The sequence below is a fragment of the Equus quagga genome, chromosome 3, assembly GCF_021613505.1.
Source record: "Equus quagga isolate Etosha38 chromosome 3, UCLA_HA_Equagga_1.0, whole genome shotgun sequence".
Classification (NCBI taxonomy): domain Eukaryota; kingdom Metazoa; phylum Chordata; class Mammalia; order Perissodactyla; family Equidae; genus Equus; species Equus quagga.
In genome coordinates, this window is record NC_060269.1 from 46,071,414 (window position 1) to 46,143,502 (window position 72,089).

The following is a 72,089-nucleotide window of genomic DNA, read 5'->3' on the forward strand; positions in this document are numbered from 1 at the left end:
TCCGCAGTAATTGAACTATCATTTTCTGTTTTACAGTGGGATAGTAGCTCTACCAGAACAATGAAAGATCATCTAGAATCACTTGCAACTATAAAATAATAACATAATTTGGGGCAATTGGCCTATGGAATTTGCTCATTGCTTTAGAACCAGATCCAGTAATTTCTTTGTCTATCTACAAAACCATTTGTACACAGTTACGAAGAAAGAAAAATACTGCATTCAGGAGATTCAGAGCAAGAACTCCACTACGTTCCTTTATGAATACTTTTTATATCAAAGAAATCAGCATCAGGAGGTGTCTCTTTACATTTAATCTGAATTATAAAAGGCAACAATATATACAACTTTCAGCAGAATTGTAAGCACTCCTGAAATATCTTTAACTTATTTCATCTTTTTTTCTTGATATCTTCTCTAAAGATAAGAAAATGTTCTTGAAAAGGTATAAGATTTCACTCTATGAACAATTCTAAAATTATTTTAAAAACCCCAAACCTCTTTCAATTAGGGAGCCAAGTGATATGTACAGAAATTTCAGATGAGGAGATACAAATATATGCCTTTTGTTAAATGTACTATTCTTATTAAAGGTTGAAATTCCCTAAGAAGCCATTATTCCTGCTGCAGAAACAAAATTAAACTCAATTCACTAGTTATTAAACCCAGTTGCATTACCTTGAGTCAGATGACCTTAATCTTCTTCTTTTATTGTTTTGGTCTACTTAAGTTTGCTAATAAAATCCCTTGGACATACATACATTTCTCTTGCCTGTGAAGTAGTGAAAATTGTAAGTACCAAGTTATATATTTGCAAATTATTATTATTTTATGAGAAAGATTGATCTTGGTCACTATGTCATATTAAAAATCTTTGTCTACCTGAACAAGTTTGAGTTTATCTTTTTGAAAACATGTTTTTTTAAAAAAACTGCAAGCCACACAGAATTTACTCTATTTTTTAGCTTTACTTTTTAGAGTACATTGGTTAGAGTGGTATGAGTTTAAGGTAGTTGGAATAGGATGGTAATGTTGAAGTGTATACAATTTTCCACATAAATTACTCCATAAATCTGTAAGAAATGCTTGGGATGTGTTTGTGAATATTGTATTGTGCTTCAAGTGTGATACATTTGTTCCCATGCATATGCATTTTCCAGAGTTCAGATTGAGTCTACTGGATTGCATTTGAAAATATGTCAACTTTGTAAAATAGGTTACTGGAGATACCCTTAAGATCTATTCAGATGTAGTTAGTAATATATTGCAGTATTCCTTTTGGGGACCAAAATGCTCATATTTTACTGTAGTAGTTTCTATCCATTGAACCATGTGAAAGTTACTGGATCCAAAACCAGATTTTCAGTTTCTGGAGCTTTTATAATACACATACAACTCTGAATGTGAATATTTCAAATTTATAAAGTTTTGATAGTATGGGAAATGGATTTTTATAACCTATTCTTGGCAGCATTGTATATTCCAGAAGTCCTGTGAACGTGATTCTATTCAAGCCTCCAAATCTCAAGAAGGTGGTATGTCTTTATATCATCTTATATCCATGAGGTGCCCTGTTTTTACATTGTTGAAAGTTGTTAGGAATGTCATTGTGGCAAATTCTTCAGAAAAGTGAAGAATATTTCTGCAGAACTTTCTTCAAACTCTTATTCAAAAAGTTTTCCCTGCAAAACTACTTTTCTACTAAACTGGGTTTTGGAATGGGATGGGGATGAAATCTTTAAATTAAAATCATGATTAACCTTTTTATAACTTTTCTGAACTTTATTAATTTTTTTTTTAAAGATTTTGTTTTTTCCTTTTTCTCCCCAAAGCCCCCCGGTACATAGTTGGATATTCTTCGTTGTGGGTCATTCCAGTTGTGGTATGTGGGACGCTGCCTCAGCGTGGTTTGATGAGCAGTGCCATGTCCGCTCCCAGGATTCGAAGCGATGAAACACTGGGCCGCCTGCAGCAGAGCGCGTGAACTTAACCACTCGGCCACGGGGCCAGCCCCTGAACTTTATTAATTTTTGTGAATTAAAAAAAAAGAAATCAATCCTGCAGATCTTTTTCGTGTTTGCTGAAAATTTTATTTGAGAAATAAGTACAAATATATGCACCTTTAATGGTATATATTATATATATTATATTATACATATATTTAATGGTGTATATTAAAAATAAATTACATTGATTTGAAATTTTAATAATGGGTTATTCAACTTTCCACAAAACAAAAACCAGTAATCTTTCCGTATATGCTAAATTATAATAAAAAACAAGCAATTGCAATGACAGTCTTTTAATTTCATGGTTAATATAGTGGCAGCTGCATAAAGTGAAGCCTGGAAGCTTACATATGCTGGCTCTGTGGGAAACTAACTTCTTCACTTTGTAACAAATTAGTAAACAGGGTTTATCTGTAGATAAATGTGAGAAACCAAATGGTTCCATCTTCTATAATGCATAGATTTAAATTTAGGAAATATAATGTATAACTTATCATGCTCAAGAAATTTTAAGTAAATTGTAATCAAAATGTATAAGAAAAGTACAATCAGGAGGCCAATAGATGGGGTTTGACTGATTTTATTTGTTTCTTTGATATTTGTTCAATGGGAATTTAGGTTTGAATTACTTTGAATCAGAGGTTGGGCTGTGGACTGAAATGTGCCCTGGATTTCTTAATAGCTGCATAACCTTTGGGCAAGTTACATAACCTTTACTAAGTTTTAGTTTCGTCATCTTACAATATAGGAATGATATAACAATACTTATCTCAAAGGATTGTATGGTGTCTGGGGCAACATTTCTACTTTTTTTTCTTTTACTAATTACTTTCCTTTGATCAATTATCATGGATTTTAATCCCATCTTCAAGATGATGATGATGTCTCCAGCACATGTCTCTCTTTTGTGCTTTAGACTTGCACACCTAACTTCTTAACTTATTCATCTCCACCTGGATTCTGCACAGATATCTAAAATTTACCATACCTCAAATTACTCTTTGTTTTCCTTCCAAAGAAATAACCTTTGATTCTTCTCTCCCCTCACATCCCAACACTGAAACCATTAATAATCTTGATTCTATTTCCAAAATTTAACTTTATTCTATCCTATGACCTCTAATGCCACCTTCTTAGTGAAACCACAGTCATCTTCTGCCTAGAATGATACCAGCATCAACAATCTAGGCTTTTTCTCTTCTTAGGTCCTTCTTATGCAGTCTCCACATTGTTGCAGCTCTGATATCCTTAACACCTAAATTGGATCGCGTCATTTTTCTGCTTTGTATTCTATAGGGGCTTCCCACTGAATTTAATATAAAATATATATTCTCTCCATGGCTCACAAGTCTCTACATGATTTCTGGCTGCATATCTTGCTAAATTTATGTTGTGCTACGTTCCTTCAAGCTTGACACACACAAGTCAAACTGTTTCCTTCAATTTTGTGACCACTCCAAGCTCTTTCTGGCCTTGGCCATTTGGCATAAGGTGTGCCTTTTACATGGTTTTCTTTTCCCTCCATCCCTTTCTTCACACTTCACATCAACACTTTATGTGGTTTTCTTACTTTAGGCCTCATTTTAAAGATGTCTTTCTCAGAGGTCTTCCCTGACTGTGTTTACAAAGGAAGACCCATGTGCATGATTCTCCTTCTCTTTCGTGTGTTTCTATAATAATACCTATAAGCGAAATTATTTTTTATTTATCATTTTGCTTTCTTTTTTGTTTGTATTCTCCATGAGAAGCTATGCCAAGTAAGGACAGAAATGGTATCTGTCTATGTATTATCTAATCTAGGACACCACTCTCTTTCCCTAGTAACTAGCACAGTTCCTGGCACATAGTTGACATTGAAAAAATATATATTGAATGAGTATATATAATGAGAAGCATGGAAAGCACAATACACAGTGTCCTGTTTATATCAAGTCTTCAATAAATGTTAGCTATAATAACTTGTGATCACATCTCAAATCCTTGCTGTAGGATAAAAGAATATAAAGAGTCTTGTAATAGTAATTGACTCTGATGGATTTTCTTTTCTTTGTTTACTCTTTATAATTCTTTGGTGAAGTTAATTTTTTTTCTGTCATATATTTCTCTTCCAAGAACATGTGAATAGTGATTATAAAATAGTTATGGAGTAATACCAGGGTTGATGGTCTTCAAATACATGAATTGACTACAGTGTTTATATTTAATAGGTCAATTTTTAGCTAATTGTGAACATAATTGACCTTTCAGTTTAGTTGTAATCATTAAAAAAAAGAGTAAAAAAAAAGAAATTAGAGAAAATAAAAGAATCATAGGAGAAATGGTATGTTAGATCCACTTTTTTAAAAAAAACTCTGAATTGATGAAATTTTGTTATATCTAAGAATAATGACTAAAAATCTCTGTAGAGAGGTTGTGGCTTATGTTTCCTAGTAGCAGGGTAGGAGGTGGCCTGCTGTCCTCGGGCTCCTAGGCCAAGTCCACTGGCTGATGTTTGTCATGTCGGCATTTGCACTTCAGTTCTGAGGGTCCTGTAAACTTGTGATCTGGTCACTTTCAGTTTGGGCAAAACTCTGTTTCAACTCCATCCTGGACATCTCTGAACTTTTGCTGTTGTTTCTATTCAGTCCAAGCCTGGGTAGAGGTATAGGCTTCTCTTATGCAGCTCTTGCTGTAAAGCAGTCTAACTTTCTAAGACAGACTCCACATTTGCCTCCTTAAGCTGATACTTTTGGATTTTATCTAACCAAAGAAGAATCAAATGGCTGTCCCTTAGGTTGGTTTAGAGTAGTTTGAAAGGAAATCTCTTTCCACATTCTGAAGTCGAAGGCCAGGATGGGTGGCAATACATGAATACCGCCCAAACCATTGAAGACATTTCCCTTTCGCTGAAATGAAACCCCAGAGAAGGATCTTTGGATGCAGATATTTGAACATTTGTTTTCCCCTCTCTTCTTCTTCTCTCTCTCTCTCTTCCTGAGAATATTCTTGTGCCAAAAAAGGGCATATTTTAATTTAGTTACCCTATTTCATAGGGTAACACATGTCATCTCATGGTCTAAAGAATAAAGGGTTCTTTCTCTCCTTTGTGAGAACACAGGATGATATCAGTCTTCCAGGGGTAGTCTTTACCACGCTGCTAAGGTGGAGGGAATAAAAGCAACTGAGAAAACTTTTCTCAAAACAACAACCCAACCACCCCGTTTGTCGGAATTTTCTTCCTGCAAAATTCTATTTTAACAGGCAACATATTACCAAGGCTTCCTGCCCCTACATTCTTCCTTAAAAAGTTCTAATCTTATCCCATAGGCAAATGAATGCCCTTGGATGGCTAGATAAGATACTCATAAAGGTAATCATAAAGACAAAAGAGAGAATTACATTCATAATTCTCTAGATATACTCTTCTTTATATTAAGTGTTCACATTGAATACAAAATTAGGAGGGATGGGGCAACAATTTGGTATAGATGCTAAGTAACTCAAGAGAAAAAGTAAGAAAAAAAATTGAGATCTTAAAAGATATTTCAATATGCCTATGAATACAGTTCACCATATATGAATTATGTGGGGTGAGCAGATAACTTTAGTTTCTGAAGTTCAAGGGGCTTCATATGAATCTGCCTTCAGTGCACAGAATAACCTATTTTGGTTGGCAACATTTAAATTCAGAAGTTGTTGTCTGCTCAGTCTTCTCAACCTCAAATTCTTCTCTGCATATCCTATATGCATTCAATCTCTTGTCCCTGATTTTCCCTGATTTAGTGAAGAGCAAGGTCTATGTAAAGAAGTTGCTCAGTCAGCACTTAGAAAAGGAAGCAAAATTTGTAGCATTGGCTCTCCTAGTAGATAAGCTGTAAGAAAAGATTGCGGTTATTAAAATAAGCTAGTGACTGTTAGATGCCTTTGCCAAGAGGTTTATTATAATAGGATATGGATCGTGTTAATTAACTCAGTAAAAAGTACCATATCTAGAAGGTCCTTTCTGGAAAATATAGAAGAGAAAATTTATATGCTTTGAAAAGTGTTATAAAATTAGCACCTTTTCATTCAAAAATGAGTAGTGCCTACTATGTGCCATGTACTCTACTGGTGGGCAGGATAAATTGGGCAGTTGACTGAGGCACCAGAATACAATATTTAAGTTCCAAAGTAAAGATCCAGAAGCAAAAGAGAATTTTTAAAGGTCATACCAAAATGGAATTTCATAACACTTGAAATTTCTGACCTACTTTCAGGTCATAAAATTATCAAGTGCATACTGAATGAAAGTGCTTTCGAAGGTTGAAGATATTTTTTGGAGTAGGAGTGGGGGTGATGGTGGTTAATTTCTAAATCTGTGCTCTCAAGTAGAGCTTGATATGTGTCTGCTGGTGTTATGGGGGGAGAATGGACAGATGTCAGACACACGGCTGAGCCATCTAAAGGCAGGAGGCTGTCACTATCACTCTGGAGAGCAAAGAGCAGGAGGGAACTGGTGCCTCACATGACATAGCTCCACTCTCTTCCAGTGTTGATCCTCTGGTAGAAATGCCAGCTCAGCATCAATTTAAAAGGCATTCTGCCCAAAAACTTTCTAATAGAAGATGAGGAGATACCAACAAAGAGGTGCTCTTTGCAGTGACCACCAAAAACCCAGAAGTTTAAGAAGGGGAGAGCTGGAGAGTGGGCAGCCAGGTGAGTAGAAGCAGTTGGAGGGACCCTAGCAGGAGGGGGTCCATAAACCCATGAAATCATCTATGAAAGAAGTCAAGTTTAAACAACACTATGCCCAAAGAATGTAAAGCCAGTCACGTTAAACTTTCTGGTCAGAATATTTCCTTTTCTCCCTCAGCACTTAAATTGTTGAGGATACAGGAAGCCGGATGAGGAAGAGCAGAGAAAGAGAGAAAAAATTGTTTGTAGCCCCTTCCCAGAAGGCAGGTACCTGCCTAAATCCAGACCTAGTTGATAGACAAGATTTAACTGCAAGTCATATTTGAAGTTTTTATCATTGTACTGGACAGGATGTTTTAATCAATAAACTGAAATAATTCTCATTTAAATGAGTCTTAGAGTAGGCAAAAAATGTCATCAATCTTAGCAGGGTTTTCATTTAGAGGAAAAGTAATTTTCCCTAACTGAGGATGTTTAAAGGGATACTAGGAGATAAAAATAAAGTTGTGTTGTAAGAATATTCCATCATTCATGATTACATTAGATCTTAGGGAAAAAATGTGACGTCTCTGTCCTTAAGGAATTAGGTCTGTAATACTAGATATTTAAAAGAAGACTGATACTTAATTAGGGTACAGTGGGGATAATTGGGAAGGACATTTAACCAAGATAAAGAGAACTAAGGCAAAATTTCCCAGAAAGATGCAATATAAGTTGAGTCTTGAAAGATGAGCCGGTGTGAGCTAGGAGAAATGTTCTCACTAGAAGGAGCTGCACTTGCAGCATCATGATCCATTTTCCTGGAGAGAGCTTTTACCTAAATGTATTGTCCCTTCTTCTTCTATCTAGGGAACGAAGTTAGGCCGCAGAACCTGAAAGGAATTGCAAAGGAAGTTTGTGCTTTTGAGTCTCCAAAGGTTGCAGATCTCTGCTCTTTGCTTCCATCCCTCTGTGCTCCAACCTCACCTCTCAACATTTCTGGGATAAAAATTCTCTTAAGACAGAGGACATTGTTAGCCCAAACTGGAGCGTGAAGAGACTCAAAGAATTTGAAATCCAAGAGGATTCTTCCAAATCTCTCCACTTAAAACCCCTTACGTTCCCCCACACCTGTTCTAGGTCTTGATTTGGTGGGTGAGTGGGTAGGGAGGAAGCTGTGTACCATTTCTGACACAAAGTAAACCATTGTTCTTTCTCTCCTTTTCCTTTTTTTGAGTAAGATTAGCCCTGAGCTAACTACTGCCAATCATCATCTTTTTGCTGGGGAAGACTGGCCCTGAGCTAACATCTATGACCATCTTCCTCTACTTTATACGTGGGACGCCTACTGCAGCATGTGGCTTTTTTGCCAAGCGGTGTCATGTCTGCACCCGGGATCCAAACTGGCAAACCCCTGGCCACCGAGAAGCGGAAAGTGCCAATTTAACTACTGTGCCACCGGGCAGGCCCCTGTTCTTTCTCTTTTTAGTATTCTCGTATTTCTACTGAATTCCTTGTTTCCACTTATTTGGAAGTCTAAGTTGGGTTTTTACGTATTTCTAGGCATGTTCATTTATTGTATATATTATCTATCTACAAAACTCCTGTAAGAGGGAAATAAGGTGGACCATAGGAAGACAGATGTTAACTAATAATTCCTATAAAATTGAGAGTTTTGAGTTTTTGCAAGAGGATATATGGAATTGAACAAAAACAACCAGCAAAGAAACTGAAGTGCCATGTGAAATCACAGTGAATAAAGCTGAGACTAGTTTCAACAAATAAGTGACCATTTTATCCCACAGGTCGTTATCTTGCTCCTCATCTCCTATAAGACTCAAACTTTCAGGTTAGCAACAAAAAGACAGTATGTAGAGGTCTGATTTTCAATTCTCTATCTTTGAACTTGAGGAGCCACATGGACTAACAGAAGGGGGCTCAGCTTAGGGCCAAAGCTCTGCTTCTTGGTCCTGGGTCTACCACTCGCTGTTGCATGGCTTAGGGAAAATCATTCATCCCCTCTGGGGCTCTGTTTTGTCATCTAGAAAAGTCTCTTTTCTATTTCCAAATGTTGTTTTCAGAATCAGAAAGGTTAATGTATTTTATACTATCAAATGCTACACAAATGTTGATTGTTATTATTTTGAGAATACACCTAGTTTTAAATCCTGGACCACCACATGAGCTCTTGAGAGTTGGAATTCTATAACTTCTTACAAGCTATGCACCCTTGGGCAGGTTATTTAATCTCTGTGTATCTGATTCTACATGTGGAAATTGAAAACAATGTCCATTTTGCAAGATTGTTATCAGTTTTAGCAAGATCATACATGTTAATTACCTAGTTGAGTGCCTGACATTTGTAGGTATTCAAAATTTAAGGCTATTTTTTAAATTAATATTAAAGTAATAATGATAATTGCCCATATTATTATCTCTCCTTCTAGCCTTGCCCCAATTATCTAGGGCTGGAGCTGACAATAGGCCCCTGGTAGTTGTGTCTAGTTTCTAGATATTGTCCTTTCTTTGTCTAGCTAAATGGGCAGACGGACCCATCTGGCTGGATAAAGCATCCAGAGCTTTCTCTCATCATGCTATTGGAATGTGGTTCCTTATTTTTCTACCTTCTGGCCTCTGTGTTCACGTTCATTATGTAGGTGTTCTCATACTTGATTTACTCTCTTAACTTTTGATGAAGGAGCTAGCAGCAATCCCTGTTGGGCACAGAGATCTAAGATCATTCAAAAGTCAAAATGACATGAAAATTTGATTCTTTCTCTCCAAGAACGTGGTTAAAGTTTTTCTCTTAAGAGAATGCCATAGCAGTTGTTAGTTCTTTCCAAGCAGAAAAAAAGGCCTAGGTTGCTAAGTTCCTCTCACACTGGGCTCCAGCCACTCTGACACTGGGACACATGGGTTACATTGCTACACTTAAGCTGTAATTCCTATGGGTATGCTTCTTCCTCCTAGCAAAACCAGAATCAAAACCAAATGAAGATTTGGGGAAGGACCAATAATTATACTTTTCCTTTTCTCATCACTTGGCTAGTATTTTGGATTCTTTTAATCTAAAAACAATCAAAACAAAATAAAAACACATTTTTGGAATTGGTCCAAATCCCATTTTCTTTGTTGAGATGAGAGTAGGTGAATTAACTACTTATTAGGATAGTCTGCTCCCAAGTCTATCTCTAAAATGCATTAGAAATATTAACAGCAGGGGCTGGTCCCGTGGCTGAGTGGTGAAGTTCGCGCGCTCTGCTTTGGGAGCCCAAGGTTTCGCCAGTTCAGATCCTGGGTGCGGACATGGCACTGCTTGTCAGGCCATGATGAGGCAGCGTCCCACATGCCACAACTAGAAGGACCCACAACTAGAAATGTACAACTATGTAACGGGGGGATTTGAGGGGAAGAAGGAAAAAAAAAAGAAGATTGGCAACAGATGTTAGCGCGGGTGCCAATCTTTAAAAAAAAGAAATATTAACTGCAATTTTCTTGTCCTCTGTAAATCAATTGATTGATAAATATTCAGATTCTCAAGAAGGTGTATACAGGCTCACATTTCCTTATCTGAAATCCTTAGGACCACATGTACATCTGGTTTCTGAACTTTTAAGATTTTAGAAAGATGGTAAAGTGCATATATTATATATTACATAACATTGCCAACAGGGTCTGTGGTAACACCTTATAATCAAATAGTTTATATTTCTGTGACACATGCAAACAGCCACACTAAGTGGAATGAAATAAAGACTATAAATCTTCCCATCAGTTTACGGTGGGTTTTGTGGCAAAATTTGGTTAAGTTATGTCAACTTTTGCTCATAGATGAGTTATAAAAACACATTTAGATTTTATAATTTTTAGATTTTGGAATTTCACATGAGAGATTGTGAATCTTATAATCCTAATGAAACTGAACTGAAGTAAAAGATACTGATAGAAAGTTTTCATCTGTGCTCAAATTGGACACATCTGGAACAAGCCAACTCACACAAAAAGGGACACGTAGTGACATCATGGACTATCTGATTATTTCAGAATTTTTGGCCCCATTTTCATCTGTGTACCTTTGTACATTATGATAACAAATTTTCAATCTTAGCAAGTTGCCGAATAAAACCTTGACTCCTGCGCCTCCATCAAAATGGCTGCTGTCTAACGTTTCCATTGCAATACCGAGCACCTCCATGCAGCTATTCACCAATAAAGGAATAAGACATTACTCCTGTTGACATTTTCTTCTCCTTCACTCTGTGCCAACTTTGAATTCACCATCCATTCTTTTCTTTTTTCAATTATAAAAGTAATTCTCAAATACACTCCACACAGACACTGAACAGTTTCTTTATAAACGTTGTTCATATTATGTCAACCTGTTGCTTAAATCACTTTAATGGCTTTCCATTGCATTTTAATATAAACCAAAATTCTTCACAAGAGGTATAACTTCCTGGGTGGATCTGGCCCCTGCCTATTTCTCCAACATGATCTTATACCATTCTCTTCTACCTGCTTGTTATTCCTGGAAAACTCAAAATTATTTCTCTTTTCAGGTATTATATATATTATGTCCTACATGTGGAGGGCTTTTCACCTCCAAATCCTTGTCTGAGTATCTCCTGCCCATCCTTGTTTAACAGCTATTAACTTAAAGAGACTTTCCCTGAATCTAAAGTAGTTCTCCTCTCTTACTCTTTCTCTTTTTCATGGTTCCCCAGTCCTTCCCTTCAACTTACCACAATTTGGTTATATACTTATTTGTGTGCTTTGTGGCTAATGTCTGTCTCCCTCATTAGACCATAGGAACCACAGGGGCAGGATCCACATCTTTTGACTCACCAATCTGTGTCCAGTGCTTAGCAGACAGCCTGACATAGGGTAGGAGCTCAAAAATGTTGGCTAAATGAATGCATGAATAAATGAATAACTTAATTGGTAGTGACTAACAGCTCACAAAGCAGTCTCACACTCATTATCACATTTATTTTCAAATCAACCATGTGAGGTAAGCAGGACAGGTATTATTAGCATTAGGTTATAGATAAACATGCTCAACTTAAAATGTTTAAACGATTTGATTAGAATCATATAAGACTAAAAACAATGTCTTAGATTTCTGATTCTTAGCTCATCATTTTTTTTATTATTTTCCTTCAGCTATGCTATACTATTTCTTCCTGTCTTTGAAAATGAATGTAAATTTTGAAATCATGCTTATAAGTTTCAATAGGAAAAGTTTATATAACAGAGTTGTAGGTACTTGAATTAAATTCCTGGAATGGATCTTGCTTCTAATTGTTTCCTTTACCAGTTGGACTTAACAAACGTGCAGAGGAGAAAATACAAACATAATTTAGTTGGGGGCTCAGAATCACATTGAAGTAAAGCGTATACTAGGATAAACTTAACCTTGCAGTAAAGGATGTGCTCAAGGATTGAAAATCAAGTAAAAGGAATGAAAACTTGCCTATTTTAAGGGAAGAATATCTGATACTAAAGAGAGAAATAAAGGCATTTTCTTGTTATTTACATAAGAAATATTATTGAGGCCTTCTTTGTTGATTAGGGAGGATTCTTTTGATCTCATGAATGCTAAAACTTTGTAAATATAAATAAAGAATATTTAATTGCTCAAAAATAATTTTGAATGAGGACATAAACAAATGAAGTTATATTTTTAATGGGGAAGGATATTCCAAGAGACCAATTTCCTCTTGACCTCGTTTTTCTTATCTATTAAATGAAAGGCTTGACTAGGTGTTTCATAAAGTAATTTTAATTCCTAATATTCCTTGATGCAGATTCAAAAATTGGGAGGAAGATGCTGTAATTGTAAAGTCCTTAGTATAAAATGGGCTGAACTATTTCCCAGTTTCATATCATTCTGAGTTAAAAATAGTCTCTAACAGATTTGTTAAATGAAGGGAAGGTTCTGTTATAGATTTTGACAATTCCACAAACCAGGTCAGACCACCTTCACACTGCTAGATCATCAAAAGGTCTCTCACAAAGTTTTAGGTCATATCCACTAAGTACCAGAAAACAGTAAGAGATACAGTTTGAGTCAAAGGTGAGGCAGATATTGCCAAGCAAAGATATTACACAGACTTTCAAATATACACTGTTTCCTTCAGGAAATATGGAAATTAGTTTTCCAGGAATGTGTTCATGAACTCTCACATGCGAAGACAAACCTGAGAGTAGAATGACCCCAGGCACATGTAGCAGATTCTGAAGTCTATTTGCTCATGATTCCTGCAGGAGAGAACAATGGCATAATGGGTTAGCCACTTAAGAGCCTGGGTCCTGAAATTATAGAGATCTGGGTTTGAATCTTGGCTCTGGCATTTGCTTTTTTTGTGGTCTTGAGAAAGTACTATGCTGTCTATGCCTCAGTCTATAAAATTATAGAAATATCTCTTTCTATAAATAAGACAATGCATGTAAATACTTAAAACCTAAGATGTTACCTTTTGCCATATAGGTTGTTCCTCATTTAAGAAAATTATTTCTATTTCAATACAAACTATTCACACTCCCAGGTTATAGCTAAAATGAAGGTAGAGAGAGGAAAAATATCATATATATTATTAAAACAGTTACTAAGAAATATTTATTTTAAGCTTTGATTATTTTAAATTGATCTGAGTAGTAATTGATGATAATACATTTTTTAAGATAATAAAGAACTACCTTAATTAGATAATAATCCCCCTCCCCATTTTCTTGTCATTTTGTTTGCTGCAGTCCCATTTCTTTGGCTCCATCTGAAGTGTTTTTCCCACCTGAGACCAAGCTTTCTGGGGGCTGCCCTTTATTGTCACATGCTTATCTTTGGCTGCAAAGCTCCCAGATTACAAAGCAACAAACACAGTGTGGTGATTGTCCATAATTGTAAATCTACCACTCTTTTTCCATTTTTATTCATTGTAAATAATCACATTTTTGTCCTCAGCTGGAGAGGATCATGTACATTAATTGTCAATGAGGTTGCTACTGGCTACCACTTTTACTTTGGAAAAGTATTTAAGGCAAAAACATGCAAATTCCAATCTAAGCACTTCAGTGATTTGAATTCTTTATATGCAGTTCTCAGAGAAAGCATGCACAGGCATTGGCCTTGATTATCTAGATATAAATAGAAGCTTAATACAGAGGAAATAATGAGAATTCACATCTTACATCAGGCACAGAGTGAGGTATCTTGTGAAGAGATGAATTGGGACAGGAACAGGTATGAACACTTTCTAAGCAAGTCCTACATTTTCGGTAATTTGCAGTGAAAAATAAAGGAAGGTGGGCTGGTTCAGTGCTCTTTGGTAAATGTTAATGTTATGACCAAGAATTTGTCTAGATAGTTTAGGAAATCTTGATATGAATATTTGTGGTTTGCAGGCTATAAATTGGATAACTAATTTTGAGAATGACCTATAAATGTGAAAGAACATATACAAGACAGACTAGATTCTGCTGCCGGTTGCATCATATTCTTACCATTTAAGGCCCCTCTGCTTATCAGGGTTTCCCTGGTATGTGTCATGAAGAGGTCTAGAAATTCCTCAAATAGTCCATTGGTTTCTTAAGATTTCTTTTCAAATACTCATAATGTATCTGAGCATATGAGGAATTAGGAGAATTACTACAGGAAAGAATCCTTTTCAATTTTGTTTAGCCCAGCACTTCCCAAATGTGTTTGGCCGTGGAACCTACTTCTAGAGTAATAATACCTATTAAAAACAAGGACAGGGGCCAGCCCAGTGGTGCAGTGGTAATGTTCCCATGTTCCACTTTAGTGGCCCGGGGTTTGCCGGTTCAGATCCTGGGTGTGGACATACACACCACTTCTTAAGCCATGCTGTGGCAGGTGTCCCACATATAAAGTAGAAGAAGATGGGCATGGATGTTAGCTTAGGGTTAATCTTCCTCAAAAAAAAAAAAAAATCAAGGACGGGGGCCAGCCTGGTGGCATAGTGGTTAAGTTTGCATGCTCCGCTTTGGTGACCTGGGGTTCTCAGGTTCGGATCCCGGGTGCTGACCTATACACCGCTCATCAAGTCATGCTGTGGTGGCATCCCACACACAAAATAGAAGGAGATTAGTACAGATGTTAGCTCAGCAACAATTTTCCTCAAGCAAAAATGGGAAGATGGGCAACAGATGTTGGCTCAGGGCCAACATTCCTCATCTTCTCCTCCCACCCTGCCAAAATCAAGGACATAAATAAAAGGAACACTGGGCCAAGTATTGGCTGCAGAAGAGAACTCTTCAGTTCCAAATATTCACCTGGTAGTTAAACACTTAAGACCAATCAAGTTTACAGCATTAACTCTTAAGAATATGTCATTATGAATGAATTTTCAGATTACAGGGCCTCTCATTTTTCAGGGGACAATATTCTAATGGCATGGGGATAGTTATAATCATGCTAGTAACTATTATTGTTTGAAAATCAACTAGATGTCTGGTATTATGCAAGCTACTTGACAGGTGCAGATTTATTTAAACTTCGTAATAAACCCATAAGGCATATAGGTATCATCTTTTAATTTCAAATAAGAAAAGAGGCTTAAAAATGTTACACAACTTAAAAAAATAATAGAATTATTTAAGGTGGATCTGAGATTTGGACCCATGTTTTTTTGCCTCTTAATTGTCTGGGAAAGAGTGTAAAGAGCAGGAGGTGAGAATCTGTAGGAGGAGGACTACCCACTGAGATTTCTGTGCAGTTAGAGTATGGCCAAGGTGACGGAACTGACCTCCTAGAAAGATTGGTTGACTGAGGCATAGGTAGGGGTGGAAGGCACATATATTTGGCCTGATTCATAGTTTGTCCATGCTGCTACTGATTAACAGACTACAGAATTATCGGGCTCGAAGAATTTCTTAAGCTTATCTAATGTGTCGCCTTATCTTTTGATAAATCAATTACATGGGTTGATTTTTCTGAGAGATCCCTCTCAACACCGAATTTTGCAGTAACACAACAGATAATACTGTGCATTAATCTTATGACTGAATAATGAATTGCCTAAGTGATGATTGGCTTATGATAAGAAAACACTTTCCCCAATGGAAAATCTGCAGTTGTTATTTTTAATTATGTGCATCTCTAAATCTCATTTAAAAAATTACTCAGCTAATTCTTATAATAGTTGATAATGAGTTAATGAAATAAATAGAAAGTTGATTTTTTCTTTATACGAGTAAGTATAAAATTATAGAATTTAATTATATTGGAAGGTTAAAAAGTTAAAAAAAAAGAGATCTCACCTTCAGGGTTTTGACTGATAGTGGAGAAAACTATGCTTTATGGTAAATCTTTGACTCCTTCACAACACCTGCTCACTTTTCATGGCTGATCAGTGATCAAAATTTGCGTCTGCCTTTGAATAATCTCTCCTGTGTCACTTCTTTTTGACTCTTATGTTCTGGTCCATAGATTGGTCATTTTTTGACCCAGGTTGTGTCTGCCTCTGGGATAAACACCTCTTTCACTTCAATCCCAACACACCTTCTAGATTGCTATTACAATGACCTCTGAGGAACAGGTTTGAAAACCTCACTATCCTACTTAAGTGTTTGGATGTCACAATTTCCCACATCATAATTGTTCACAAATGGGCACAGCTCTACATTTTCAGATGTGCTGTAGTTTGCAAATATGTGTGTAGTTACACAAGACACTTCCATTCCTCTCGTATAGCAAGGAGTCTCAGTTATTCTGCTCAATCCTCTTCTTCAATGCTCTCCTTGACCTGAGTGGATAGTATTCATTTCAAAGTTCAGCTCAGATGTCACTTCCTCTAAGAAAAGTCTTTTGGGATGAGTAAAGCGCTCTGGTAATTGCATTATGTTATTGGATATAAATGTTTTTGCCTCTCCTCTGACTAGAATGATGGGAGGGACTCTGTTATTTATCTCTGAAACCCCATTAGCTAAATCAGTAAATGTCTAATAAGTTTCTAAGTCCAGACGGTGCTGGACTGTGGATACCAAGATGCAGTTTCTGAGCTTAAAAAAGTTATAGACTAATTGGGAAATAGAGAAGTGTATGGAAAGTTACAATATCATAAAGTAAGCATTGTGGTATGTAATCAGAGTGAACCACAACAGCACAGAAGAAGAGATCCAAACCCAGTATGGAAAGGGGGGGGGTCATTCATGACTATTACCCTTAATCTTGAAAGACTGAGTATACTGAAAAAATAATTAGGTCACCTACCACTTTTGTGAATATGCAATGCTCAAGACCTAACCAAGCAACAGCTCTGTGCAAATCCATAATCCATAATCCAATCCAATAAATCCAGAAAAGCTTAATCCATGGGACAAAATTCATTTAGATCTGCAAAATTAAATATCTTTGATGTATTTCTTCAAGAATAAATCTTGGGCTTTTTGTCTTAATGATTTTTTCCCTCTATCTCGAAAAAGAAAATGTATCTTGTGCTATTTCTTTTTTTTAAGTAAAGATTGGCCCTGAGCTAACATCTGTTGCTAATCTTCTTCTTTTTCTTTTTCCTTCTTCTCCCCAAAGCCCCCTAGTACATAGTTGTATATTCTAGTTGTAGGTCCTTCTGATTGTTCTGTGTGTGACGCCTCCTCATCACGGCCTGAGGAGCCATTTAAGGTCCATGCCCAGGATCCGAACAGATGAAACCCTGGGTTGCCAAGGCAAAGCATGTAAACTTAACCACTAGGCCATGGGGCCAGGCCCTATCTTGTGCTATTTCAAAAACTGTTATAGCTGCAGGAGATCTAGAAAAGGTTAAATTGATTATGAAAATGTCAATTAATTGGTTGTGGCTTCTTGGAAGGTGCTATTGGGAATGATTCTGAAGTTTTGTCTTGGTTCTATGGTAATGGGTGCTATAATAGGGTGGGAATGTCTATCAGGGAGTGACTAATAGTACTTAAATGTGCCAATTCAGCCTTAGAGGTTGCAATTTTGGTTCAATCCAGCACTTTACGCTTAAAACATCTGAGACACGGAGACATGAAGTGACTTTGTCACACAATGAATAAGGATCAGAAAAATGAACAAACCTTAACCCTTTTTTTCCGAGGCCAATGAACTTTCTCTTAAACAGAGTTACTATTTCTGATATTTTTCAGTGTAGAGAAAACATTTTCAGTCCTTTTCTCAAAGAGTGCGAGTAAAACAAATACAAAATTTTCTCAATTGTAGGAGCTAATTAACAGTATCGTTTATATAATTATTAATTTTAGATTCTTCATTCTCATCAGAGGTAAAAAAGGGAATAACAAATGATTCTTATATTCTCCCTGAATTGTCCTCTGTCCTGGAAAAACTGGTAGTGTTTGGAAAGCTTAGAAAGCTCAAGCTACCAGAAAAGGTATTGAAATGTCATCTAACCAAACAAAAGCAAAATAAAGTCCAATCCTTATATTTTTGGGTTTTCTCAGTATTATTATTTACATTTTTCTCCAAACATAATTATTCACAATAAGCAAAATATTTTCTGAACTTTAATGAATAGATCAAATAAGCAGTTCCTCCATTTTACAAAAAGAAAGAAATATAGAATATATTAAAATTATTATTCTTAGTGTTTAAAGATTTTTCATTCACCATTTATTATTTCCATCTTATGTGACATCCTTCTCCTCCAGTCACTTCAACAAAAGATTTTTCTAGCTGTGAATTGTTCAAAATATACTGTTCTGTTGTTTTAATACTACTTCAGAGTGCTTCATTGTACAGCACTGCTGAGGAGAACTTTCTGAAATAATGGGGATGTTCTGTGCTGCCCAATTTCATAGCCACCAGGCATGTGTGGCCACTGAGCACCTGAAATGTGGCTAGTGCAACTGAGGAACTGAATTTTTAATTTTACTTAACTAAAATTAAAATTAAATAGAGCTGATTCTGCATGTAAGGAGATTGGAGGCCACCATTTCATCCTAACAACAAGTCAAAAGCTGAACAGATTGAAAAAATCAATAACTCTTCTAGGATCCAGAAGAAATGAGTACACAGGAAAACCATTGCCCCTGAGATCAGAGAGACAGACAAAGAAATCCAGAGAATAAGAACTTACAGAGCAGAGACTCACAAGTGGAAACCTCCACTGGAACTGGTACTGGGGTAGGAAAATCTGCACTGTAATTGATGAAATGCTGGAAGCTCAGTGTGGACAACTCTGAGAGTTAAAAACTACAGGGAGGGGCCAGCCTGGTGGTGCAGTGGTTAAGTTTGCATGTTCTGCTTCGGCAGCCCAGGGTTCACCGTTTCAGATCCCAGGTGTGGACCACTTATCAAGCCATGCTGTTGCAGGTGTCCTACATATAAAGTAGAGGAAGATGGGCACAGATGATAGCTCAGGGCCAATCCTCAGCAAAAAAAGGAGGATTGGCAGTGGATGTTAGCTCAGGGCTAAACTTCCACAACAACGACAACAAAAAACCCCACAAAACTACAGGGAGACTTAGTTATAAGGGGGCTTCCACAATTTTGGGTGACTTACCTTCAGGAGCTCAACCATTTTCCCCCAGTAAATATTAGAGAAAAATCCCCTCATGCTTCCAGGGTAGGGAAGAGAGAAGAAAACATTTGGAGATGTCAGAGCATTGCATTCTTTTTAACAAGGTCTGCCATCAGGAGAAACTAGTTAATCACAGCCTAACCTGCTGCATTATTATCAGAGCCTAACTGACTTGGGGCAAAGGAAATATCCAACTCCAGTCAGGTCTGGCCTTCCATGTGGGAGAAGGAAAATACCCAACTCCAGCCAAGTCTAGCTATCCTCCCCAACCTAAGGGAGGAGAAAAAAATTAAAAACACTTGTGAAGGTCACAGTCCAGAGGCACAGGCCCACTAAAAGACTAACTCCTAATCACAGAACTATAAAATGCTTCCCCTTGTCCTACACCTCACCACTACATTACTAAAGGTCTATTTATAGCAGTTCCTTTTACCTGATATATCATGTCAAGCTCTCAAGAAAAAATTACAAGCATATCAAAAGGGAAAAAACACAATTTGAAGAGACAGAACGAGTATCATAACCACACATGGTGAAGATGTTGAAATGATCAGATGGGGATTTTAAAACAACTATGATTAAGATGCTAAGGGCTCTAATGGATAAAATAGACAGCGTGCAAGAACAGATGAGAATGTAAGCAGAGATATAGAAATCCTAAGGAACCAAAAAGAAGTGATAGAGATAAAAAAACTCCATAACTGAAATGAAGAGTTGCTTTTGATGGACTTACTAGTAGTCTGAACATGGCTGAGGAAAGAATCTTTGAGCTCAAGGATACATCAATGAAATCTCCAAAACTGAAAAGAAAAGAGAACAAAGACTGTAGGAAACACAACGCAGGCTGGCCCCGTGGCTGAGTGGTTAAGTTCATGCACTCCGCTGCAGGCGGCCCAGTGTTTCGCCAGTTCGAATCCTGGGCACGGACATGGCACTGCTCATCAAACCACGCTGAGGCAGCATCCCACATCCCACAACTAGAAGGACCCACAACTAAGAATATACAACTATGTACTGGGGGGCTTTGGGGAGAAAAAGGAAAACAATAAAATCTTTAAAAAAAAACACAACAGAAAATCCAAGGACAGTGCAACAACTACAAAAGGTATAAGATATGTGTAATGGGAATACCAGGAGAAGAAAGAGAGAAAGCAACAGGGGAAATATTTGAGACAATAATGACAAAGAATTTTCCCAAATTAATATCAAACACCAAAACATAGATCCAGGAAGCTTAGAGAACACCAAGCAGGATAAAACACCCCAAAAACCTAAACCTAGCTAAATCATTTTCAAACTGTAGGAAACCAAAGATAAAGAAAAAATCCCGAAAGAAACCAGAGGAGGAAAACATGCTTACCTATAGAGGAGTAAAGATAAGAATTACATCCAACTTCTCCTCAGAAACCACACAAGCAGGAAGAAAGTGGAGTAAAATATATAAGGATTGAGAGAAAAAATCTACCAACATAAAATTCTGTACCATGTGAAATTATCCTTCAAAAGTGAGAAAATAAAGACTTTCTCAGAAAAATAAAAATTGAGGGAATTTGTTGCTAGTACACCTACCTTGCAGGAGATGTTAAACCAAGTTCTCTAGAGAGAAGGAAAATAATGTAGGTCTGAAACTCAGCTCTACATAAAGAAAGGAAGAGCATCAAAGAAGGAGTAAATGAAGGTAAAATTTATTTTTCTTATTCTTAATTGATCTAACAGATAGTTTGTTCAAAATAATAATAGCAACAGCATATTTGATTATATATGCTTGTATGTATCTTTGTATAGATATATATACACATATATATGCTTATATATAAGTGAAATGAATGACAATAGTGATACAAGGACAGGAGAGAAGAATTAGGATTATTTTGTTATTACACGGCACTCATACTACCCATGAAGTGATATAGTGCTATTTGAAAGTGGACTTGGATTAGCTGTAAATGTATATTGCAAACTCTAGGGCAACCATTAGAACAAGTGAGAAAATAGGTATAAACAATATGCTAAGAAAGGAGAGAAAATGGAATCAAAGTAAATGTTCAATCAAAACCACAAAACACAAAAAAGAATGGAAGACAAAAATAGGAACAAATAACAATGGCAACAAAAAAAAGCAGTAATGAATAAGGTAGTATTAATCTGTCTATATCAATAATCATATTGAACATCAGTGGTCTAACTGCACTAATTAAAAGACAGAGATTGGGACATGAGCATCATGGCAGAGTAAGCTTTCCCAGTAATCTCTCCCCTCCAACATACAATGAAAAAGTCATTCATACCCCAATAGAGGACATCCAAACACAACACAAAAAATGTCAGAGAGACCCACAAAGCCATATGACAGAGGGCGGAGAGGCTGGAGCTCCCCTCAGAGGAGGTGGAATGGGGAAAGAGACCGCTTTGCTACCCCCTTAAAGACTGTGATTTGGGACTGTGAAAGGCCTCCGAGAGGGAAATAACATGGGAGGGGCTGTTCATTCACGGGAACATCAAGGATCCCTGAGGGCCCTTGCAGCCTAGAGGGAAGCCCTTTACTGTGGCAAAAGCTTTTGTGGGGGGTGACCTTATCAAGCCAACACCCCAGGAGAGCAGGTAGTGAGAGCAGAGGGAGAAATCCCAAGAGCACTCAGAAGAAAGTGCCCCACGCCCCACCTGACCAGCACCGGCTCCAGCGCCTGGGATTTTGGCTGAAGGCAGAGGGCTCAGAATATGTGGCTCTTGACCCCCACTCAGTGGCAATAGGAGGTAACTGCAACCAAATAACACCAGGATTTGAAAAAACAGAGCCATTCCCTCTAGCAATATCAAACATTATATTAGATCTCCAGACCAGAGAGAAAATGGCAAGTACCCAGAAATCGGTCCTGAAGACACAGAAATATGTACTCTAAATGAGAAAAAATTCAAAATAGCTATTATCAAAACACTCAACAAGTTAAACGAGAATGTAGAGAAACAATTCAATGAGTTCAGGAACTATTTAACAAAAGTGATTGAAACAATAAAGAAGGATCAGTCAGAATATTAGAGATGAAAGCTACAGTGGAAGAAATAAAACCAAATATGGATTCCCTGAATGCTCAAACGGACATCACAGAGGAGCATATCAGCATAATCAAAGATAGACATGTTGAAATGCTCCAGACAGAGGAGGAGAGAGAACTAAGACTAAAAAGAAATGAAGAAAGTCTCCAAGAACTGTCTGACTCAATTAGGAAAAGCAACATAAGAATTATAGGTTTTCAAGAAGGAGAAGAGAAGGAGAATGGAGCAGAAAGCTTGTTCAAAGAAATAACAGCAGAGAACTTCCCAAACCCAGGGAAGGAAATCCATGTGGAAGAGGCTGCCAGATCTCCTAAATATGTCAATGTAAAAAGACCTACTGCAAGGCATATAGTAGTAAAACTGGAAAAAGTGAATGACAAAGAACGAATACCAAGGGCAGCAGGGCAGAAGAGAATAACCTACAAAGAAACCCCTATCAGCCTTCCAGCAGATTTCTCTGCAGAAACCTTACATTAGATAGACTGGAATGACATATTCAAATCTTTGAAGGACAAAGACTTTCAGCCAAGAATACTCTATCTAGCAAAAATATCCTTCAGATATGATGGAGAAATAAAAACTTTCCCAGATAAACAAAAGCTAAGGGAGTTCATAGCCATGAGACCTCCCCTTACAAGAAATCATCAACAAGCCCCTCATACCTGAAAAAAAAAATGGAGAAAGAGTTTACAAAGCAAGGAGTGAGGAGATAAATAGGTAGACAGAGTCAGAGCAGTATAGCAAATACTCAAGGATAGTATTAAAGACAAAGAGAAGGAAAACACCAGAAACAAAGATAATCTTGTCATTTTAACCACAAACTCATAAAACAAGATGGAATAAGATGTGAGAAAAACAACTTATGAGGGGAAGAGGAAAGGGACTGAATCGATTTAGTCTAAGGAAAATAGAGGCTGTCAGAAAAGGGACTATCTTATCCATGAGATTTTGAATACAAACCTCAGGGTAACCACTAAACAAAAAAGCAGAAGAGACACGTAGTAAATAAGGAGAAAACAAAGAAACGCAATATAAAAAACTACATAACTCGACTGGTAGACCAAAATACACAGGATGAGAAACAAAGGAAATGCAGAAGAACCAGAAAATGAGTGATAAAATGGCAGCATGAAGCCCTCATGTATGGATAATCACCCTAAATGTAAACGGCGAGTGATGTTGATAACGAGGGAGTCTGTGCCTATGTGAAGGCAAGAGGTAGATGAGAAATCTCTGTACTTTCCTGTCAGCTTTGCTGTGAATCTAAAACTGCTCTAAAAAAATAAAGTTCTTTAAAAAAATGTAAATAGCCACGTGTGGTTAATAGCTACTGTATTGGACAGCAGATATCTAGCAGTTACTTATACAGTCACCAATTCTTTACCCACAACGTGAGGCTTCTATTTTTGTTTTATTCCAGTTTTGGAAATCTCTATTCACTTTTTAGTTGTTTAATTTAAATGTTCTTTAATATACTTTCCTATGTGGCAGCAAAATCCCTTAGGCTATTTTCTGCTGTCTCGTATTACTACTGTCTGTGGACTTGCCCTTTTGACTATTGTGGTGTTAATTTATACTATTTAGGCAAGATAAATCACTTACCTTTTATTTTTTATTGCTGAGCACTATCTTTACTATAAGGGGCATACAGACAGGTTTGAAAAGCTGTCTAACTTATGGGGCCATGCAGCTATAAGTACTTACATGTCTTTTTGTTGATGATAATGAAGACACTGCAGTGGGGACAATACTTTTCTTATGATTGAAGAAAAAATATGCCCTTGATAACCATTTTTGTAAATGAAATTAGACAAATTACTGATTGCCTTGCAATAACCTAGCTTCGTCCTGAGTTATCTAGAAATGCATCTGAGTGCTGAAAGGATAGCAGAACAGGCTGTAAATGTCAATCTATTCCTCCAGGACACTGTTCTGTGCCTTGTTACATTTTAGTGATTTTTACTAATTATATCACTAACAACCTCTCCTGGGCTTATAAAACAGTTGAATCATTAGGATATATTAAAAAAGGCTAGAAACACCCTCAGAGTTGAAAGATTAATAATAGAAGAAGGAAGAAAAAAGAGAAATAAGAATAATGAGAAAGTGTAAATGCAGATAAAACAGCTAAAAAAGTATTGTGTAGAGTTTGGTTGAATAGCTTTTATCACTTGACAGTGAGAGGAAAGTCAAATAAGGAGCTTCTAGGCCTCTACTACTGTATCCACAGTATAGTATCTCTTTTCTTGTATTAGTTGTGTTTCATGTTTTAATTTATTACATGCTATTAAAAGTCATTAAATGACACATCTGCACAGTGGGCTTATACAAAAAGTAGATAAACCTGCCATTTCAGCTATTAGAAGCAAGTTCCAAAATATGGATAATATATTTTAGAAAAATGCAAAAAATAGGCACTTTGTATAGATGGGAATGATTTAATGAGAAAAATATTTCTAATTTTAGATACATGTATTTTGTATGCCAAAGATTCTTTCTCAATCTTTTGTCACTGCAACTCTTCTAATAATTGGGTGGTATATTTCAAGGCATGGGTCTTACAGAGGAAGGTGACATTTATGCATTCATTTGTAAAATAAAAATATATAAAGATGCAGTATGTGTCAGTTCCTGTGCTGGTTTTCTGAGACAGAGAGAGTAAGTCATGGCACCTGCCACCAAGATGCTCACAATCTCCTTGAAGATTCTTGAAACAGGCCATCAGGGCACCCACAGGATTCTGAAAAAGATGCCATGCAGCAGTGGAGGAGAGGCAAAAGTTTGGGAAATTAGGGAAAGCTTATCATAGAATGATATCTGAATAGGTATTAAATGAGGAAATAGATAAAAGCACTTTAAACAGAAGCACGTAAAAAAAGAGTTTACAAATTCAAGACACTTCTAAAAGCCCAGTATTGCAGGAATAATGGTTTATATGGAGGTGGATAAGTAATAAGCTTAGAGCATCCAGGTCTTGAAAAATCTTGTAGGACATGTTAAAAAGTTTTATTTTTTTCTGTAGGTTATGGGGAAGTAGAATTTAAAAATTCTACTCGTCATCTACTTTGTCAAAGAGGTCTTCTAAAGTATGCAGTTTGGAAAGTAATATGTCAGATCTCTAAATTAAAGCTACGACACCATTTGTAGTTCATTATTTTGTAGATCATTATTATGGTCAATAGAGACCGTGTTCTAAGTGATGTATAATCATAAAGTGCACTCTTCCCTCTCTATTATGAGGTCAAGATACAAAAAGAATTAATGGTTTCATTTCTCAACAAATAAATAATGACGTCAATTCTGTTTCCATGAACATTAATCAGATCAGCCCTACATAACTTCACTTCTCTTTAGGTTTAATCATTGTATAGACCTAGATTCCAGCTAGATCTTATACACTTGGGTCTTTACTGCTGCCTCTCTAACTCAGGGAAGATATCCTGTCTAGATTTAAATCAATTGATCTAAGTCTTCAAAGAAATACAGAGGTGTTTCAGATAAATGAAACTGAACGGTTTAAAAATTAAGGTAAATATAACCACACAAGTAATCTTTGCTTTCCCACTCTATTTCCTGATCAGCCAGGCAGATAATCAAAGCAGAAGGGAAGATGTCTTGGATCAATTAACGTGATACAGTTGAATACAACTATACACTGAATACACAGATGTTCCTCTGGGGCTTAACATTCATAACTAATTTTAGGTAGAAATAGTCTAATATTTTAAATGGTAAAAAATAGGCAATATAAAATTTGATTTTTTTAATGAGAATATATTTGAAAATCGTGATTCTGAAAATGTACAGAGGGATGATTTTTTCAGTTCAATCTTTAAATATGAAGTTTAACTTCCTCAATATTTTCTCAAGTTCTTTATTAGTTAGATTAACAATTTCCTCTGCAAAGGTTCTTCACTTAATGCTAATTAAAATAAATCATTAATGTTAATGTGTGATGTTGATCAGATTCAGAAAATGTAATTCCTGTAATTACGGATATACATTTGAACTTTAGGTCAGGTTTACTCAAATACCTAATTTTAGAATTATAAAAAAAGCAAATGTCATATGGACTCAAATCTAGATAAATTATAAAATTCGCATGAATTTATAATTTAAACAAGTAGGTATATATATATATTAGATTTCTTTGATCGAGAACAATAAAATAAGCACCTTAAGGAAATATATTGGGAAGAGATGAAGATCAAGTCTTGTCAATGACAAGTATCAGGGAGCTCTAAATGGTCTCACAGAAATATTAACAGGAGTTCGATGGACTACTGCTCCATCACGGTTGGGTAACCAATCTCAAATTTCCCATGTTTCTCTGAGGAACTCTTGCTGTTACCTACTCCTGGTGTATTTGCATTAATCTACTTCCTTTTACAAAAATGGCGTTTATTGAATGGATATTAGGGATTCATGGAATTAATTGGAGGCTGAAAGCTACATTGGAAAAATAAGCAGGAGCTGTGTGAGTGTGAGAGGGCCACATAGCAGAGTCCACAGTCATGGTCACCCTGTGTAAACATTGTGATCCAAATACTGACACTGTGATGAAGATGACCTCCAGCCTCAATATATCACTGGGATGATTCCAGGTTCAAAGTGTGGGAAGACAGTACCTGATGAGCCTGTTTAGTGATTGTGTCAGAGCAAGGAGAGAAACGTATTGCTTTGGCTTCCATAGTGAGAGGTGAGTGCCACCCTGTGAGATGATTCCCAAAGAAGGGTTCCCAAAATAGAGAGGATGGCACTAATATGGGGGAAGGTTTGAGACTGGACAGTTAATAAACAACAAACATTTGCTACACAGAGCTATCTTCTTGTTTCTTGTCCCTGGGATACACGCAACTGGCATATGTATTAGAAATGGTTGGTTTGTTTGTTTATTTTGATGATGAAGATGATGGCTATCATATTTGTAAATTTCATGGTTACTTGAGGAGTATGTCGGCTCTATGTCAAATATGTTAAGTGGGGAAAAATATACAATTATCAAGCCTCTGAAATATTGGTATTTTTCTCTTCTGGCGTATTATTTCCTGTTTTAACTTAATTCTTTCAATCTTCCCTTTAAATTATCTTCATTTATAAATTCATCTGCTGCTTATTTTTCCCCTTGCTTCTCCCCTCTGTTGGACTGATATAACTGTCTTATTCAAGGCTATTCAAGAAGCAGACCCTTATACAAGGATTTGCCTATCAGTAGTTTACTTGGGGGGTGATCCCAGAAAACCTCATTAGGGAGTGTAGATATGAGACAGAGAAGGGATGGCCTCCAATAAAGAGTTTTTAATCAAGCAAGTCACCACTAGGCTAATTGAAGTTTGATCCCACTAGGGAAATTTGATAGCCACACACATCAGCATGATTCCAGATGAGGAGTTTGGGATCTGAGGTATTTTATATTCAATTTTCATCAGTCATTGGTTTGGATTCTCTCAAACCTCTCTGGTTTGCATGCAGGTGGGTAAAATGAGCTCTTGGAAAACAGAGAACGCTCTAAGGCAAAGAAATGCAGTGATGGCAGTTGAAATTCAGCCAATGTGAAGTGAATTGATAAGGATGAGGGATTACGAGTGGTGCACCAACAACATCTGTTACAGTAACAGAACCTCTTCTTTTCCTGACCCTAGGTACTCATCAGTTACCTTATTGGCTACACTCAGCTGGATTAAAATGAGATTCCCAAGCAAGCACTGGAATAGCCAGAGTATTTAGGGACTTGGATAGGCAGGAAGCCATAAGGACCAAAACTTGTAAAAGGGTGAGAAGATTTAGGAGAAAAGGGCAGTTGAATGGGATATGGTAGTGGCAAAAGTAAGCAGAGAGAGAAAGACACAAAAGCTGGGAACAAATGGGAAGACATGGTAGATGCAGAGGTGCTCTGCCCCATTCCCGCTTCAGGGCTATGACCCTTATCCCCAGCTGCTGGGAGTGTTGCTGGCTGATAGACCACAGCTGAGTCCCTCTCTGGCAATTGCCTTTGACAGGGAGCTGTCTTGCCTAGTGTTATGCCATGTACCCAAGAGCAGCCCACTTCCAATGACTTTACAGGGTTAGAAAGGCCCTGAACTCGTATTTATCTGGGGGCATCTTTGAAGGGCCAGACCTACTTCAGGGCTCTCTGCAAGATTGGTTGAGGCCACTGTTCAGACTGCATCACAGTTCAATGTCTCTTTCTGCCCAGTTCTGCTTGTCTCACTTCCTTAAGAAATGTTTTTGTTTTTTCCCCAAGAGCATGCCTGGTAAACCTCCTGTAAGCAAATTTCCTTCCAAATATGTGTTTTCTGGGAACCCCAACTAAAACAGAAACAACAATGGAGTCGGACTATTGACAAAGGTGGGAATAATGACTCTTACTTGATTCTATGCAGGTGTAGTAAGATAGTATTTGTTTTTACTTGTATTTATTTATTCCAAGCATACACAGAAATGTGCTCTGGTGCTTAGTCTTAGACCATATATACTTGTTAGTGTTTACTGATGCACAATCTACCTGTATTCTCATATTGAACGCTTGAAACTTACTTTGAATTGTATTCTATACCAATACCAAATAAATATTGACCCTGGAGTTTTATGACTTGTCATGAATATAGGAAATTCAGAATAGATTTGGAAAGCAAAAGTAAGGTTGTCATCTAGGGAGTTTGGAGTTGTTGAGTGCGTCATCATGTGTCAGGTCTTATTTTGTTAGTGCCAATCTATTTTTTTCTCAACAATATTGGGAGGAAAATGCTAAGCAGGTTATTGCAATTAGTCTTCTGTAAAAATAATGACCTGCATTACTGGGAATCTTAATGTCACTTTGTTATTTACCTTCCATAGTTTCTGGTTCACAGGCAATTAAAGGCTGCTCTGGACTTTGCAGATATTTATTTTAGTATGAATTACTCCATCCCCTCCCCATTGTGAAGGAAAAAAGAATTTTTACTTTCCAGTGATTCTGCTTCACCAAAGCTGTGAAATCACTTATCTACTGTATGAACTCAAATAACTTGCTGAAAAGGCTCTGTCTTTTTCTCAAAGTTAAAAACTCATTTCTTTCCTATTTATCTTAATATCTCTTATACTTCCTTAGACTAGGGAATAGGAATGAGTGTGAGGAGAAGTGCTGCTATTCTCAAGGCCTCCTTTTCTGAGGACTGGAAAATTAGGCTTGACCTTTCTCCAGCAAGGTATCATGGAAGAGTGAGAGCATGTTACAGATTTGAGAAATAAAAGATCATGTCAGGAAGATGGAGACCAAAGAAAGACCCTTTATATGCTCCAGGGAAAGTAAAAAGCTTCCTCTTCTCAGCCATATTAACTTTAGATAAAGATTTAATTAGAGGAGAATCTTTAATATGCTTGTCGGCTGTGTATTTTTACTTTTTGTCAAGAAAGTAAATGAGAGAAGCTTTAGAATTTCGCCAAAATGATCTCACGGACATAATGAGGTTAACCAGCTAAAATTAGGCTCTTGGGCTTAGAAAAGAAAATAATTCACTTATGAAAAGAATTTTTAATTAAATGGAAGTGACTTCATCCAAATAGCACAATTTGCTAGTCAGAGATAAAAGGTAGAGATAGACCTGAGAAGAGAAGATAATGATAATGCGAAGTTGTATGAGATTAAGAATCAGAGAGCTCATTTCAACTCTCCAGAACCCCTCAGCAGCCTGCCACTGCAGGATAAAAAAAGAAATATAGCATGGAGAATTAGCTTTGAGAAAGACGTAAGCATCATTTTCACCCTGGTATATAACCCGCCCTGCAAGTCTGTATGTGTTAGTTTCCTACTGCTGCCATAACAAATTACCATAAACTAGATGGCTTAAAATGATAGAAATTTGTTCTCTCACAGTTCTGGAGTCTAAAAGTCTGAAATCAAGAGGTTGGCAGGGCCCTGCTAATCTCTGAAGGCTCTGGGAGAGGATCTTTCCTTTTGGTGATTGCCAATTGCCTTTCCTTGGCTTATAGTTGTATATTTGGAATTCTTCTGTAAGACTTTGTCTATTCTCACCCAATTATTTTATTTATTCAATCACTTATTTAATAGATCAGTATGAATTCATGGTATTTATTTTATGCTTTGAGCTATAATTCAATAATATGTTATTTGTTTTGTTGCCAGAATTTTTCTAGCTTTGGCTATTGGAAGATTTTTCATTTGGCTCCTGTTTCCCTTAGACATGCCCCCATCATTGTGTGTGTGTGTTTAATATAACACATCCTTACTTTTTGGCATTAAATGATATTCCATGCTCATATCTTATATCCCATTCCCCAGGCCTAGAATAAGTCATTTCTTCGAGGAGCCCTGGTTCTTTTTACTGGAGGATGATGTTAGAAACAAAGATCTGGGTGCTGGGTGTACTTGTTGCATTTAAGCCTTCGCAGTCAACAGAGTTTGCAAATATATGTGTTCCTACTGACCTGTGTATACAGCAAATCTTTAAGTATTTCCGTATCTCTCCATCAGTATTTATATTAGTTTAAGCATGCGTTCATACTGATGGCATCAATTCCAATCCATTACCACATGGATCCTTCTAGGCTTCTCCCCTTGCTTATCTGTAATCTCTCACTCCAACAGTGAGATGCCTGGTTCCAACATCTGCCATTCATTTACTTATTTGCTCAGTTTCAGGGTACATCTATAATGGTTTTAGAATTGTTGACCTGTACCCCTGTAAGAAACAATCTTACCTACTAGAGTACAGTGCTTACATGCAGGGTTTTTTCCTACAGTCTTACAGTCTCCACTTATTGCCAAAGTTACTTTCATGAGAATCTTTCCACTCATCTTTTTCAGTGAAATTGTATCATACATTTGTAATACACTTAGATTCTTTTGTATTCTAGTTGGTATTCCATCTTGAGATCAGTGACCTCCTTGACTTTTTTTTTGGTTTGTTTTTATACATTAAGGTTTACTTCTCGTAGTGGAAAATGCTATGGGTTTTGACAAATGCATAGTATCATGTGTCTACCACTACAGTGTCATACAAAATAGTTACAGCACTAAAAATTTCCTTGTGCTTCACCTAACTGACACTTCCCTCACCCCAAACCCCTGACGACCACTGATCTGTTTTCCTTTTCCAAAGTTTTGCCTTTCTCAGAATGCCATATAAATGGAATCATAAAGTTTGTTGCCTTTTTAGGCTAGCTTCTTTCACTTAATGATGTGTATTTAAAGTTTATCCCTGTCATTTTGTGGATTGATAGTTCATCCATTTGTATCACTGAATACTATTCCATTATATGGATATACATAGTTTGTTTATCCATTCACCTATTAAAATACACCTTGGTTGCTTTCAGTTTTTGATGGTTATGAATAAAGCTAATTCACAGTTCATTCATGTGGAGCTTTTTCTGTGGATATAAGTTTTCAAATCCGTTGGGTAAAACTAGAGTGTGATTGCTGGTACATTTATGTTTAACTTTATAAGAAACTGCCAAAATATCTTTCAAAGTGGTTGTAACATTGTGCATTCCCAACAGTAATGAGTGGGGATTCCTGTTGCTCCACGTATTCATCAGTAATTGATACTATCAGATTTTGGATTTCAGCCATCACAGTAGATGTGTAGTGGTATGTCATTGTTATGTAACTTGCATTTCCTTAATGGCAAATGACGTTGTGGATGTTTTTATATGCTTATTTGCCATCTGTATCTCTTCTTTGGTGAGTTGTTTGTTCAGACTTTTTGCTCATTATTAAATTGATTTGTTTTCTTATTATCGAGTTTTAAGAGATTTCATTATTATGTAATTTTGTTTATTTTGGATACAAGTAATTTATCTGATAAGTGATTTGCAAATATGTTTTTTCAGTCTGCAATTTCTCTTTTTATTCTCTTAACACTGTTCTTTGTAGAACAATTAAACAAATTTTAAATAAATTCCAACACGTAATTTTTTTTCATGGATTGTGCTTTTGGTGTTGAATTGTATCTAAAAACTCATCATCAAACCGAAAGTCATGCAGATTTTATCCTATGTCTTCTAGAAGCTTTATAACTTTGCATTTTACATTTAAGTCTATAATATATTTTGAGTTAATATTTGTGTAAATTGTGAGGTCTGTGTCTAGTTTATTTCCTAATTTTTCTTCTTTATTTCTGTCTTTGTTGTTGTTGTTGTTATATGGACAGCCAATTATTCCAGCACCATCTGTAGACACGACTGTCCTTGTATTATATCCATTAAATTACCCTTCTTTTTTTCAAGAATCAGTTAACTTTATCTGTGTGGGGCTATTTCTAAGCTCTTTATTCTGTTTTGAACTATGTGTCTATTCTTTCACCAATACCATGTTCTCTCAATTACTGTAGCATTAGAGTAAATCTTGAAATTGGGTGGTGTGAGTCCTCCAACTTCATTCTTCTTTTTCAGTATTGTGTTTGCTTTTCTAGCATATAAATGTTAGAATTAGTTTGTTGTTGTCTCCAAAAACATTTGCTGTATTTTGGCTGGGGTTGTATTAAATCTGTATATCAATTTGGAAAGAATTGACATCTTAACTATGTTGAGTTTTCCAATCCATATATACAAAATCTTTTATCATTTACTTAGACCTTCTCTGATTTCTTTCATCAGTGTTCTGTTATTTTATCTTTTTGGTGCAATTGTAAATCATATTTTAATTTAATATTCCTATTTTTCTTGGCTGGTATATATTGACTTCATATCTAGTTACCTTGCTAAATTCACTAATTGTTCAAGGAGTTTTTTGTTGACTATCCACTTTTTTGGCTATTTTTAGGGCTATCTACCTAGAAAATCATGTAATCTTTGAATAAAGACAGTTTTATTCCTCCCTTTACATTTTATATACCTTTACTTTCTCTTCTTTATCTTATTGAACTAGCTAGGACTTGTACAATATTGAATAGGAATGGTGAAAGTGTATATCTTTGCCTTATTCCTGATCTTATGTGAAAAGTATTTAGTCTCTCTCCACTAAATATGATGTTAGCTATAAGTTTTTTTTTAATGGCCTTTATTAAGTGAATTAAGTTCCCTTATATTTCTAGCTTTGTTTTAAAAGTTCTTATCATAATTAAGTGATTATTTTTTAAAATTATTTTCTGCAATTGTTGATACAATCATACATTTTTTCTTATTTACTGTGTAATACAAAGTTACACTGATTGATTTATGAATGCCAAATCAGCCTTGCATTCCTGGTTATGGTTTATTACCCTTTTTATATATTACTCAGCTCGATTGCTAACTTTTTATTAAGGACTTTGTGTCTTTGTTCATGAAGAATGTTGGTCCTTGTAATATCCTTCTTTGCTTTGGTATTAGGACAATGTAGGGCTCATGAAATGAGTTAGTAAGTTTTTCTTCTTTTATTTCCTGGAAGAGATTGTGGAGAATTGGTATTATTGTGGAAAATATTGTGGAGAGTTGGTATTTCTTCCTAAAATGTTTGGCAGAGTTAATCAGTGAAACCATCTAGGCCTGGTGATTTCTTTTTGTAAGAATTTAAAATATTAATTCAATTTCTTTAGTAGATATAGGGATATTTATCTATTCCTCCTTGAGTGTATTTTGGTAGTTTGTATTTTTGGTTCACTTTATCTAAGTTATAAACTTGTGGCCATAGAATTGTTTATAGAATTTCCTTATTAGCCTTTTAATGTGCATGGGATCAGTCGTGATACTTCTCCCCATCTTAATTGCTGATATTGGTAATAAGTGTCTTCTTTCTGTTTTTCTTGTTTAGCCTGCACAGAGGTATTAATTTTATTGGTCATTTCAAAGAATGAGATTTTGGACTTATTTATTTTTCACTATTGCTTCAGTGTTTTCAATTCCACTGATTTCTGTTCTAATTGTTCATTATTTCCTTTCTTCTGATTGTTTTATGTTTATTTCACTCTTTGTGCTCTTGTTTCCTAACGTGGACACTTATTGCGTCCAATGAAATTTGTGCAAAATCAAGTTTTATAATGAGATACGTGATAGGAGTTTTGAAACACACCTGGGAATTGACTCCCTTGTTCTGATGAGGTTGGAGGGCAGAAGGAAATGGCAGTCAGTCATCAGGTGTCTTTTCCATTACAGCCTTAAGAAGTAGGCTAATACTGATTATATTGGTGGTGAGGGTAGATGAAGAAAATACAAGGCTAAAAACAAATTAAAGATCTATGCAGTTAGATATGAGGTCAATATGCTTTCAAAGGCAATTTCAATTTCTTGTCCTTTTGAGAGAGAATGGAATCTGCTTATAATTTCTACACAGTCCTGCTTATCTATTTTTTTTTTTGAGGAAGATTAACCCTGAGCTAACATCTGCTGCCAATCCTCCTCTTTTTGCTGAGGAAGACTGGCCCTTAGCTAACACCCATGCCCATCTTCCTCCACTTTATATGTGGGACACCTACCACAGCAAAGCTTGCCAAGCAGTGCCATGTCCACACCCGGAATCCCAACAGGCAAACCCTGGGCTACTGAAGTGGAACGTGCACACTTAACTGCTGAGCCATGGGGCTGGCCCCAGTCCTGCTTATCTGACAATCAGATAAGCAGGATTCCACATATTCCTGCTTTTCTGTCACCCCCAGGATAAGATCAGAGTTGAATAATTATCTAGTGTTTTCAGAATTTCAAACCACCCAGTGGATAATGATTAGAATCTTCAGGTGCCATAAACTTCCAACCATCTGAACTGAGCAGAAAAGGACTCTTCAACAGGAACTGTGATGTTCACTGCTGAATCAGGGCCATGATTTTGCTATCAAAAGCTGATTCATAGAAACTTGTGGAAGTTGTACACATTTACATGGATGTAGAATAGAATAAAGTTCAAAAACTCTGGTTAAGATAATAGTTTGATGTCTCCTGGGAGAATCTTTGCCAAGCTTTTGTTAATGCTGGCTTCTCACTCTTTGCCTCAACAGAGGACACAAAATTTTGCTGCATAGTAATGTTCTACCTTCTACTTTGGAAGACGTCAAATTCCATTGAACATTGTAGTTATTTATGATATTTATTTTGAAGGAATATGACCTTTAAACAATTGACATGAGTTGTCTTGAAGCACAAATCATTCTCTTCACTTATTATTTATTGAAAAAATATTGAGGGTCTACCATGTATTAGGCACTGTTATAGACCATGTTCCCTTAAGACTCTGCTTTCTAGAATAGGAGAAAGATAAAAAACAAGAAAACTAATATGTAATATGATTGTGTTTAGTGATTAGTGCTGAGAAGATAAAAGCAGATTAAGATGACTGGGATTGACAGATGATCGTGTGTGTGTGTGTGTGTGTGTGTGCATGCACATCTGTGTGTGTGTGTTTTAGGCAGGATATTTAGCAAGTGTATTTTGGGGAAGTGATATTTAATCAAAGACTCAGATAAAGTGAAAGGATGAGCATTGTAAAGCTTGAGAGATAAAGGATTCTAAGCAGTGGGGATAGCAAAAGCAAAAGCCCTAAGTAAGAATAAGCAAGCACATGGATTGGAAGAATAACATAGTTAAATGTCTATATTACATAAAGCAGTCTACAGATTCAATGCAATCCCAATCAGAATCCCAGTGACATTCTTCACAGAAATAGCACAAAAAATCCTAAAATTTATATGGAACAAGAAAAGATCCTGAATAGCCAAAATGATACTGAGAAAAATGAACAAAGCTGGAGGTATCACACTCCCTGAATTCAAAATATACTACAAAGCTATAGTAATCAAAACTGGATGGTACTGGCAGAAAAAATACACACGGATCAATGGAACAGAAGTGAGGGGCTAGGAATAAAACTACACATCTATGGACAGTTAATATTCAACAAGGGAGCCAAGAACTTGCAACGGAGAAAGGAAAGTCTCTTCACTAAATGGTGTTGGGAAAACTGGAAAGTCATGTGCAAAAGAATGAAAATAGACCATTACCTTACACCATGCACAAAAATCAACTCAAAGTGGATTAAAGACTTGAAACTGTACAACTCTTAGAAGAAAATATAGGCAGTACACTCTTTGACATCAGTCTTAGCAGTAACTTTTCGAATTCCGTGTCTACTCAGGCATGGGAAACAAAAGAAAAAATAAACAAATGGATTACGTCAGACTAAAAAGCTTCTGCACAGCAAAGGAAATGATGAACAGAAAGAAAAGACAACCCACCAACTGGGAGAAAATATTTGCAAATCATGTATCTGAGAAGGAGTTAATTTCCAAATTATATAAAGAACTTACACAACTTAATAACAAAAAATGAACAACTCAATAAAAAAATGGGCAGAGGATAAGACCAGATACTTTTCCAAAGAAGATGTACAGATGGCCAATAAGCACATGAAAAAATGTTCAACATCGCTAATTATTAGGGAAAAGCAAAGGAAAACTGCAATGAGATATCACCTCATACCCATCAGAATGGCTATAATTAACAAGACAAGAAGTAACAAGTGTTTGAGATGATGTGGCAAGAAGGGAACCCTCATATTCTGCTGGTGGGAATGTAAACTGGTGCAGCCACTACAGAAAACAGTATGGATATTTGTCAAAAAATTAAAAATAGAAACACCATATGATCCAACTGTACCACTACTGGGTATTTATCCAAAGAACGTGAAATCAACAATTCAAAAAGATTTATGCACCCCTATGTTTATCACAGCAGTATTCACAATAGCCAAGATGTGGAAGCAACTCAGGTGCCCATCAATGGATGAATGGATAAAGAAGATGTGGTATACATACATATATACCACAAAGAAGATGTGGTGTATATATATTATATATTTACTGTATATATTATATATATTATATTTATTATATATATTATATATTTTTATATATATACACAATGGAATTCTACCCAGTCATACAAAAAGACAAAATCATGCCATTTATGACAACATGGATGGACCTTGAGGGTATTATGCTAAGCAAAAGAAGTCAGACAGTGAAAGACAAATACGATATGATTTCACTCATGCCTGGAAGATAAACAAAAAACACACAGAGAACAGATTAGTGGCTACCAGAGGAGAAGGGGGTAGTGGGAGGGTGAAAGGGGTGGAGGGACATATAGGTATGGTGACAGATAAAAATTAGACTATTGGTGGTGAACTTGATGCAACCTATACAGAAACTGAAATATAATGATGTACAATTGACATTTACATAGTGTTATAATCCCATATGACCTCAAGAAAATAAAAAAACAAAGGAATACACATGGCATCTTAGAGGAACTGCACCAATGAACCTAGAGCAGAGCAAGGGAGGCAAAAATTGGTCAGAGCAGTAGCAGGAAAGGTGAGCAGGGAACAGAGTATATAGTGCCTTCTGGGAGTTTGGATGCAATATGGTGGGAGTATTTTGAACAGGAAAGTGAATGATTACTATGGCTGCTGTGAAGAAAATCATTATTGACAAATTTGCTCAGTTTTGGAAAAATGAGACACTGATACACAGCGTTTTACTTAGAATTCAGAATGACTTGAACAGAGACTGTGTTAAAAATGACGGTAGAGAAGTCCTGATATTCTTCAGCAGGATGTTTTTAACAAATTCTGTGGGCTGAGCCTCAATGCTCTGTCATTAAAGTAGTCAAAGAAGCAGAAAGGATTATTGGAGAAAATGACTAATGATTTTAGTCTTGTCTCAGTCATTCTGAGGCAATAATATAAGAGCTAATGAACTGGATTGGAAATCAACTGGCATGAAAAGTAATTGTGCCCTTGTGCCTGGAGACAGTCAATGTATCTCCAAGTTTGCTGACAGGTAGTGACTGGGGAACCAGGAAAATGGAGTCCCCCGAGTTCCAATACAGAGATTGAGTGAGACAAGTTTCTTGGATCTCTACCTTGGGTATCTCCTTTACTGTTAATCTTTTAGTTACTGCTTCAGCAGTATGGAAACATTTATGTTGTCTATTACTGGAAGGATAAGTAATCCCATTGCTAACTAGTAGAGCACTGTATAGATATGTGAAGCTTTATGACTGTTTTAAAGTAGGGAGACAAAGGTTAGTTCCTGCTAAACCGCGTGATGATGGCCTGTTATTCGGCTCCTATACTGAAGAACCTGAAGAGAACTAGAATGTGTCATCCACCCAGGCAAATCCTCTGTGTCTAAAATACATCAAATTCAATGCTCACTGCCAGGATAAGAGAGCAAAATAAACCAAACATGTAACGAGAAGGTTTTCAAAGAAGGTAATTTGGTTCTGTGCTTTTTTCCAGCATGCAGTTTGACTTATTTCTCCTTTAATGTATAAGTTTGCTAAGGTTCAAATCATGTTTTGTTTCGTTGTGCATATAATGTCTGAATTTTTCCACTGCCTCTACAATCGTGCTTCTTTTTTCTTTTGTTTTATTTTTGCACTGTGGGTATTTGGTAAAGTGTCACTGTGTAGAGCAGTTGAACACTAGTCTCCTATGATATGAATATTTGGAAAGAGTATTTTTCTATTTAATAACAGCTATGTTACAGAAATAACTCATTATAGAAAGGGTAGCAGCTCATTCATTTACTTTTTTATTTATTCATTTATTTACTGTCTTACATTTGATAGACATCTAGTATGTGTCTGGAACAATACTAGAGGACACATTTATAAAAGATGAATAAGATAGAGGTTGTCTTAGATGAGCTCACATTCTAGCAGGGGTAATTACAATAGAATTTAATACGTGCTTTGTGACATAAGAAAAAAATGCTGAAGTGATATAGAGGAGGGAAACATTCCTTGCTAAGAAGAATAAGGGAAGTCTTTTTTAAAAAGTGACATTTGAGGGAGGTTTTCAAAGAGGAGTAGGATTTCCTCATGTAGAGAATCAAGATGGCCCTAAAAGGTACAGAGGCATATTCAGGATAAACCATATTTCTTCAGTGGAATTAAAATATGGGATATAACATAGGGAAAGTGATGGAAATGGGACTGGAAGGGTGATTGAGACCATTTTGTAAAGAATCTGTCTGCCATGCTAAGAAATTTGGACTTTATTTTATAAACAGTGAATAGTCAATGTCTTAGTGCATTTGGGCTGCTATAACAAAATACTATGGATTAAGTGGCTTATAAACAACAGAAGTTTATTTTTCACAGTTCTGGAGGCTGGGACGTCCAAGATCAAGGTGTCAACAGATTTGATGTCTGGTGAGATCCAGCTTCCTGGTTCGTAGAAAACTTGTCTTTGGTAGAAGGGGCAAAGGTTCTCCCTGGGGTCTCTTTTATAAGGGCGCTAATCACATTCATGAGGGCTCCAGCCTCATGATTTAATCATCTCCCAAAAGCCCCACCTCCAAATGCCATCACATTGGAGATTAGATTTCAACATATGAATTTTGGTGGGACACAGATTTAGTCCATAGCATTCAATAAAAGTTTGACCTCTGTTACAGACTGAATTGTGTCCCCCCCCCAAAATTCATATGCTGAAACCCTAACTCCCTGTGTGACGGTCTGTGGAGATAGGGCTTTAATAGGTAATCAAAAGATAACTGAAGTTAAATGATGTCATAAGAACGAGGCCTTAATCCAATGTAACTGGTGTCCTTATAAGAAGAGGGAGAGACATGAGGGATGTCTGTGCACAGGGAAAGACCATGTGAGCACACAGCAAGAAGGCAGCCATCTGCAAGCCAGGGAGAGAGGCCTCTAGAGAAATCAAACCTGTCAACACCTTGATCTTAGACACGCAACATCCAGAACTGTGAGAAAGTAAATTTCTGTTGTTTAAGCCACCCAGTCTGTGGTATTTTGGTACAGCAGTCCTAGCAGATAAGTGATTTTGCAGATTTTTCCTCTTTGACTTCTGAATTGCTATTCTCTCTGGTTATCTTCCTGACCCTCGCACTATTACTTTCCTTTTTCTTCTTTGACTCACTTTTTTTTTTAGTCTCCTTTAATGCTCCTTTTTTTTTTTTTTTTTTTAAATGTTGCTGTTCCCCAACTTTTTGTTGGTGGTGTTGTTTTATCCTTAGCCTGTTTTCTTCCCACTATGTGTACTCTCCCTGGTCAATCTTATCCATGTCTGTGACTTAAATACTGCTCATATGCCAATGACTTCAAATCCATGTCTTTAGTTCAGACTTTCCTTCTGAGCTCCTGATTGATACATACAGCTGCCCATTCCACATCTTGACACTCATCTGTCATACAGGTGGCTCAAACACAACATGTTCCAAAATGAATTATTATGGTTTTTTTCCCAGTCTGTTTCTATTCAAAAAATATTGCCATCTACCCAGTTACTTTAACTGGAATTATGAGAGTCATTCTACACTCCCCCAGAAGTCCACATTCCCCAATTTATCACTAATATCCAAAGATGCTACTTGTATGGCATTTATATTATTGAATTTTTCTGTCAATTCCTTTGTTTTTGCTTTAGATCAGGTGTGAACTGTTTCTTAGCTACACTAGCGTTCTAATCGGTGGGTATTTCATTCTAGGAAAGCTAGTTATTTCCTAATATCTTATAATTTTGAGATTACTCAGTAGAATATCTCTGTGATTGGACAATTAAAATTCTATCTAGCTTTTGATGTTTCATATGTTGTAGGGTTTCCTACACAAGGTGAATAATCACTACAGAATTGACATATATGCCTCCAGGGTTATTTTAGCTTAAATATTTTAGACCACTCAGTGTGATATTTAGTAGTTAAGGATCATTAAGATGGTATAGCTTCCTAGAAAAAGAGCCATATTCTTCTCTTATAATGTGATCTTTGTCATATAATTTATATGGGTGACTCAGACTGAAATTTAAATAAAGCCTTTTTGAAACTCTTGATACATTCCCTATCTTCCATAAGCAAAGCTGCAAGGTATATATAATAGCTAGTCAGTCAGGAATGAATCAACACATTCATTTACCTAACCCACTTGGTCAGTCACCATTGCTTGGGATAAATTTTTAACTTAGATCTTCTAACTTTTTTTAGTTCATTCCTTTTTCCTACAAGATAGATTCAAATCTGCTTTATAGTTCCATTCATTTCCTTGTCCTGCTCTATTTTTGCTTCTCTAGGTTATAAATCCAGTAAAAGTTTTAAACATCTTGGCCTTCACAATTCATGAGCAGTGGTAGTTCAGATCTTTCAGCCTGGGATGTAGTAGTGTGTCAACTGAACGTGAAAAGAAAACCATAAACTTTTGAACTAGAAGCCAAATGTACACAAAATACAAACTCTCTTACTTCTTCTGTAGTTTCATTTCCTCCTAAACAGTTTCTTATATCATTTTCATGGATTTTTGTTATGCTTCAAGAACATACTACGAATATTTTGTTGGGAAAAAAAGCTATTGAAAAGTACAAATATAGTAGGTATCATTTTTTATTAATGATTTTTATTCATAGTTGACTTTTAATTTCTATCATTTTTCCATTGGATATGTATGCTTTTTTGTTGCTGTAGTTTTTATAGATGGAAACAAAATCAATGGATTAATTGGTTGGGCAAATCGATAACATAGTATAGATTGCTTGTCTCTGACAGAAAGAAAAGCTACCTGATTCTGAAAGCACAGCATTTCTGTTACCTATAAAGAAGAATTACTGTTATACAAACGACAAAGAATCTAATTAGAATTGTTCGCCTCATGCTTGATGTTGCAGTGAAAACCAGCAAAAAGGGGCGTGGGCATTTTCTCTCTGCTATGTTACTCTTCCAAAACTAAAGATAATTTGGGACTCAAGAATAAGCCATGAGCTGTTCATTCTCATCAATCTTGACATGATGAAAGTGAACAGCCCCTCTGTCTCCCACTGTGACTTAGCCAGATGAGGGGAAAACACAAATAAAAACAAGTGACATCTCAGATTTGATGCTTGCTTTTAGGGCAGTCATAGCTTTAGGCTACCACAAGATGCCATTGTTTTAGAACATTGTTACCTATGAATATATGACTGGTTAGTGCTGTCTAGTTACTGAAAGAAATGGCAACTGTGCTGGGCAAAAGAATATTGCTCTTATATTCTTTTCTCTTAATACATGTATTCCATACAACATTGTTTGAAGAAATCACGGGTTATTGATAGTGAAACCCCTGAAAATGAAAAAAACAAAACAAAACAAAGGTAGAGTCATCATCTTTTAAGAGAGAAAGATCTCAAGTTATCTTCACTACTTCCTGCTCTCCATGATATATAATATGCCAGAGGATAAAGTATATTGTACAGTGAAGATTTTTGGTCTTTGGTCGAGAAATGCTTGGTTTTAAATCTTTATTCTCTTTTTTTTTTAAAAAAAAGGCTTTATTTTTTTCCTTTTTATCCCTAAAGCCCCCAGTACACAGTTGTATATTCTTCGTTGTGGGTCCTTCTAGCTGTGGGATGTGGGACGCTGCCGCAGCGTGGTTTGATGAGCAGTGCCATGTCCGCACCCAGGATTCGAACCAATGAAACACGGCCGCCTGCAGCAGTGGGCGCAAACTTAACCACTCGGCCACAGGGCCAGCCCCTATTCTCTTTCTTAATAAGTCTGTTTTCCTAAGCAAGTTGACTAGCTTTTCTAAGTATCAGTCTTCTTATATGTAAAATGAATGAAAATACCTACTTGGTCAGCTTATTGTGAGGATTAAAGAAGATAATTTTATTAGTGCTTACCAAACATTAAGTAGAGGGCAATGATGAAGAGGAAAAAGATGATGATGATTAAAAAAAAGTATTTTTCTTTATAGTAAGTTTATTATTGCTTCTCATAAAATGGAATAAAGAAGTCCTGATAAGATGCACTGCCCCCCCCAACTCAAGGTTAGATAGTCTTTGACTGCATCTTAAATTTTCACTGTTCTGATTTGTATTTTGTTAGTAGTGTAGCTATAGCTGGACAATCTTATACACACTGCTTAGAAATATTTAAAACAGATCCATTAAAATAGTATTATAAGAGCTATCATTTATTGAGTGTTTTTTATGCCTCATATTTTGGTATGTTTTTTATAGGCTAGTTATAAAAATTGACTAAAGTCATCTAAGTTAGAAACTATAAAGTTAGTATTCAAATCCATATCTTATTTCAAAACTCATGCTGTTAACCAATTTTGATAAATTTTCCTCTAAGCTCCTGAGTTGTTTGTGCCAGAAATGTAGATTATCTGGTATGTGAGGTGATTTAGTATATGAAGTTGGTGGGTACAATTGGAAAAACTTTATGGGAACTTGTATTCCCAAGTTTTTCTTCTTTTCAGAATCAAATCAAACTATCTCAACTATTTTAAATGTTGTCAATGAGTTCTGATTGTGATATCAAACTTGAAGTGAGTTTGCTCACCCTTTGTGCAGCAAACCAATCTCTGACACCGGGTATAGTGGAAGAAAGTAGGAATTTTATTATTGCACAGCACTGAGAAAGGAGAGAGGGCAGCTAACATTGAAATCCCAAACTCCCTAAAAATCTAGAAGGAAGGGTTTTTATTTGGGGTTTTAGGTAGGGGAAGGGGAGCATATGGCCTTGCTGGTCAGAGCTTTCCCACCAGCCTGTCTTTGGCCTTGAGACAACTTGCAGAGAGGACGGAGCCCATGACCTTGCTGGTCAGCAGCTTTCCGACCAGGCTGTGTGGAGAGGAGATAAATGAATCCAGGTGCTTGTCCTTGCCTGTGTGTTTCCATGGAGGATAGTGGATTCTGGAGCCAGGAAGCCAGGGAGTAAGCAGGGAAAGAGTATTTTGGTTTTAACCCCATATATGCTGGGTTTAATGTAGGCAAACTGATATCAGGGTTGACATCAATTGCTCTGCAATAGTGGTTTGAGAACTCCCTGTGGAAACCAGCTTCTCTCTGATTCAGTATAATTTATCCAATATGGACCCTCACAACTTCAGTTTGCCTTGAACTTCTCACTGTCTGAGCCCTATTCAAATGAGAGACACATTCTCAATGACTTTCTGGAATGCTGAGTATGAATGATGGACCACCTTACTGCCAACTTGTGCTTTTTGGATATATCCACCTTATATACAGATTGGAGTGAAATCTGGGCTATCAGCAGCCTGCCATGCCTGCTCTCTTCCCAATAGATAATTCTACAAAGAATATGCCTGCTTGGTCTACATGAAACCACCATCATCCATGAGTGGTAAAGTGCTCTTCTGTGAAAGCAATGTCTTTTTAATTCTGCATATGTAAGTCATTTTCATGACTCGTAAAAGAAGCTGAAATATTATTGTTAATATTTGCTGATATCATATATGCTTTGTTCTGAAAAAAATCAGAAAATTTTATTGGCCCCTGGACACTTCCAAAAACTTAAAATTTGTTTGTATTCAAAAGATCCAGCAATTTTATACACACTTCTTCCCCAATCTATATTAATGGTTTGGTGAATCTTGAGTTTCTGTAAAAAGCTGCATTCTTTCTGGAGCAGAAAAATAGATGAGAAGTAAAACTGGCATTTTACAGAGCAGAAAGAAAGTAGTATCCTAGGAATGGACATGACAGAATGAAACAGATCAAGCAAAATACAGATCGAACGTATTATTAACATGATAAGTGAAGGTAAGATAGTGACTTGAACCTCTCTCTCAATGAAAAGATTGAGGAAATGAAGGAAGGGACTTACAGTTTGTGTAGAATGGTGAAGTGTTAGAATTGGTGTTGCTTGCTCTCCTTGTGAAGAAAGAGGGATATGGCTATAGGGAAGGATATACAAATGTGTTGTATATATATAACAAAAATTTGCAATGTATATATAATGGGTATTATATGTATATATACCCATTGTATATGCATATATATCATGTACATATATGTGTATGGATATGCACATATATGAATACGCACACATATATAAAACTAGATGACTGGTTATATATCTGCTTTCCTGGTTTGATCTCATTACTTTTGACATAGTTTTGTTCCAATTGGTGCATTAAATAATAATTTGACATAAACCAGAATAAAAAGACACCCAATTTGAGGAGCTTGGTTCTAAAATTTTAAAATCTATTTACACATTGAAGTCAGTTACGGGTAGGGTGGGAAAATCATTGAAGCTGGAAAGTTGGGTAGGAGAAGAGTTAGATTTGATTAAAAAACCATCTGAGTGCTTATCATATTCAACATTTATGTTAGACTCTATCTTGTAAAAGTATGGCCCTAAAAGACATCTCTTCTTTTGTAATCTGCCCTGAACTATCTGATAGGAAATGAAAAACCATTGAGGCTACCTGGTAGCAAGTCCAATTACAAATGAGCCCAGAGCCCTCTGCAATGTAACCTGACTCTAAATTGTCCTTTAGGATTGTCGTCCAGCCTGCTGGCCCTCTGCTTCCTGCCTACTCACATGTAATTGGGAAATGGAAGGTACTTATCTGTCTTGTTGATGGCACTGCACTCATTTGATAACAGTTGCTCCACAAGAGCACAAGAAGGAAAGTACATTTGCTGTAGCTATAAATTCAGTCACCAGAGTGAGTAAATCAAGGGTTGCAATTGGACAAACAGACATTGGGAAGAGCAGGTAGGGGCAACAGGACTTCTTCCTTTCCTTTTTTTTAAAAAAAGAGCGATAAAATAAACCAATTCCTTTACCCTCTTTACCTGACCTCGATTATCTTATTCATGACAAGTACAGATGAAAGAAGAAAGAAATAGGAGAATGGCATTGAGGGAGTAGGAATGACACAAACATTTATATTTTTGGCAAGAAGAGAATCTAAAGTAAACGCTAGGAGTAGATTTCACTCTCTTGATCCAGTTATCCTTCAAGAATTCTCCTTCTGCCATTGGAGGTTCTCTTTTCTTGCTGTACTGTTACTGCACTTGAAATTGTTTGCCTTTTTTGCTCTGCAAGTCAGTTTGGTAGGGAATCAAGGCTTATTTTGCAGTGGAGTCCTGCATAGGGCCCATTTGGTGTTGATCAGGCGAGCTGCAGCTTTGTGAATATTCGCTGCAGGTGCCTGGCTAAGAGAGCAGATTTTCATAGACTGAGCAGGCAGTAAAGGAGTCCATTTAGATGTAAGAATTGAATGGAGGGGTTTTACGTTTTTATGCATTTTTTATGAATTATAAAAAATAAATGAACACAAAACCGCATCTTCAAATAGAGAGATCTAAAACCACGTTATAGACTTGAAGAGAAGAATTTTCACCTCAGCAAACATCGAGGAGTGTTTTGTTAAAGTGCTGTCACAGTCATAAAAGCAAGGATTTTACATCTTTTATTAGCACTTCTGATTTAGAAAGCTGAAAAAGCACTTTGACTCATATGTGAAAATGAAAATACCCAAACCGAAACCTCTTTCTTTTCGGTAATAAATCTTTGTCTACTTCTAAGGGTTGTCTGATATTCTTTTTTGGCATATTAGTAGCAAAACTCTTTCTTACAAACTGAAGCAAATACCTTTATTTGGGGCTGTACACGAATGTTTTATTTCTTAAGATAAAAGAGGAATAGGATTAGGTGAATCCATAGGCAGTTGTTGCTTCAATAACTTGATATTCTTTGAAGAATTCAAATCATTGTTTGCTAATCAATATAGTACTAAAGCATCAGAATACTAATAATAAAGTTGGCAATTGGATGTCATATAACCTTGATGAATTTTTCCAATTTAATATTATAAAATACCCAGGTTTCTTTCAAACATTGCTGAAATGGACATTCTGAGTTTCTTTTTATGTCTAGAGTTTTGTAGGATGAAGGCCCTTGCCCAAAGCTACAGACAGAGCTGGGATTAAAATGATTGAGTCTTTACCTCTGGTCTTGCCTTTCCCTTTATTTGACAACACATCATCCAGCAAAGGAGCAAATCAATAATAATGAAAACTTCCTCTTTCTCCCTGGAGTGTTAAAGAGAATAGGTTCACAGAGCAATATCTATAGCAAAACCACTGCTTGTTGACTAAGACCTTAGCCATTTTGGTGTGGAACAGCAGGGCTATTTAGGACAGCTAGCTGAGGGATGAAAACGGCAGTAAATAATGAGAATGGCAGAGAGTACAGCCCTATGGGCTAAACTTAGGCCATCTCAGCTCTCACACTGATTGGCTGTGTGACTTTGGGCGAATCACATAATTCCTCTGTGCCTTATCTTGGCCACAAGCAAAATGGGACATGGAGGCAGAACAATCTTGCTCTCCACAGTCGTGATATTAAATCAATCTCTGTGAACTACTTTCAAAACGCGGGTGCTAGGGGTGGTATTTTCTGTATTGATCTTCATTTTCTATAGAGTTGACATTTTGAAAATCTTTATTAGAGGATTTATTAATGTCTAACTTGTTTGGGATAAAGTATATGACGGGTATGAAAACAATAATAAGTGTAATTGAGACCAATGTGTAGAGTGCAAAAATTCATTAAAAGATTTTTAAATGCTGAAAGGAATTTTTAATTTTTTCTAGAATAGTAGCAGTTTAGATGAAGTTTAACCCTAGCACAAATTTTCCTGGATCAGGTCCCTACATACTCTTTCAGGAACTGTAGCCCCCTGCAATACACCCCTCCCGATATTTCCATTAGTCATCACGTGGTCTGTCACTTATGTTAAATTAGTCCCAAACTCTGGTGCTCTGCCTGCAAGCAGGACCACTGAAACATCTACCTGGCAACTGCCATGTCCATCTTTTGGTGGTGGCCTGTCCAGGATGCTCTCTCCCAGTGTTCTTGAGGTTGAAATGATCTCAAAGCTAAAATTCTTTCCAAAATGTAACTTATTTTCCTTTCAGTATCCACAGAATTCCAAGGGAAACAGATCGTTTGGTCTCTCCCTCAAATTCTTCACTTTGTTAGGGCTTAGAAAACATTTTTTATGTGGAGGTGGAGGCAGAGTCTGGAATTTGGTTTTCTTATCTGTCGTTTCAGTGATTTTGCACAAAGTTCCTCCATTTTTCTTCATGCAACTTATAGATACTCTCATGCTTTTCTACTTAAATAGAAGTCTCTAAAGGGAGTATAGGGCTCTGTCTCAGCAGTACAGTAGATAGCTAGATTTTGGTTTGGGTTTAAAGGAGATTTGCCTCAGATATCACCATTTCCGCCTTTTTTTCACACCTAGGAAAAAGGGGAAAGTGGTGGAAAAGGAACAGAACAATTTCAAAAAATCTGTTTTAAAAAGAGTTGTTCTTTTCTTTTTAAATAATAGCTTGTAGTTGTTACTTCATTCTCTGTTAGATTTACTCATATTGATCCCTAATATTCACATATGCCTAAAATAATTGTTTAGAAAAGCAAGCAATATAGAGTTTGTTAGGTTGATCTATATGAACTGTATAAAATCCAAATGTTTTTAATCTACAGAAATGATTTCAGGTGCTGCAGCCTAAATACTTTCATTCTTCCTGAAAAATTGCTTCAAATCTAAGGTCCTCAATTAAAAGAAAAATCTGTGTTTAAAAGAAAAAACATCTTTTCTAGATTAGATGGTCTGAACCAATCATCTAGTTGTGATCCTCTTTCTTAGAATATTTGATTAAGGTGTTTGGCAAAGAAGCACATATTTACTCATCACCCATCTGAGGCTCTGTCAGGTCTTGCCTGTGCAGAAATATCTTGAAATATCACACTGAAATATAGGAATTATATATATATATATTTGCAGGGGAGGGAGGAAAGATTAGCCCTGAGCTAACAGCTGCAACCAATCCTCCTCTTTTTGCTGAGGAAGATTGATCCTGAGCTAACATCTGGACCCATCTTCCTCTACTTTATATGTGGGATGGCTGCCAAAGCATGGCTTGATAAACAATCTGTAAGTCTGCGCCCGAGATCCGAACTGGTGAACCCTGGGCCACTGAAGCAGAGCCTGCAAAATTAACTGCTTTGCCACTGGGCCAGGCTTCTAGAAAGTCTATTTTGCTAGTTCTCTGTTTTATACAGAACCTCAGGTCTGAACAAGACATAATGGAACATTTAGCTCAAATATCTCATTTTTCAAAGGAGAAAACTCCAGTGCAAAGAGAATAATTGCCCATTTTAAAGCAACTTAGCTGGAATAGTTGGTAGGATGTGACCTGGGAATGGGAAGAGGGTGAAGCTGAGGACTATGGGAATCAATAATCAATGGCAAAGGAGCAATTGTTGCCTAAAAATGCCTGAACTTGACACGTATAAAATAGTCCACATGAACTCCCACTGTTGCTGAGCTACAGCAGAGGGTGGTGAGGTCTCGCTTCTGCTTTGGAAGCGTGTGCACACACCTTCAGATTTCATCATATCGCTTTATGATTTCTCATGCCTTTCAAGACTTCCTTGGATATTCATTTTGGTATCACTTAGACTATATAAAAATGTCATGTATGTCAAATGAGCAGCAAAGAGATAGTCCTGCAAGAGTGCATAGTGGAGGGGCCAGGCCATGACGAATGGTTAAGTTCACACACTCGACTTTAGCAGCCTGGGTTTGCCAGTTTGTATCCTGGGCACGGACCTATGACCCGCTCATCAAGCCATGCTATGGTGGCATCCCAGATAGAGGAACTAGAATGACCCACAACTAGGATTATACATCTATGTACTAGGGCTTTGGGGAGAGAAATAAAAAAGAAGATTGGCAACAGATGTTAGCTCAGGGCCAGTCTCCTCACCCACCCCTAAAAAAAAAAACAACATCGAGTAGTGGAAAACAGCTGCATCTGTAGTCAGAACTGAAGAAGCATGTCTCAGGACAAAGACAATTTGACACCTGACCTTTTATATACTTGCTGTTAGATGTTGGTGACTCACAGCTGTGCGCACAAGTAAGTTTCGGTTAGATGGAGAGTGGGAGCACAATAATTGCAGGTCTACTTCAGTCATGAGCAAGCCAGGTAGGAGAGAGAAAAATGTGGCAATGAAGACTTTGAGTACTAACCACTGTCAGTTTATAGTGGCCTCCAGAAATAAAATGCTTAGAAGGATCCTGAGGCTGTGTTGCTTGGTCACAAGATCAGTCCTAAAATATTGTCTCTTTTCTTCTTTTGACAGGAACCTTTAAATATGATTTTCTGATGGGCTTTCTTCAGGGAAATTATTATGCTTCCTATTTCTTTTTACTTTTCGGGCTTTCACAGTCCTATCTCATAAGATTTCCCTCTGTATTTTCTTTTCAACATAATATTGTCTCAAAATCCTCATTCAATATAGAGGATGTTTCTTGTTTTTGTGAAGTCCTTTTCCTGCAGCCCGCTATCCTCATCTCCACTGTTTCTGCAATCGTTACTTGCCTAACGTATGCATAAAGTTAAACCTGCTAGGATGTGGGCATTGTGGAGCTAACGGGCTGGAGCTGTTGGTGTAGATTCTGGGATGATTCCAGCAGGCTGTCTGCTCATTTTCAAAAGAAAACACATTATCAGCAGAGTTGAAGCTGGTTTCCTTAGAAAAATAAACAAATCTCTGACTGCTCTTATAAAACTCACAGATCTTGTCAGAATAAGTTCGATGTTGCTGACAGATCATCAATTAGAGGGTGCATGTGTGAAAACAAATGTGGGAAGTGATTGGTGTGTGGCTTTTCGTGGAGTGACAATGGCTCTCAACAGATTGGGAGATAAACAGAAATCCATTTTACACTGAACTTTGGCTGAAGTTGCAATAGTGCTAGATTTCAAAGATCAGGAATTAACTTAGTAAGACTTCCCACCTCTTCCCTTCAACCCATATCTATAGATTCTAGAAAAGTGTCACCACTGACATCAGTTAAGTGTATTACTGTTTATCCCCATGATTTGTATTAGTTCTGCTAGAGCAACAGGGCATGATTTAGACCGCTGTGCTAGTTGGACATTAACTAGATTCATGTCTACTACAGAGTAGATGGCTTTCATTTACCAAGGGATGTCTCTAAGGGCTTATTCATGACTATTTCAAATATTTCTTTTTAGTATTTAATTAAAATAACAAAATAAATCTCTTTTTCTTCCATTTACATGGGAGTATTACTAATTTGGAAATTATGTCAACTCAATAAGATGCATTGGAAAGAGCATGGTATGGAGTCAGGTTGACCCAAGACTGTGTGACTCAGGCAACTTATTTGTTTGAGCTTTGGTTTCAACATCAGTAGATGGGGGATAATAATAACTACTTTGCAATGTATTTTAGGATTAGAGAGGTTCTAGGTTAAAACACAACAAACAAACACAGAAAAACTTCTTTAGTGCTTGGCACATAATAGGTACTTAGAGGTTGTTACTATATATAACAATAACAAAAAAAAACCAGTGACAACAATTTATCGAGAACCTAGGCACTGGAATCCAATGATGAAAGACACTGCACTCGAGTTTAGGAATTTACAGGTTTGTAGCTCAGATATATCTTGAACCATTTCCACATGTTAAGTTACTGGAAGCACCACAAGAATTTTTCGTAATTCCTGTATAACCTAATCCAGAAGCCTGTACCTTAGAATCTAATCATAAGGCAATTTAAAGAGGTAGCAATAAAAATAATCTGCCAAAACGTTTTTGGCTCTAGTAAATGAAAGTATCTTTAGGAAAAATCACTTTACAGATGTTTTGCCTGAGTTTTCACAGAATATTAGTTTCAGAATGTCTATATTCCTATTTTCTAAAAATGTAATTGAGTGACAGAATTTCAAAATTGTGTCAGCAAGATATATTTCAGGGTTTATAATCTCTACATCTTTCACCACTCGTTATCACTCATTACTTATCTTTTCTTTGTTTCTTTTCACTGGAAAGATGAATGTTTCAAACAATACACAAGATGATCATCAGTGATTTAGAATATAAAAGCTGCTTTTAGATATCCATCAGAGATTTACGGTTTCAACAGGCTTGTACATTTAGAGATTTTTTAAAGAACATAATGTGAAATTGAATATTTGGGGGTACAATTTTCTATTATACTGATAACATCTATTAGAAGAAAATAAAACAATGTGTGAGTTAAAAATTGAGAAATGTAATTAAATTTTATTCTTGCTTATCTCATTTTTTATAAATAAATTTAGTAAAATATTTATTTAGTAAATTATTAATTTAGTAAAATATCTTTTTTGAGATAAGGCAAAATTAAATTTATCCAGGACAGAAAGGTATTAAGGAGGCCTACATAATTGTTCAACTTTAATATTGGTGGTTTGAAAACAGTTTTAGAACAGGTATGTATACACTCAATAGATCACATTATTAGGGCCACTTTAACTTCAATATACGTAAAGTCTTTATGGGACATTTCTGGGGTCTGATATATTTTAATAACTTCCATCAATATTACTGAAAAGGTAAAAAATAAGCTATTCTAGTTGTTCTGCAAGGTTTAATTAAACCCATCACACAGGTAATTGAATATGTAAATATTTCATTGAGGGATAAGCTTCACAGGAGGAACTCTTCTAACAGTTGGTAATATTGAACTTGGTGACACTGTAGGTTCATCACAGTGGTAATCTCTGTGAATGATGGTGTCTCTAAAAAGGAACAAGAGAACTTAAAATAGAAATAAAACTAACCTGAAAGATTGCTTAGAGCTTGAATTGGACTCCTTTCTTGAACTGCTTCTAATTTATACCTATTTCTTTTTCAGAGTATAATTGCAATTTTTAGCATCTCTGCATTTAAAAGTGCCAGGTAAACAATACCAATATGCTACTGGAGATGCAAATGTCTTTATAACGAAAAAATATTTGGATTGCTGAATTGAAATCTAATTTACAGGACTTTCACCTACATAACTGTATATGTGGTATTTGTTTCCAGATAGATAATTGGTAAATATAAAGATATTTTTGTCTTTTATCAACCTAGATCTATGTTCTACAACTATCATTCACATGCCTATTGAACTTAATAAAGACTCTTCTTTGGGTCACAAAACAAAAACCAACATTAGACTTACCCTGTTTTAATAATTTCTTTCTATACTATCTTTTACTGCATCTTTTTTTTTTTTTTTTGGTGAGGAAGATTGGCTCTGAACTAATATCTGTTGCCAATCTTCCTCTTTTTGCTGAGCTCACATCTGTGCCAATCTTCCTCTATTTTGTTTGTGGGACACTGCCACAGCATGGCTTCATAAGTGGTGTGTAAGTTCACACCCAGGATCTGAACCCACGAACCCTGGGCCACTGAAGCACAGTGCACAGACTTAACTTCTACACTCACAGGGCTGGCCCCTTTTGCTGCATCTTAACGCCCAGATCTTGAGTAATATGTGGCGTTCATAACCCAGAAAGCCATTGTATGATATGATCTTTAGAAGTTGGTTTAGCTGCTTCCTGTGCTGCAACTCATATATCTGCCAAAGGTGCTTTGTAGGAGGAACAGAGCTGAGGAAAGTGGGTGGTGAAAAGAAGAGATGCCACCTTCCAGCTGCAGAGCATATTGGAAGTTGCACTCTCCATTTCTTTCAGACTACTGCAGTTTTATTAGAGCTTGATGGGGCTTCTTTTTGTCTGCCGTTCATCCTTTTACTGTGTCTACTGCTTGTATTTTGATATCACACGTGGTTTTGCAATAAAGTTTTCATATGTAATTCAATAGATAGTATGGAAGCACTAATCTTAATTCCAAACTGATAATATTTGGAGTTCATTCCACATAATGGCTAAAGCTATAGTTTGCAATCATCATTGCTTTGGTAGCTTTGCCTTATTAGGCTGCATGTCTGAAAAAAATCATTCCCTTTCAGACAGTGTATTTTGTAGTCTTTTGCAACTTGGTTCAAAATCAAGGATAGAAAAGCAAGAACTATGAGAAGCAGGTATCAAGCAAATTCTAACCTGGTTTCCACAAGGTATGGGAGTCTTGACTCTAACCATCAATAGGGAATATAAATATGGAACACAGTCATCCTTGGGAAAAATCACTTTATGCTAGTTAGGTCTTTGTTGCTAGTCTATAAAATAGTATCCACAGCATAGGATTAATGAGAGTGTTAAAAAGATGATCAGTTTAAAGCACTCAATCAGTGTCAGGCATGTACAAATTAATAAACGTTAGTAATTGCTAAGAACATATTTTGAGCTTTCTCAAAACATAAGTTCTAAATTTCTTGGATCCAGCGGAACATGAGTTAACCCTCGCGCCCATTTCCAGCAGTTAGTTCATCTTGTATTTCTTCTTAGATTTGCAAGCTGGGATTCATTTCACACTTAGAATGCTTGATGAACTAAGAAACATTAATAAAGCTGCTTCTTATTCACCTACTCAACGTCAAAATGTAACAGACTGATTAAAAAGAAAGACGACATGAATAAAACGACAGCATACACATTAAATTTTAATCACTACAGGTTCATCTAAGACATGTAGCTGACATGCTGAAAAGGAATTATCTTTAGGTCAGGGAGATGGCAGTGTTGTTTAAGAAGCTGGTTGAATTCACCCAGTTGGTGAAAAGGCAGTGGCAGGATTAGGGCATGAAGAATACAAATATCTTTCTGCTTTTTAACACAATCATTTAGACTTTTTAAGTTCCAAACAAAGCTTGATGATGTTTTTGATGTCAATGTATTTGGAATAAAAAAGTGTGTGAAATTTAAAGAATCTTACTGGGGTGGGATCCTCTGGCACCCATATAATTTAAATAAATCAAAGTCCCTGGAAAGTCTGTGGGGGAAGAGATATCTGAAATAGCCCCTATCTATCAGAGACAAGCAGTAAGATGAATTTCAAGTGACAAAATTTGTGTGATAGAATGCTAGGCTATCAATTAGTGTAAAATTGTACATTTTTTTTACCATGTATTTAAGTCTATTTCTTCAAAGAAACTGACGTTTGTCAGAATGAGGCATAAAGCTATTTTAACTGCCTACCTAAAAGTGTTCAAAATCCCCAGCATAAAATTTAATGGAATCCACAATCTGAACTCAACTTGCCTTACCTTCTAGTACTCTTGGTTACAACTCAATAATTCATTTTCCCATCAGAGTACCCTCTGTTCTCAAACCCACCCCTTCAGTTGGGGGAAAGTGGGGAGGAGCAGAGGTTTCTAGAAAAACCCACCCTTGTTTTTATTTTATCATCAAAGGGTATGTACTGTTCAAGGCTCGATTCAAATATTACCTTATTCTCAAATATTACCTTATTCTCAAATATTTTCTGCTCTCTTATCTTTTCATCTTCCAGGAAAAGAGAGTAGCAGTTTCTCTTCTTTCTTCATGCTTGTGACAATTTATTTGTACCTATCACTTGGAACTTACTGCTTCTTATTTTATAATAATTCTTAATGTGTATTCCCTACTAATTCCTAAAATAATATACTCCTGAAGAGCAGGGGACCTTGTCTTTTTATTATTGTGTCCATCATAGGATCCTGCTTACCACCTCGGTAACAGTCATCCATTAGTATATTCATTTAACAACTATCTTATCTACTTTGCAAACTCTTTATGTTCTCTGAATGTTTCAAGACACTGTGGATATTAAGCTGAGAGGAAGAGGGAGAGGAGGGGAGAGGAGAGGCAGAGACAGAGAGAGTTCTATTCTAAAGGGCTAATACTCCATGGAGAGACTATACACGTTGTTGTGTAATGTTTTAAGTACAATGACATTTGAGATAAACAAATGGTTCAGAATGATAGGCACAAAGGATATTCATGGGAGATGGGAAGAAAGAGAGAGCTGAAGAGATGTGGCAAGAAGCCCTTGTATACTGTGCAATATTTGGATTTTATCTTAAAGGTGATGGGCATTTGCTAAAGAATTTTAAGTTCCAAAGTTGTGCTCTCAAATTAGGTGAAGGATGGTTCTTAAGAGTCTGATCATTGAGATAGTGAGTCCATTTTAGATGTCATTGAGGTTAAAAATGAAAAAAGTGGTAATAAATAATAAAGCTGAATCTCAGACAAGAGAAAGGTGACAGAAAGGAGGGAATAAATTTGGGAGTTAATTTTTATGAATGTCTGACAAAGTCAGTCATCAATTTGACGTGGGAGGGATAGTGATGAAAGAATTCAGGATGACTCCAAGATTCCTGGCTTAGGCAACTAGATGGTAACATTAATGGAGAAGTGAAATGTATCAGGAGGAGTAAGTTTAGGAAGAAAAAGAATGAGCTGGTTTTAAACCAAATGAGTTTAGTGTGCATGTGTGTTTGGGATAGAGATAAAGTCACTGGAATTAAACAGGTCAAGCAACTGTAAGATTAGGATTGTAAGTGGCCAATTCACAGGAAAGTTTAAGTTGATTAGCAAGGTATGAGATGTTGGGCAAGTGGAGAAGACTATAACAATTCTTTGGAGAACGTGTGTAAATTACCTGAAGGTAAGTCTATAAAAGCAACATGGAGGAATTACTGAAAGAAACGACTCCTCAAATACATGTGTCACAAAATCTGCCACAGTAGCAGACGTTTCTAGCATTACCATTGCTTGGTTAAGAACTGGGTCTCAAAATTTCTATTGTGAAAAATGCAAATAAATTACCTAGGAAGGAAAAATGCATCATCAACTACCACTTTAGCATCAATGATGAACCCTAATTAAAGAAGCCATAAGGAGAAAAAGAAACTAATACTCATCGAGCATCTGTTACATTATGTCACTCAAATTGCACAGTCAACTTTGAGGTTTTATTGTTTTTTAGAGATGAAAAAATATAATCCAAGCAACTTAATGACTTGCCCCATACCATGCCAAAAGTGACTCAGCTCCTAAGACAATTCTCTTTCCATCACAGCAGCACGCTAAAAGTAAGAATGATGATAGTGTTGACAAATAGCATTTCCTAGGTGTTATGTACCAAATATGGTACTATGTACATTATATACCACATCTTATTTAGTCCTCTTAACATTCCTAAGCAGTAGGTGTTATCCTCATTTAAACACAAGATAACAGAGGCTCAGAGGGATTGAATAATGTCACCATTATCATACAGCTAATAAGATGGATGCAACACAGATTCAAACCCAGGTGCCACTGACTTCCCAGCCCAAGATCTTAACCATTATTCATACTGCTTCAGTGCCTGATAATTCGTAGGTAAAGACCAAGAATCTACAAGCTTATTTTTTTAAAACTTTATGTTTCAATGTATTGTCAGCAACCTATTATTTAATATGCAGTTAAGAAATCAGGCATTTTAACAATTGAATCCTTGCCAGTGTCAGCTCTCATTATGTCCTTATTGCCCTTCACTCAAGAAAATTCACATCATATCCAAATAGGATATAATATCTTATAATAGGATTTTGTGCTTCAACTGGCAGCTCATCTGAAGCTCATTAGGAATCTCTGTTTAAATCAGGTGTCTATCTTGCTGCACCAAATGAAAGAACTACCTTAAATATTTTTGCGGCAACTCAAAGAAGATATGGTTGATTTGCAGTTGCATTTAGCGTTATCATTATACCCTCTTGTTGGAGTGACTAACATTCATTCAGAGCCAAAGAGGTAGGTGTGCTGGAAAAATAGCTCTGGGCCATGGCTTTTCAGTCAGTGAAAAGATGTAGCTGAGGTAAGTCGTTATACTAGAACAAAACATAAGAATATGAGAAAACGTGGAATGATATTTATAAACTACATTATGTTAACTATTTGCCAGTCAACCCAAAGTGGACTATATTTAAAGATAGGATGGCTGAGCAGACAGTCAATTAATTCCAAATAGATGCAATCTGACATCATTTCTTCTTTTCTTTCAAGATGACTAATAAATAACGTAGGGGAGCATTTTCCTCCTGTAGTGACCATTAGGACATTAATGAAACATGGTTAAGAGATTTTCATACTTAAAAGCATCCTGGATTTAGAATCAGAAATCAGGTTAATGAAAACTCAAGGTAGATAGGAAACCCAGGAATGGGCCTGAGAACCATAGACAATCTCAGTGCGTTCCGAACGCATCACACAAATGATCCTGAAGATGTAATGCTTCTGTTCCTATGTGTTCAAGCAGAATGTTTTCACGACTTTGTGCCAATAAGTGAGAGGAATACTTACTGTTTTTAAGTTTTTTAAAATTTTAAAAATTAAAGTTTTGCTTAAACAATAAATATTATACTTTCATTATCCAGTTTTGCCATTTTTACAAGCTGTACTTTAGACTTTAGTAGTAATACCAGGCATACTTGATAAACTCATGATTAATCCCATACAGATTATGGTAGGGTGCATTTAATTGGTATTCATAATTGCCACATGATAATATTTTCAATTTATAAATCATTCATCTACCAAGGTATCAGTGATAGTAACTCATTATTTTGCACAGCACAGTGTTTTTCTTATGTTGTGAAGGGAATGACAACACCTATCAATTTAAAAGCATGCTGCATGGTATATAAAAAGTTTAGAAAAATAGGGACTGAAATCCCGAATTCTGGAATTGAGACTCCACCTACACGAGGCAAGAAAGAGTTCATTGGGAGTAAAAACTGCAATGTTATTTCACTGGCCGTTAGCTATACTAGTTTTCTATTGCTGTTATAACAAATCACCACAGATTGAGCAGCTTAAAACAACACCCACTTATCGTCTTGCAGTTTCCATAGGCCAGAAATCTGGCGCGGCGTGGCTCAGTTGATTCTCAGTTGGTTTCACAAAGCCAAAATCAAGGTTTTAGCCAGGCAGCATTCTTTTCTGAAGGTTCTCAGGGAAGAATTCGTTCCCACTTCATTCTGGTGACTGACTGAATTCAGTTCCTGGCAATTATAAGACTTAGGCCCCGTTTCCCTGCTAGTGGGTTCGCCCTCAGGGTGTAGAGGTTTCCCCGCATCCCTTAGCTCATAGTCCCTTTCATCTTCAAAGCTAGCAATGATGAATCAGATCCTTCTCACACTTCAGACCTCTCTGAGTCCCCTCTGCCTTATTTCTCTGTTGCCTTCCCCTTCTATGGCATTTGTCTGACTGACTCGTTTGCCTTCCTTTTGTGTTCCTAAAGACTCATCGGATGATATTGAGACCACCCAGATAATCCAGATTAATTTCTCTATTTTTATACTTAGCTGATTAGTAGCCTCAATTCCATCTGCAAATTTCCTTCACAGCAGTACATAAATTGGTTTTGGCTGAATAACCAGGGCCTGGAATCTTGAGAGGACATCTGCTGAATTCTAGCTAAGACATTAGCTATTTCAGTTGTGTTAGGGCAAGAGAGGGAAAGCACAAAGAAATCTTCGAAAAGAATCAAATGTTTGGAGAAAAACATAGTTTTATATTCTTTTATAACTACAGGACTGAAAAAAACCAAATCACTTCAAAAATTTAAAACACGTCCCTCCCCACTTCCAACCATTCATCCTGTATTAAATTACTCACGCATCTGGTGGCATACAAAATTTTACTTTACCTGGCTAACACTTCCACACCTAGTTAAAGAAACTAGTCATTTTGAAGTATTATGCACTTAATCATGTGATTTGGTCAGTTAAAAATGGTCTTCAAACATTAAAACTTTAAACTGTGTATTATTCTATGTAAAATATTATTAAATAAAAATAAAACAAATTCTGTAGAGAGAAAATAAAAAGAAAAAGGAAAACAAAACAAAAAAATCAAGGAGAAATGCCTATTCTGTCATTGATAAGTGATGCACAGATCCTTTTCAGTGCACTTTGAGCTCTCCACAAAATACCACCTTTCTGTTAGACTTGGTGTCTGCACCAGTAGGGGAGCAGCCTAATAAGGTTTTCATGGCTCAAAGATGCTCTGTTTGAATAGCTCCTCGGTTTGTTTGCTTTTTTTCACTTGGGAAAAAAAGTGTTTCTTAGGTATGTTCCATAGGATGGAACAGCACATGTTTCCTAAAGGAGTTCTTAGGTACTAACTGATTGTGCCTGTTCCACATAAGCACTTTTTTTTCTCCTTCTGAATTCTCGCAGCTGGCATCCTGCTCGTCTCTTACATGTCACTTTTGGCAGTGACTGTCGCTTGCTTTCCTGTTGCTGTTTTTAATCTCTGCTTCCTGACAAATAACAAATAACAAGGCTTTTGCTGTTAATTTTCTTCTCTTCTCTACACCCCTCTTGTTACATGTTTCTTCCCATCATAGCAGCCATCTCTTCTTTCCTCCAGTGTTCTTGAATATAAAGGTTATCCTTAACTGTCTCCATTTCTTGTTCACTCAATTGAAATCTACCCTCCTCCCAATAACTGGTACCCTCCTCAAGGAGGATACGAATTTTAGTTGTCAAATATGGTGGATATTTTTCTGTCCTGTAAGAATTAGGTGTGTAAAATGATTATTAAGTATCAACACCCATGAAAAGAAAGGAGAGGAAGAAGGGGGCAAAGAGAAAGTTTGGACGTGGTCTCAATAGACCCTGTGAGATGCTCCAGAGCAATTATTGCCCACCAGAGGAGGCCTGCACTATCTCAGAATGGCCAAGTTCTTAGAGCCCCACTTTGCTCAGTCATTGGACACTTTAGGCAGTTAGTCAGAAGTCCTGCTGTTTCTCCATGAGTCTCTCAGATGCCTCGGATGGCTGGGAGATGTAGCTCTGCGAGAGGATTTAAAGGCATAAAAAGTAAGCAGAAACCACAATCTACATCTTCGGCCATATATCCTGTACTCTCAGAAACAGTGCTTGCTACCATGTTTGTGATCTTCCGAAACTAGGATAAAATATAATTGGGATATGCCTGTCCTACTTATCTCCTCCTTCTGGACTTATTTCTCTTTAAGAAGAGGGGTAACACCTTGACATTTTTTCTCCAACATCACTTTCTGGATAACTAAGGTAGGGATTTTCTATGGCTGAATTTCACAAACTGAAATAGAAAGATTATTGATTCACAGAGGCCTGTGCATTTTGCTCCCCCCAAAGAGAATGGAGTATTTCTGCTAACAGGGTTTAATTTCCATGTGGTCACAGACAATCTGGCTATAACCCTCCCATAGTATAGAGAAAAAAGGGGTGCATGCAGTAACTGACCTGAGCCACGTGTCCTGGGGGGCAAGAATTCCTAGGGGAGGTGGGGAATCTACCTGTTTACCCTACTTCTTGAAGACTTGCTTAACAGGAATGTGACCTAACAGTCCTAGTGCGTAACAATCCAGGTCTCCAAGTTTGACCTAGAGCTTCTAGCCTCAACTTTGTTCTGTTTTCTGCCATCAAATGTTACCTCGTTATCTTCAGCTTCCTTCCACACAACTTTAGTTGATATAGACGAACTAAGAGACTCTTTAGTGGCTCTTGGGAAATTTTAACTTTCTAGGATGTTTTGCTCCTGGATCATTACCTCACATAAAGTTGGATTGTCTAACCACATTCTGTAGCTCCTCTCAAAATACTCATGTACTTAAAATTTGTACAGAAGTCTTTCATCCTTCCCTTTGGAAGAGAGCAACAATTTATTGTAGGAGTTACAGCAACTCTCAACGTTAGTGTATAAAATCATATAATGTTGATGTTGATAAAACTAATTATAACTAAACTTTTTTGAACGCCTTCTTTATCTTCATCATATGAGGTCAGCGAAATTGTGATGCTGTTCTAGAATCTATCATGTAAATGTAGTAATGCTGAGTATTTTCTTTTGTAATTTCACACTATTTTTAAAAAGAGCAATTAACTGAATATCTCTCATTGTTTAAAATAAAATCCTATTGTTGAATTATTATAAGTGGAGCTTCAGAATGATTAACAGTTTATATACACACACATGTGCATACACACACCTATGTATACACACATTCATGTCCTTACAAAGAATCAGTAGCTTAACTAGTGAATAGCCCATCCCTTTGGCCATAAGCAACGTAGTTCCAGGAACATCCTTTGGCATTTCAGAGTCTCTCAATTAAATACCAAATCCAAATTGAAATAATGGCCTTGGGTTTTTGTAGTTATTTGTGTCTGTGTAATGCTGAAAAAGTTTTCTTAGGAACAGTGTCTTTGCCTTCCTGCACAAACATATCTTTGTGAAGAGTTAAATATACATACCTATGTAATAAATCACATTTGAGTTACACTTCCTTTTTAGCTCTATAAACAGGATTTATAAGGCTCAACAGGCATTTTCTCTTTGTGGACTGAATTTTCTTTTCAACATTTTTGAATGAGTGTAATACATCTTCAACCAATTTAAATCCATTCTGTCCTTTGTCAGATTAGATGATATTTTTCATTAGTTTCTGGTGTCAGTTAATGCATAGTTTCCAAATAGCCAAGCACACTTTTGCCACCTTCGTTTTTCCTATGATTTGCTCCAAAGATGCTTCAGTGTTTTTTGAACAAAAGCTACATTTTATTCAAAATTTGTGAATTAAAACTTATAAAGAAAAAAATTAAATTCTAAAACCACAATCTGTCAAAATGGAATTAAACAAATATGTCTTTTTGGTTTCAAGGTGCTCAGATTTTAGGATATAAGAAAGAGTAGCTGGGCCGGCCTTGTGGCGCAGCGGTTAAGTTTGCACGTTCTGCTTCTCCGCGGCCCGGGGTTCGCGGGTTCAGATCCCTGTGTGGACATGGCACCGCTTGGCACGCCATACTGTGGTAGGCATCCCACATATAAAGTAGAGGAAGATGGGCACGATGTTAGCTCAGGGCCAGGCTTCCTCAGCAAAAGGAGGAGGACTGGCAGTAGTTAGCTCAGGGCTAATCTTCCTCAAAAAAAAAAAAAAAGAGTAGCATTAAGTAGATATGAAACCGCTAGCTATTCTCTAAAACTAACATCTTATGATCCTACATAGCACAGAACCTGGGAAAATGGAAAGGAGATGGAATCGTAGGGATTCCTGTTGCTCTGAAAATTATCTAATAGTTTGACCATTATTCTTCTTACATTTGCTTAACTCTTATTTGTGTCTCACAGAGTTTAGCACTTAAGTTGTTTTTATTTTATGCTTCTCCTAGGTTAGGGTATAAGCTTCTGGAGGGCAAGGACTATATCTGAACCCCTTTTCTTTTTTCTCCCTAAGCAAAGCCTTGCTCAGAGATCAGCACCTGACAGATGCTTAAAATTCTTGGTTAATTGAGCTTTCTCTTTTCAAATTGATGGATAGGTTCTTCTTCTCAATGGATTAACTGAAATCCATTTGTCAGCAAGTATGCATGTGACCCTAATCCAAGAAAGGAAAGCTTGGGAAGTCTAGGGTGAGTCATTCATCATGACAGATTGTAGAATCGGTTTCTTGTAGTAGGCTAAGAATGTCCGATATAGTATACACTGAGTGGGTGACAAGCAGACCAAATGATAAATGGGGTCGTTTTACTATTACATGGGAAAGTCTGATAGGAACATATCACCCAGAGTATTTTATTGCCCTATCCACCCCAGGAAATTATTCAAAACCATATCAGGTAAGGGCCCCTGGTGAGGAATTGTTAGTTACATATCTGGTGCAGTAATGAGCCCCTTGTGATTTGCTGCTTTCTGAGTAGTCTTATTAAGCTTTGACTTTCTGTGTCAGGCTGTTCTAAGCATCTGCCAACCCAGGCTGACATTCCAAAACAGAGTTTAAACCAACTGAATGCTCAGAAATACTGCTATCAAGAGACGTAACTGGGGGCTGAATACCATGACCTATATTTGTATAGGACTTTTACAGTGTTGGCAATCTGTCAGTTTTATTTTATGGTTAACTACCACAAAATGCTATAGGAAAAAAGTTTCATTTTCTCCTCCATGGTAAGGCTAAGCCTGTAATATCACACTTCCAAATCCTGTGAGCCCTATCTTTCTCATACTGTTTGAATATTTACCCACAGATTTCTAAGGTAAATTAAACATCAATATACTAATGGTTGAGAATCTATTTTATAGGAACATTAATAAATGTAAAGGTAAAGGAAGATTTTAAACATATTTTGGTGGGGCACTATTTATACCATTTTTTTTTCTTTAGGCAGAATAAACTTCACTTTGTTACAGTTTTAATGCCTGGAATGTAAGAATGAAATTCATTTCAGAAATCGGAAGCAACAGTCTAACACATGTTGCCTTGCTTTTCTTAGTCAATCTCAATCCTACTCCCTCTTAAAAATATAATGGCCCTATCTTTCAGTTCTTTTTCTTTTTTTTAAAGAAAAATATATTAAAGCCTCTCTTATTTTTATTTGATAACACTTTTCAGATATAGTTTAATCTAAACCTGATATCTGTACATTAACTTTAGAATTAAGGAATAATTTTTGGATTCCATCCTCCAGCAGTATGACCAAGTTGCTAAGTGCAGGAGAAGAGTACCTGGATTTTACCAAAGATAAGGAAGAGGTATCGCCAGACAAGAATTTAAAACTCCTGGTACCTCTTCAATACGTTGATCCTCCATTCATTTATTTGCAAATGGTTTTTGACCTAGCTTTTGGAAATACAAAGTAAATATGGCAAGATCTCTGCCCTCGGGTAGTTCATAACTCTATGTATAAGTGCTGGGATAAATAGATAAGTTCAAAGGTAGACAAGATAAACCGTGCTACAAGAGGCAAGAATAGTTTACAGAAAAGCTGATGACTGAAAAAGAGGAAAAATCAACAAATTAAGACAAATATTGTTAAGTTTTAAAAAATATACAATTGTTAAAAAAAGTTTTTTGATGATTTTGAGCTGAATAAGAAGCAAAGAAACCTTGGAATTCATAGGAATTGTATACAAGCCCAGGATGGCCACCCAAGTAAGTCACCTCTGGTTGCTCAGAGTTGTTGGTCAATTCTAGAAAGTAAAATCATATGTCGGAGAAAAGTAACGTAAAATGTAAGTAAATTATTGAACAATTCTTCTTTCGCTTTGTTTCCTTGTTGAATCACTTTTGTGTTGTTGGTAATTGGGCTCATGTATACTGAATACATACATGTGATATATACCGAACATAGAATATAATGTGTGTGTATATATACACATTATATACATATATTCATGTATGTGTCTATTATTCATCTTTTCACCAACTAAACGGGAAATCGGTTTCATTACTTTATAGACATTCTATCCTAATGTCATAATGATTCACAGGTCTTTTCTAAATCCATTTCATATTCAAATGGACAGTCTCTCTAAAGTTGCATAGCAAAAATGAGAAATTATACAATTATTTATAGAATTCAAACTGTAAGTCATATTTTTCTAAGTATTCAGAAAAAATTGCATTTCAGAGAAAAATTGCATTTTCAGAGAAAAATTTATTGTTCTCTTGGTTGTTTGGATAATTGCCGTAATCGGTAAAGATTAACCTGCTAAATCCCAGATCAATTTATAGGTTCCAACTATCATATAAACTGTACACCTTATGCCAGAATATTTTGTTGGTTTCCCAAATGATTGGAAATCATTAGACTAGCTTCCGCCCAATCATAAACTTCTCTCTCAACTTATATTTTTCTTATGTTCTCCATCTTCACTAAAGATATCCAGTGCCCTACCTCTTAAGCTTTGTTTGCTATTGACAATGTTTTATTCACTCCTTTCATCTTCCATGTCCAATTGTTTAACAATTCTTATTGAATTTATTCCTGAATTGTTTACCTAAATACTTCTCTTCGCCCTTTTGCCCCCATCATGGTTGAGCATGAAATTTGTTTGGATTATGGCAGAGTTCTCTCTTCGCCTAACTGTTTTTCTCCTCTTCATCCTATTTACCATAATTCCAATTAAGAAAAAGAAAATCAAAGCAGTCCATGACATTTCCCATCCTTAAAAACTTCTTTGGTTTCCTATTGCCTATAGGACAAAAATTTAACTTCTTAGAAGACCGTATTGAAAAGTCTGGCTCCTGACCAGGAAACCCATGTATGATTTTTCAGACCCGACCTGGCAGGCCTCCCAGGAAAAGCTGCCCTCCCTACACCAGACTTGGTGCACAGCCAACACACTGCAAGACTCAGGCCCCCCCCCCGCCCGCCCTGGTCTTATATTATCTGCGTTCCTATCCCAGGTGTCTTGGAAGTCTCCTTATCAGGGAACATTGAAGACATTTTCCCCACTCTGACTTAGTATTTTTCCACTCCTAGCCTTCCCCCTTCACCCTACCCTCTTGCCCCTGGGTCCATAAAACCGCAGAGGTCTTTTGTTTGGGGCTCTCTCCACAGTGAGCCCACCCCTCCTTCTGTGCTGATTCACCTGATCCTCGAATGATGTGCTATTCCATGGGGGAAAATGGAACAGAGGAGAGTTGGTGCTTTCTCTGGTTTTAATTCCTCCTTAGACTATCATGATAAATAAAGTCTATACTGATACTTTCATTTTGGCTCATTGCTTTTAATTGGCTATTCTAACACCTGATAGCTCAGCTCTTTCCAGCTCACCTGATCTCCTGATGAAATGGCTCTGTGAGTGGGGTAGCCGATTAAGCGTAATGACATTCTGAAAGAGCAAAAAGCCTGAAAATCTCATGGGGCAGCTTTGTGAAGTGCTAGAGGAGTCCACAGGGCATTCTAGAAGGATGCTTGTGGAATGTTTGCAAGAGTTTGAGTGATTGCTTCCCAAGTACCCTTGGGAAGTGCTAGCAGAAGCCATGGGGCGTTCTTGGAGGATGCTAGTGGATTGTTTACATAAGCTTTTTGGTTCTCCTCTTTAGCCCTGACTCTTTGGCTAAACTCACCCAGTGGGTCAGATTAGACATACAACTAAGGGTTCAGAGGAAGCTAAGGAAGTAGTTCCCTGTCTACTGCTTAGGGCCCTTCACCAATGGGAGTAGAGGTGGTCGGTGGGCTCCCATGAGCTGAGTAATTCTAAGGAGATCCCTGGCACTGATAAACACTGTAGTGCAGTAAACTATTGAAACTCATAAGAAAAAAAAGGATGTAGAGCTGTATGCGATTGCTCTGCCCAGTGGTCCCTAAGAGATCTTAGGGACTTAATTACATGCCCTCTGGAGATAATTTTGCTAAAGTTAGTGAAAGAGAGTGGCGTGTCATGGGACACATTACTACAAACACTCTCTCTTCAAAGTGTCCTGACAACAGCCACTGCCAGGATAACAGAGTACAAGCAGCAGCAACTACTGCCTTCTGGGCCCTACCCTCCTCTGGGGAAGCCTGGGCTCCTCTCACACCAACTTGCCCTGTGACATCAGACGGAAAATACTGTCTGCTCCTAGCCAGCTACTCAACCCAGCTCCCTCCCTGACAAAATTTATGGCCAAATCCTACAAGTGGCCCCTATAACTGAGATGGGTGTTCTCTCTACCCTTCCCTGTGAGCCGAGGGATAGGTCTGAGGGCTTCAGTCATGTTTGTCCAGACGTCTTGGCTTTTGAAAATAAACATGATTAGAGATTAACCGGATGGTCTCAGTCCCCAGGAGTGACCAAAGGACCTATGCTAAGATTAGAGTTCAGTAGGGAGGTGAGGGAAAATGATATTTCTTGGGCCTTCTAGACTCCAGTGGACAAATGACTGTCGTGATTTGGCCCCAAGATGCGGTCAGGTTTTGGGTCTGAGGCCATCACCACTGGGACCCTTGCCCAAGTCTGACTATGGGTGGGTGCCTTCGGGCCCCTGTGAGCCTCCACTGTTATGGCCCCACTACTGAATGTACTTTTGGTAGTGACATATTGTGTATATACACTCCCACTAACATTCACCCCTAATCCCTGACAGGAATTGCTGCAGTTAGGGCCATTTTGGTGGGCATAGAGAAGACTGTGAAGCTACTGGATTCATGGGCTGTAGCTAATGGCTTGTCCATTTGATAGGGCCATTGGCAAACCTCAGACTGATATTTAAAACAAGCCCCCTCTGGGCCAGCCCTGGTGGCCTAGTGGTTAAGTTTGGTGTGCTCTGCTTTGGAGGCTCAGGGTTTGATTCCAGGGCACGGACCTACACCACTCATCTATCAGTGGCCACACTGTGGAGGCAGCTCACATACAAAAGGAGGAAGAATGGCGACAGATGTTAGCTCAGGGCAAATATTCCTCAGCAAACAAACAAACAAACAAAACCAAACAACAAGCCCCCTTTGGGGATAAGACATTTGGATCAAAATCAGTTTGGCTCCTAGAGTTTTTCTTCCCCACATGGATGCTCACTGGAGAGGCCCCTACGCTAACCAAGAGAACATAACAATTTTCTTAATTATATGACTAACCATATACTCCACTTTCTAAAGGAATACTGTTCTCCACTCTCCCCTTTCTTGTCTTCTTCCTATGACCCTGAACCTGGGCCTCACCAGGCCATTTTTTATTTAGTGTCATTGTACAAGCTCTTCCTTCTGTCTTTTGTGCTCTTTCTCCCTCAGTAAACTCCTACTTAGCATACAAAACCTAGCTCAAATATCGTCTTCATTGTTAAGGCTTCCTTGTGTTCCTCACTTAAGACTTAGATCTGTTATTTCTACAGCAAGAGCACTAAATTAGTGTTTATATTGAGAAACAGAGATTTTTAAATATTGTATGTTGCCTCCTGGTAAGGCTGTGAGTTTCTCAAGGAGAGGCATTATGTCTTACTCCTCATTGTGTCCCAGCCCTTCGAACAGAGGCAGGTAAATAGTCGGTTTTCAACAATATTTGTTGATAAATGAATAAAAAATAACAAAGTCCTGCGTAGACTAAAGTTATTTATCTATGTAACTCACAAACTAGACCATGGCATAAATAATATAGTCCAAATGGTTAGACCTTCTTAATGTTCACTATTTATTGATATTGCTGCAGCTGTTATCAACCACTTTTCTTTAGAAAATAGACTATTAGAGCTGGGAAAAATCTAAGATATCATGTTGTACAACTCTTTAATTTGAACGATGAGGAAACTGTGACCCTCAAATTAGGTAATTTGACCATGTCTCACCGCTGATTGTTGACAGTATTTGTAATGCTTCTTAGGCATTATACTCAGTTTAACTATGCTACAGTTGATGCTTTGCTGTGAATAGGGTAGAGCTGACTTTTATATATTTATCTTACTTCTCATCTGAGCTCCATCAGAGAATTATGTTTCTTAATAAACCTAGCATAATATACAACACACTAACAGTTTATTTTCTTCTACTTTTTCTTTTATCTAATAAAATGTGGTAATATTGCTTTATCAAATTTTGAATTTATGAAACAGAATTTAATTAACGAATAATGATCTGTAGTTCAGATTATTTTACCAGCTTGTTCTATACCTAATACATGCTGGAAAGTATTCTATCTTATAGTATATTTTAAAATTACAGTAGCCATACTTCTGTAAGACTAGAGAAAATTAGACAACCTTTTTCTTTCTTGGCAAGTGGTCCTTGTAAATAGTATTTCAAAATGTGTATTCCTAACTGGTTTTAATCTTGATATTCTTTATCCAAATTCAATGAATTTGTTTAAATATAACTTAAGCAACCATAATATCTATATTTATTATTTAAAGTTCTGCCATTTGGTTGAGTTGTAAGGCTAGCCTTTCAAAATTCTATTTGTTTATAGAAATAAACAAATCTGTTCATTCCAGGTAAAATATAGCTACCAAAGCAGTTTTCAGACTCTTTACCCTTCCATTTTTCAACTATTGGGATCTGGTACAGACGAGCAAGAAGAGCATTCATAAAAAGAAAACCCGAGTTGTCATCCAGCCTTCATCTCTAAAGAGCTCTGAGACCTTGGATAGTTCACTTAATTTGTCTGTGTTCAATAGATAAGGATCTATTAAGTGGCTTTACTATCATTAGAGGTAAAATTTTAAAAATCAATGTTATAAATTAGTTGTCATCTTTATCTTTCTCACAGAGACAGTGTAGCGTCCTATGTTAGAGTCTTGGATCCGTGCTGCCTGAGTTTGTCATTTATGAGCCATTACCTTGGGTGAGTTACTTAAATTCCCTGTGCCTGTGTTCCCTCCTCTATAAAACAGGGGTAACAATAGTATCTATCTCATAGGGTTGTCATCAGGATTATGTGAGTCATTACATGAAAAGCACTTAGAACTGTACTAGCATGTGGTAATTCCTCTTCCTCTCTCATAACTACCCGGCCATTACCTATTGCCATAATGACGCAGATTTACTAAGAAGCAGCCAATTGACAAGTTTTGTATTATAGCTGGAAATAACTTTGAGAGAGAAAAAAAAGAACTTCACAAGGAGAGGACTCAATCCATGCATGCTTCTTCCCACTGTCAGAAATGGAGTTGCTGCTGAGGCTTAAGTACATGATGTGGCTTCTTATGGTGGCAGCTTTGGCGCTGTGATGAGCAATTACAGACATCAATACACCTGGAGAAGGTAATTCCGACCTCTGCTTTACCCACTCCTGATACTCTGAGCTTTTATCCCAGATCTCAAATATTGCCTCTTTTTTTTCCCTTTAAGTCAATAAGAACTTCAAAGTTCTTTTAGAGTTATAGATTTAGGCTGTAAATCCATTCACTTCAAAAATGTTTCAAAATTTAAAACATAATTACAGCATCACGGTCATTATGCATTTGGCTTTTATGACTATCCTTGAAGATTTTTGAATATAAGTATATAGCTTCTTTCTCTAAATGAGATAGATAACTGTAATAATACCAATAAAAATAATTCACTTTGCCTGAGGACTAACCATGTATCAGGCCCTGTACTAAAGGTTTCATAAGTATCATCTAAATAAGTGAACAGAGCTATCCTTTTTGGCATTATTAGCTACATTTTTCAAATGGTGAAATTGAAGTTCAGAGATTTAAGCAAGATGTCCAAGAATACAAAGATACAAAGTCAGTCATGGTGGTGTCAGGATTCAAAACCCCATTAGTCTGGCTTAAAAGACCATGTTCTTAAACAATATCCTATAGCGACTCATCTCCTAAAAGAGGATAATGTGCTTCACTCCATTTACTGATTCAGACTTAAAAGAAAAATCTAAATGGGAACGGTCACAGCAGCTGCTGCTCTTTGTGCTAGACGAATATAATGATTCTTACCACGAAATAGGTACACTTAGAAATAACTTCCCAGTAGTCATGAAGTTTGAGGTTTCTTGTATACTGTGCGTGATTGGTAACAGCGTTTCGAGCAAGCTCAGGGATGATTGGTCTGATTTCCTAGATAAACTGTCCTGGGAGAACAGTTACTAGGAGCTGGGTGACCCGTTCAAAAGAAAGTGGCATTGTTCTTGTCAAAGTGATCATTGATTTTCTCTCAGGTTTCTGTAGGGAGTTACAGGATAAATTTCTATTTGCTACAAAATGAAAAAAAAAGTGTTCTCAGATGGACTTCTGTGTTTTAGAAATGCAATCTTGGAAGGGAAAAGAAATCTAACAGGGAATAATCATGGTTTTCTTAACATTTTTTTTGAGGTTTCTCAAGACAAAATGGCTCTGAAGAAAGAAACTAACCAATTCCAATTTCTTTTCAGGTGTCCTAGGAGAAAAGAATTTGTAAAATCACCTGAATTAGAAGAAAGTCATCTTTTTAGTTATACAGACGACCATACTACAGTGTAACTTGTATTCTTGCATTTATACATATATTGATAGAAAGCTTTCCAGATTTGATGGACCAAAAGAATCGTTAGATCTTTGGAATCATAGAGGAATAAAATCTGTTTTATTAAACAAGAATGTGCTACCCACAGCCAAAGGGGCGTACCACCATGATGTAAAGCTTTAGCAGAAAAGTAGTTTATGATTAAATGATTTTTTTCATTCTTGTCCCTGATAGTGACCTGAAGGATTAAGTAAGCAATAAGCATTTTCTTATATAGATTTAAAGTGGCGTCCAGAGAGGTTCTCACAAGGCTACATGGGTTTTACTTCAAATACTTTGCAGATAGCATTCGTGAAAATCTTACACACAATGTGTGTTCATGCGTGGAAATCAAAGACCAGCATAATTTTTAGAAAAGCTGCCTGTTTCATTTCCCAGCTGAGGGGAATTTATACTAGCTGTTGTCACAACTGTTAGAGTACCCTCCTCATCTTTAGGTCAAAGATGCATTTTTAAAAAGAGCCAAAAGGCTCATTTACAGGGCACGATAGAAAGTAACAGCTGGGATGACATTGTTAACGTCTCCTGGGTAATCCTGTGAGTTCTCAAGATGGGCACACAAACTGAAATACATATTTATTTGAGAAATCACAGTGGATCCCAAAATCTCTTAGGGGCTGTCAGGTAAATAGCAGCATTTCATAGAAGTTAGGATGTAGTACAGTATGTGATAGGTACCAAAA